At 44.5% G+C, this 61663-nt stretch overlaps 2 protein-coding genes across 6 annotated transcripts; one reads left to right on the forward strand and one right to left on the reverse strand.

Annotated features, from left to right (window-relative positions):
* The first annotated feature begins 311 nt into the window (after positions 1-311).
* Positions 312-5928, forward strand: LOC100135902 (caspase 6 precursor). Of its 4 annotated transcripts, none has more exons than XM_036989315.1 (8): positions 312-429; positions 921-959; positions 1669-1711; positions 1937-2086; positions 2218-2294; positions 2417-2592; positions 2869-3019; positions 3355-5928. In XM_036989315.1, exons 1-8 carry the CDS (start codon positions 399-401, stop codon positions 3591-3593), a joined length of 906 nt encoding a protein of 301 aa, XP_036845210.1. In that variant the 5' UTR covers positions 312-398; the 3' UTR covers positions 3594-5928.
* Positions 5240-32075, reverse strand: LOC110516757 (calcium uniporter protein, mitochondrial). 2 transcript variants are annotated; one of them, XM_036933780.1, is made up of 8 exons: positions 31734-32075; positions 10485-10557; positions 10018-10188; positions 9449-9553; positions 8061-8227; positions 7604-7807; positions 6509-6625; positions 5240-6381 (listed from the first exon to the last, which is right to left on the reverse strand). In XM_036933780.1, exons 1-8 carry the CDS (start codon positions 31842-31844, stop codon positions 6304-6306), a joined length of 1026 nt encoding a protein of 341 aa, XP_036789675.1. In that variant the 5' UTR covers positions 31845-32075; the 3' UTR covers positions 5240-6303. The 2 variants fall into 2 exon arrangements, with proteins under 2 accessions (XP_036789675.1, XP_036789674.1); XM_036933779.1 differs by having other exon boundaries at positions 9422-9553.
* Positions 32076-61663: the final 29588 nt, after the last annotated feature.

Raw genomic sequence — 61663 nt, forward strand, 5'->3', positions numbered from 1 at the left:
TGTCTATAATAAAGCCCTTTTGTGGGGAAAAAGTCCGTCTCAGTGGCTTTGCCCCTGCCCAGTCATATAAAATCCATAGATCAGGGCCTAATTTATTTATTTTAATTTACTTATATGTACTGTAACTCAGCAAAATCGTTTAAATTGCTGCATGTCGCGTTTATATTTTTGTTTAGTATATATTTGACTCTGTTATACGGTTCTCAGTGGCTACAATTATACGGAAGTTGTAACGAGCAACGCTTGACTGCCATGCCCAGTTGCCAATTGTATCCAGTTTTTGAGTAGATCCGCCAATCAGCTTAAAGGGGCGGGAAGTGTCATTCTCCATCAGTGTTTGTTAAGCCGATACATTTTACACTTGCGTGTACACATTGAAAGGAGAGTAGACAGCAACCATGTCGTGTCCAGTGAATAAAGACACTAAAGGTAAGAAAAAGTCATATTTGGAAGTTATAAAATACTATATGTATGTAGTGGTATTAGTAGTCTTGCAGTTTAATGTAATGTTGTGGTCACGGAAATCAAATAAGACAAATATGAAAGAAGAACTCTCAGAAGACATTTCGGAACCTTCCTGGGAAAGGAAACAAAAGAATAATACATCACTTGCTGAATGATGTCATGGATTTCACAATTCCCCCTCCATGTACTTCGCTTATCTCGAATATGTTTATAAGGTGTATGTACCGCATTATGTGTCAGTTTGTACTGTTGTTACAGTAGCAAAGATTGTTGTTCACTGTCAGATGAATCGCGTCACTACGCAATTGCCTGGGGACTAAGTTACTGACAGATAAGCACAGACCAGATTTTATATCAGGTGTTATGTCAATGTTATCAGTGTACAGACTTGTTTCACAGGTCTGTGAAATCTTACTGTATTGTCTCATGTGGGATTTGTCTCTTCCAAGTCACAGGAAGCTTGGAAAAAGACAACAAAACATCCCAGACGACAGGTGAGTATGTACGGCCGATATAAGGTTAGGTAGGTCTAGGTGCCCAATGCTTGTAGAGACATATGCAGATGTACATTTAAAACCAAAACAGAAAGACTGTTTGAGGTACTGTTTTAACGAAACTACCTTATCTCACGAAATGTCATTTTACGAGACTCAAAGTACACGCTAATTATGTAATGGTTAACACAAACCTGTAGTTATTTCTCCGTTTGGCGTTTGCACTGAGCAATCACCTGAATCAAAGCAGTATACCCTCTTGTTCTCTCATTAATAACCCTTAACACAAGGAACATGAGGAAATGGAACAGCAGACGTTCCCCTTCATGCTTCACCCCACACCTGCAACAGCAGCACAAGTAAAGAGCATGTAAGATAGGAGAGCTTTGTCACTTTTTCTACTGGTCTTAACACCTGCAACCAGCCCATTGAAAACCACCAGGACTGGGTGCTTATTGAACAATGGCTGCTTGGCCCTGGAGTTGTAGCCTAATTCACAAACCTGTTTGCAGAGCTTAACATCAGACCCCCCCCCCCCCCCCCCCCCAAATAAATCTGATCCCAAAAGCTTTGGAGACAATTTGCATCGAAACTGCCGAATGTTGAGATCTCAGAAAGCTGTAAAACCACTAGGCCTTTGAGAAGTCATAAGATAAATATTCATTCAAGATTGTCCTGTTCAGATCGTATGTTCCTTTCTCTTTATCAGGTCCTAGTGAGAACCTTACAGAAACAGATGGGTATTTCTGCAGGTAACTATTAGTAATGATATTACTCATTACAGTGTTATAAATGACTTGAATGTAATGAACACCTGGTTGAAATAAGACTTGAAGTGAACAGATAGTTCCTAATTTTTTGTGGTAACATAAGAAAGCTACACTTTCTCTTAACAAATGTCTCTCGTTCAGCTACACCCACTATGGCATAACAAGGTATTGGTATTGACAGGGGAGCATGTGTTTTTCCTTCAGCAGTTCTTTCTCTATGGACCCTGCGGAGGAGTACAAGATGAACCACAAGCGGCGAGGCCTGGCTCTCATCTTCAACCAGGAGCACTTCTTCTGGCATCTGAGGATGCCCCCCCGCAACGGGACCAATGCTGACCGCTCCAATCTGGTCAAAAGGTATACATGGCATCAGATAGGACCGTGCTTCATAACTCCCTATAGACCGGTTCAGTCAACTGTAGTGCTGATGGAGTTGTTTAAAATGTTCTTTGCCTAACCATGTTTGACACTTGATTTTTCTGATTCAGATTTGAGGACTTGAACTTTGAAGTGCAGGCCTTTGATAATCTGAAGGTGGAGGAAGTTCTGGATCAAATCAGTCAGGGTAAGCAGCACTTCTAGTCCTTCGATACCACCTCAAATCATCCGCTTAACACAGATACTGTATCAGTCACAGTCGGTATTATACTTCAGAATAAGAAATGATACATGTCTGATACTCTATAGCGGCTGAGGCCAACCATGCTGATGCAGACTGCTTCGTGTGCGTCTTTCTGAGCCACGGAGAGAACGACCACGTCTATGCTTACGACGACAAGATCGCTATCCAGGACATCACTGCCCTGTTCAAAGGAGACAAGTGTAAGAGCCTGGTGGGCAAGCCCAAGATCTTCATACTACAGGTAAGAGGTCAGATGATGAGATACCTTTTGAATAGATCCATTTGAGATGGTAACCTTTGACATTCAGTACTGTTGACTCATAGACCTAGAGACCATATCTGATGTTTGGGGGCCGGTGAAGGCATATCTTCCTCAGACACACTACTATTATTTGTAAACATTTATCCACATAACCACAAATATTTACTGCTAAATATATATATTTTTTATATATATAACCACCATCATATTGACGTTTTGACTGTTTTTGGTTCCTGATTTGATTGACACCGACAGGCGTGCCGTGGGGACAAGCATGACGATCCAGTGACCCCCATGGACGTGGTGGACAGCGAGGTGAAGACCAACGAGGTGGTGGTGGACGCTGGGGTGGTCTACACCCTCCCTGCTGGCGCTGACTTCATCATGTGTTACTCTGTGGCTGAAGGTGAGGAACACATGGCACAGCTGATAGTCCATTACAGAAAACAAGAAGAAATACTGTAAACCTTGTGGTCGTAAATGAGGATAGATGCATAGATCAGTGATACATGGAGAATAAAGACATTCATTATTTTAATTCCTTATCAACAGACTCAGTTACTATTTTGTACCCAACTCCTTCTTACTGTGACTTGTATACAGTTATGCTGTTTAGACAATATCCTAAATAAGTTTCACTGTGTTTGTGTAATGGTGTTTGATCACTTGATTATCCTTTGCTTCTCATTTGGATTAATGGAATACAGATCTACCATACTTGTTCCCGGTCTCCCTGTGCAGGCTACTATTCCCACCGCGAGACGATCAACGGCTCCTGGTACATCCAGGACCTGTGTGGGGCCATGTGGAAGTTCGGAGATTCCCTGGAGTTCACGGAGCTCCTGACCCTGGTCAACAGGAAGGTGTCCATGAGGAGCGTCGGGAATTGTAACGACAAGACCGCCATCGGGAAGAAACAGGTCCCCTGCTTCGCGTCCATGCTCACCAGGAAGCTCTACTTCCGACCCAAGAAGCAGTAAGGTTTCCATCCACTGGGCAGCTATTACGTCATTCCTGAATCCTGCTGTAGTTGTTTTGAATGTTTTTTGGGGAGAAAGGTGGTCCTTGACTATAATGTCTGGTGGTTCTTTTTGTTAAACGTTTGTCTACATTATTTCGATGTTTGTCTTGAGAACCATGAAATACACTTCATCAAACTGTGCATATTCCCTTTATTCTAATCTTCTTTCCTATGAAACCAAATGGAGATCATGTCATTGGCTGATGATTGTGTATGCAGTGTTATTTTAACACACATTCTGTGGTGGCAAAACTGACCTAAAACAAAGCATGTACTATACTGGTGAAACCTGCTTGGCTGCTCGGCTTCAGGCTTTCCCTGTTGGTGTTGACAGAGGTCATGGGATGTACCTGCAGGGCAGGTAAAAGAGTGACATGAGAATGGTAATTTGAGCATTAACATTTCAAATGACTTTATTCTCAGTCTGTTTGTGGATAGCTATTTGTTAAGAGGGGATTCTTAGTCAGTAAAGGATTTTGCATCACCAGTCCCTTAAGGCCTTTCTCGAGAGAATACTGCTAATTCTTAGCATTGAGTAGTGGGTCCCTGGGCTTGATTTGTTGATCTGTGTCAAATATACAAAGAAATGTGCACATCGTTTGAAGGAGGAAGTGGCTCTGGGGTTAAATCCCTGCCTCTTGTGCTTTAGTCTACTACACATTTGCGCAAATGTCAAAATGACCAAGATAAGTGTTAGTTCCTGAAGTGTATTCATTGGGAAATCCCTTAAAAAAAATAAACACTTAGTATCTCTCTTGAAATACAGGCATCTTCTCGCATAACCACTGCTGGTTACAGAGATGTGAACCCCAGGTATTAACCCTCATCAGTCCTCCAACCACTACAGTGTCAATAGAACCACACTTCAGTGACTGGGATCAAACCCATAATCTCACAGGAACAAGCCTTAAATCTGTGCCACCGATAGCTTCACACTTCAAAACACATATATTCATATGGTTGACATCGACAACGTACACTAAATAACAAGAGTAGAGATTTGAACCCACAACAGCTTGGTTGCAGGGCTGAGATTTAACCCCAAATCCTTCACACTTGAAGTGCTTCTCTTTGTATGTTAGACATCGACAGTTACAGAAACTGTCAATCAAGCACAATATATATGGATTAAACCCACAACCTCCAACCTATTAAGCCAGGGACCCACTGTACCCACTGCCCCATTTGGTCCTCTGTAGTAGACAAGATGAAAAGACAGACAATGATGTGCCTCAATATGTTGTCTCCCCACTTGTTCTGTCAAAAGGGAATTTGTGTTGTTTCTGTTTGTACTTGGTTGTGCTTAGCCTTTACAACTCAAATGTAGTTTTACATGTTTTGAAAGTGGCAGGCTAAACGTGAACAAATTCCAATGTGGAAAGTACCTCAGGGAGTCAAGTGTCTAAAAGACATTAAGTAAACACTGCAGGTTTGGTCACATGACCTAAGGTACTACTCTGACTCAGGAAAATCAGTCCTATACATTGTTTACTGCCACTATGGTGCCTTTGTTTGGTCATTCAAATCAATGGCCTTTTAATTAACTATAAAAAATAACAGCTTTTTACCATTGTTCTTTGTTATTGAGGGTATTTGACAACTGTGTTCAACTTAAGATCACTTTATTGGTCAATTACACCCCCCCCACATCCCATCTGGGCTGGGATTGGAAACCATCTGGTTGCTGGCTCGCATCTCTAACCACTTGGCTACCTGTCGCTCCAATACTGAACAACTTTAACAGTACCAATCTTTTTAAATACCATTTTTATACACCACATGACTACAGGCATATTCTTCAGCCAGAAAATATGTGCAAGTGTGCATTATATAACTCAGATAAGACAACTCAGGGTACCAATCAACCGACCATCTCATGTTTAACAAATAAATAATTGTTAGTCACTTGTGAGATATTTACTAAAGCAATGACAATGCATGAGGTATTACTCATTTGTATGTGAACCTGAGTGCTGGACACCAATTCATGTTTCTATTTCTGAATTGTTCAAGAAAATGAGGACCATTTTAGTCTCCATGGGTGAATATAAGGAACTTCTGCTTGGTAAGAGTAATGTACTTTTCTCGTTTTGTGGTCCACCAGGGAAATGTATCTCTGACCTTTTGGGAGATTGGGTTTGCACTAATAGCATTTGGAGAGGTGCGTGGGGCTCCTATTGAGTTAGAATCTCTCATTTATAAAATGACAGTTGTAAAACTGTTGAAATATGTTTGGGGTTTTGATGATTGAAACAAAAGTCTGAATTGAGGTGCAATAAAATATTGAAATGTAATTTGTGTTCAGTCTCAGTTCCTCTTAATCTTTGTAAACGTTCAGAATGGATCATCTCATTATATACACATCATCACTATTCATAACTTTGCTCTTCTATAGAAATGACACTAGCTACTATATTGATTTACGGCAATGGCCAGGAATGCAGAGAAAATATGGTTAGTATTCAGGAAGATGCTTTCTCATATGATATTTATTACTTTACTTCTATTACCACAAATGACTTCCAACATTGTAACCGGTGTAAACTAAAACTCTAAAATGATCTGCAGGGTTAGTAAGAAAAATGCATTGTTATCAAAATAAAAGGGAAGAAATGCTGCTGCTCAGTAGTCCTTCAGTTTGACGGTGTGTGTGTGTGTGGTGCTGCTCTTCATGGCTGGCTCTGGATCTGTTCTACAGGGAGCTGAAGTTGGGTTGGATTCCTTAGACGTCTCAAATCTTCTTCCACCTAAGGATGACACACACACACACGATCAGCAGAAGCCCCTTTATAGACTGAATACATCAGTGGAAAGTCCAATAAGCAGTGAGCAGAAATTCTGAAGTGCCTTGTATAAGTAAGTATAGCAACATACCGAAGCCAACTCCTCTCTCAGCTCATTGTACTTCTGCACGTTGAAGCGCTCCTTCTTGGCACCCTTGTGGAAGTAATACAGGAACTGCCTGTCTTTGGCATCTGGATACACATAATCCTACAGAGGACAACAACCATGATCCATCTGGATAGACATAATCCTACAGAGGACAACAACCATGATCCATCTGGATAGACATAATCCTACAGAGGACAACAACCATGATCCATCTGGATAGACATAATCCTACAGAGGACAACAACCATGATCCATCTGGATAGACATAATCCTACAGAGGACAACAACCATGATCCATCTGGATAGACATAATCCTACAGAGGACAACAACCATGATCCATCTGGTGCAGACTAACTTGTGTATCACTTCTCACTCATAGTTATCTGGGTTTAAATTCTAACTTGAGATAACTGAACCTCTGTGTAAATGATGCACGGATGTCATTAGGAGATATGATCAGAATACAGGTGATGCACCTCAAAGCGTAACAGAGGAATGTTGGTTTGTATCAGCCTCCTTGTTGTGGCATGGATGTACACAGTTCGTACTGTACTTTTTGAAGATACTTACAAAAGTCTTATAAAATCATTTAGACGCAGGACACAGGTGCTGTGGGACCAACTGGAAGGTTTACCGGTCAGACCATGTCGTGCTTCTTCTATGCAGTGCATGCTATACACATTGCAGCCACAGGAGGGCAGACATACGTGGAGATTTCTCTGTTACACTTCTAAGTGCTTATCACCTGTGTTTTGATTTCATCAACCATTGATGTCAATGCAGAGGTTTGTAGAAGTTTGACTGCACACAGTTATCTAAAGTTAGAACTCAACCCTGATAATTACTGCCTTCATACTGTACAGCGTATGGCAATGAAGGTCACTTATGAGAACTTGACTACTCCAAGTTGTTGTAAGGAGACCAGGTGTGACTGAAATGAAAATGAAAGCCTTTTGTTCAAGTGCCCTGTAGTGACAGTACTTTTTGTGCACACAAGGGGGAGACACTGTCTTGACTACTTGTATTGAGACCGTGCTGGACATGGGTCTTCCTGTCCTTCCAGTCCTGTACTGTACCTGCTTGGTGAGGACATAGTAGGAGAAGACTCCGATGCTGGTGCAGTAGGTGAGGAAGTAGGTGACGGGCTCCATGACATCCCAGGAGTACACCCACCAGGTGAGCCAGGCCAAGGCCCCGCCCTGCACAGACAGCAGGGCCACACCTGTCCACAGAGTCCTGGAGGAGTGGAACTCTGCACTGCGCGCCAGCTGTGCCTTCACCTGTACAGGGAACGCACAGGAGACAGAGGTTACTAGTGATAGCTAAAACAAACTCTCACACTCATGCAATCTTATCTTTGAAGATTTACCGTGACAGCTTTATGGTTGTCGACCAAAGGGATAGGTAGTAGGAGTCACACAGAGATGAGACAAGAGACGCAAGAGAGAGAAAAAAAGAGAGGAGATACTGACAGACAGAAGGAAAGAGAAAGAACAAGAGAGAAACGGAGTCAGAAGTACACCCCTCCGGTACCTGTTCCAGAGGTAAGAGGTCCTGTTTGAGTCCATCCAGTCTCTCCAGCAGCTGCCTCTCCTTCAGCAGGTGGTGGTCAGGCAGGTGGAGGGCCGTGTGGAGCAGCTGCACCATGTGCTTCATGTCCTCCACGTCCACCACATGCTCACTGGACACACTGGACGCCTCTGGACACACAACATGGGTGGAATTCATTACAACACAGTCACTCTGGGAACTCATGGCAAAATGATTATTATTACACTGGGAACATGGATCACTATTCCACCCCAGACTGGAGGTTGATAATGACGATGAGGAGGAGGATGAGGATCCTGCTGATACTCAAGTGACTAATGATGTTTCTTTTTAGAATTACTGATAAAGATCAATTGATATCTCATCCTCATCCTCTGTAGATGTGTGATCTGTGGTCCTCTGTAGCTGTGTGATCGGTGGTCCTCTGTAGCTGTGTGATCGGTGGTCCTCTGTAGCTGTGTGATCTGTGGTCCTCTGTAGCTGTGTGATCTGTGGTCCTCTGTAGCTGTGTGATCTGTGGTCCTCTGTAGCTGTGTGATCTGTGGTCCTCTGTAGCTGTGTGATCTGTGGTCCTCTGTAGCTGTGTGATCTGTGGTCCTCTGTAGCTGTGTGATCTGTGGTCCTCTGTAGCTGTGTGATCTGTGGTCCTCTGTAGCTGTGTGATCTGTGGTCCTCTGTAGCTGTGTGATCTGTGGTCCTCTGTAGCTGTGTGATCTGTGGTCCTCTGTAGCTGTGTGATCTGTGGTCCTCTGTAGCTGTGTGATCTGTGGTCCTCTGTAGCTGTGTGATCTGTGGTCCTTTGTAGCTGTGTGATCTGTGGTCCTCTGTAGCTGTGTGATCTGTGGTCCTCTGTAGCTGTGTGATCTGTGGTCCTCTGTAGCTGTGTGATCTGTGGTCCTCTGTAGCTGTGTGATCTGTGGTCCTCTGTAGCTGTGTGATCTGTGGTCCTCTGTAGCTGTGTGATCTGTGGTCCTTTGTAGCTGTGTGATCTGTGGTCCTCTGTAGCTGTGTGACTGTGGTCCTCTGTAGCTGTGTGACTGTGGTCCTCTGTAGCTGTGTGATCTGTGGTCCTCTGTAGCTGTGTGACTGGTGGTCCTCTGTAGCTGTGTGACTGTGGTCCTCTGTAGCTGTGTGACTGTGGTCCTCTGTAGCTGTGTGACTGTGGTCCTCCGTAGCTCAGTTGGTAGAGCATGTTGCTTGCTACGCCAGGATAGTGGGTTCGGTTCCCGGGACCAACCATATTTAAAATATAAACACGCACAACTAAGTTGTTTCAGAATAAAGCGGCTGCCAAATGGCATTTATTATTATGTCATCATCATCTCTTAAACTGTTTAAACTACCTATGTTTTGGGAAAGAGTTGCTTCACCTCTTTCAGGGGAGTGGATGTTGTATACAGCATCATTGATGAGGAGCTGGAAGTCTTTGTCCAGGAGACTGTCTATAGAGGTGCTGTTAGCTACCCGTGCACCATCTGTAGGAGACAGGAGGATAACAGATGGATATAGTGTCTACAGGGGTGGTGTCTACAGGGGTGGTGTTAGCTACCCGTGCACCATCTGTAGGAGACAGGAGGATAACAGATGGATATAGTGTCTACAGGGGTGGTGTCTACAGGGGTGGTGTTAGCTACCCGTGCACCATCTGTAGGAGACAGGAGGATAACAGATGGATATAGTGTCTGTGTACACGACAGACAGTAGCCCATATTCATAAAGTATCTCAGAGTAGGTGTGCTGATCTAGGATCAGTTCTGCCCTGTCCATTAAATCATATTCATTATTATTTAAAAGGCTGAACTGCTCCTAGATAGGCACTCATACTCTGAAATGCTTTATGAATACGGGCAAATGTTTGCATTTGAGTGTGTGTACACAACATTTGTGTGTGTACAACATATATTTATGTGTGTGTACAACATATTTGTGTGTGTCCTACCCTTGGTGAGCACAGAGGCAGAGGTGACTCCTGGGTCTTCTCTCTGCAGGTCGTGGATCAGGTCTCCTACAGTCATTAACATGGGCCTGAGGAAGAACAGACAGCTCTCCTGCCTGGAGGGTAGCGGCACAGCCAGCACCGGTCGTCCATGTTTATACTGCAACACCACATCTAGACCGCAGACAGAGAAAAACACAGGTAAAATGGGCAGTTAATGGCCTTGTGTTTAAAGTACAATGCAGCACATTCTCACCGTTTTAAATAACTGAGGTCATTGCATACAACAATATATGGATTGTCTCTGCGTTTATTAATAGTGATATGAACAGTCTACCAAAGATTACAATTCTAAAGCCTTTCATCATCGGCTGGCACTTTAGAATAAAGAACTGCACTGTGTGTAAAGTCAAGGCAGCCATAGTAATACATTAATTGTAGAAAGGTGCACTGTAATGCCAGTATCATACCACTAGAGGGTGCTACAGTACTGCAGAAGACCACTTGGGGAGGACATCTCCACTGTGGCTGTCTGGGATGGATCTGAAATGAGAGAGAACACAATACAGAAGGGATTTATTTGACCTTTATTTTAAACAGGGAGTCCCATTCAGACCAAGGTCTCTTTCAGAAGGAACCATTCGTACACAATTTACAAAATACAGATACTGTACATTTAAGAAACACAAATAACATTAAATCAGCAAATAGGTCTCCAATCAACATTATGAACAGCCCGAGAGGCACCAGAACATACTGTTACAAGGAACGCTGTAGATTTTTCCATACATGGGCGGCTTAGTGGCTTATCAGCTCAATATCATCAGTGTCAACAGAAGCCCTCCCTTGGCAAACGATCATGCTGCTAAAGACAGAAAGACAAACATTTGAAGTTCTACATGAATAAAATGAGTCGGAAAACGACCAGCTTCTATTCTACGTGACATCTTTGTTTTGCCATGAAATGTCTTGATTATCATTTTAAATGTAGCCATTCATTGCAAAAGTCATTATTACTGAGATACTGTGTGATGTAAACATTGAGATAAGGACATATTTCCAGAATCTAATTTCCAAGAAACTGCACCATCATCATTATATTACCGCAGCCTATCTTGCTACACCCCCCCCCATGAACCACAGAATAGCCTACACCCCCCCCCCCATGAACCACAGAATAGCCTACACCCCCCACATGAACCACAGAATAGCCTACACCCCCCCCATGAACCACATAATAGCCTACACCCCCCCCCATGAACCACAGAATAGCCTACACCCCCCACATGAACCACAGAATAGCCTACACCCCCCCCCCCATGAACCACAGAATAGCCTACACCCCCCCCCCCCATGAACCACAGAATAGCCTACACCCCCCCCCCATGAACCACAGAATAGCCTACACCCCCCACATGAACCACAGAATAGCCTACACCCCCCCCCCATGAACCACAGAATAGCCTACACCCCCCCCCCCCCATGAACCACAGAATAGCCTACACCCCCCACATGAACCACAGAATAGCCTACACCCCCCACATGAACCACAGAATAGCCTACACCCCCCCCCCCCCCCATGAACCACAGAATAGCCTACACCCCCCACATGAACCACAGAATAGCCTACACCCCCCCCCATGAACCACAGAATAGCCTACACCCCCCCCCATGAACCACAGAATAGCCTACACCCCCCACATGAACCATAGAATTGCCTACACCCCCCCCCCCCCATGAACCACAGGATAGCCTACACCCCCCACATGAACCACAGAATAGCCTACACCCCCCCCCCAATCTCCACAGAGACGTAGCCTGGCTAAACCAGACTGAATGCTGATGCTTGAATAGCTGAAAATAGACAGAAAATGGTGCTGAAAGCCTCCAGGTTTCCATATCAACATCCCCACTACAGATTCATCCCCTTCTAGATCCCATGCTGAGTAATACAATGATTTGGAGTATTAGGTTTAATGGTTGGGAATATGTTGCTGGCACTGCAGCTGGAAGTAATGAAAGGAGCTGGTAAGATACGAACGTAGAGTAATAGCTGTGAAAATGTGTGTGTGTGTGTATGTATGTATGTATGTATGTGTGTGTGTGCGCACGCACCTGTGTGTGTAAAGAGATTTTGTATAGTGCTACAATTATACCAACACAACTCCCAATAAGTATTGTGATGCCTTAGGCATGCATTCTGCCACTATTAAACACTTGGTCGTGTTAAATGTGAGAAATGAATAAGGGTTTTAGGTCATAACTGTTGAATTAATGATGTGCTTGCTACAGAACATTACCCCCATCCACACCATTAAAATGGAAATGACTCCACCCGGTAAGAAGAGGACTTGGAGGGTTTGCCAACGATGCCTAATGAACACTACAGCACCTTCTGGGCAGCAAAACCAAGTTGGTCCCCTTGTATTGGAAGCTTGTAAAGCGTGTGGCAGTCAAAGACACCACACAAAGGAGAGGACAGTATGGTCAGAGGGGTGGGAGCAGTGGCAACCCGTTTTTAGAGCCCCACCTGTTTTGAGACCCACATTTTAGGGGGGGGGGGGTACTTGCCATTAATACATGTTCCATAACAGTTTGCAAACAATGTAAATATATATATATATATATCATTGAGTTAATAAAGTCTCCATACAAACATGGTCTCTTTTTTGTTTTCTTGAGTAATGCAGCTCCACAATGCAGGTATTTTAGCCTTGCTCAGCGCTTTCTGTGGTGGTGGGGCGAGCCAGCAGAAAACATGGAGCGTTGCGCTGTGATTGGCTCAGTGTTCTGTCACTCATGGTGTCCCTACGTCACCACCAAGTCAAAGGGTAGAGCTGAAAATTCTAGCCCCTTGGGTGCTGCCATAGAGTTACATTAGAAGTGCCCATCCAGGAAGGCTCAAGGTCATTTGCTACAGATAAAATGACATCAAATAATTTTATATGTACAGTAGCTTTGATTGGACTGATCATGTCAACATCATACTTAGCTAAGTCTTAGCTAGCAGTAATCATCATGAATCAAGCCATTCCTTTTAAGATGTTGGGACAGCTTTATTTAGGCCCTAACAGTTTGTGGGCACTGTTGGCCACCGTTAGGTTATAGTGTAATTAATGTATTGTTCAGTGTTGTGAAGTGACTTTGCTGGGAGCATCCCACTTTTCATTTGTTTGCCCCACCAAGACTTACATGCTAAAAATCGCCACTGGATGGGAGATCTATAGACTTACACATCAGTAGTTAAGGTTAAGAGTAAGAAGGTAGGAAACACTGTTAAGAGGAGAGACATCCATGCCTTGAGTAGGGCAGGCTCCAGCAATAAGCAGTGTAGGTTACTTTCTAAATGTAACGCGCTATAGTTACTAGCGCCCGGGAAGATACCAATATCGCAAAGGTCCTTCAAAAACCTACTGTATGTAAAATAGTGTGTGCTATTGCTTGGTGGAAAATAAATACATGTGACTCTGGGTGACAACATAATAATGTTTGTTTCCAGCATTAGGGCTCTTTTCCTAAAGAAGTTAAATCCGCGTTGTGTTTGGTTTCCTTGCCGTGATACTTACAAGTATCGCGATACAGGTATAGTCCCGGCCCTACTAGTTAACTGTCCAAAATTGTAATCAGTAATGTAATCCAATTCAATAATTGGATTCATAATGAATAAACAATGGTTTCAGTAGAAACTCTACTGGCTGTTAGTTGAAACTCATTATCTTGCGTCTAGGGATGGACATGTGTAATTTTGTACTTGAACGGACGAGCTAGCAATTTTATAACTCATTTCCTGCAATTCTACACATTCTGCCATAGGGTGGAAGCAAATGCTTGCCGTTTTTAATATGACAACTGATGATCAAACGGGCTCCGCCCTGGTCGGTAATTCCACCTTGCTTACTACAAGTTTAGATAGCTGGCCTCTAGTTTACCAATCTTTAAAAAATACAGCTGATATGGGCTAAAAGAGTGACAGCTGATGCACATCCAAATTTCGAAATGCACCTTGTGTATTCTATTATTCTAACTGTCAACAGTAAGTTGAGACCCCGACTGAGTTCCAAAATGTAAAAAGGTATAAAATGGGCTGCCAGTTGCCCATCCCTATCCCTGACCTGAGCTATAAACCCCCTAAACATAGTTCCACACTGAAAATATGCTAAAACTGTTTGATAAAGACAAAGAGCATATTTTGTTCAGCATCATTATTTATTTAACCCTTATTTTACCAGGTCAGTTGACTGAGAACACATTCTCATTTACAGCAACAATCTGGGGAATAGTTACAGGGAAGATGAAGGGAGATGAATGAGCCAATTGTAAACTACGGATGATTAGGTGACCGTGAAGGTATGAAGGCCAGATTGGGAATTTAGCCAGGACACCAGGGTTAACACCCCTACTCTTACGATAAGTGACATGGGATCTTTAGTGACCACAGAGACTCAGGACACCCGTTTAACGTCCCATTCCAAAAAAACTGCCTCCTACACCGGGTAAGCGTATACCTACTCTCCAAACAGATGTCGTGGCTGTAACTCATCCCCATGCAGTGTTCAGAGTGGAATTGTTCATCCATTTTGAACATCTCAAAGAAGCAGGCAGAATAAACTAAATCAAACATCTGTACATGGAAAAGACAGATTTCAACCCGTTTTAAATAATCACTGAGAATAACTGTACCAGGCACGAGATGTGTATCATTCACACTGGCAACTACTTTTATTTGGAAAAATATTCTGTTCCATTTTATTCTCTTGTATTACATAATGTCTTTTTTTTACTATAAAATAGTTGTGTCTTGACTGTGGTAGGGCTCAAGAAATAAGAGCATCTTGTCTGCTACATTAACAAAACAAGGCTATGCCATTGCACAGCCATAGGCGTCTACAAGCAAGCTCCACTGCGTTCCAGGCCACTGTGTTCCAGGCCACTGTGTTCCACGATATACTATAACCAGTTGATATTACAGATTATGTTCCAGGATATAATATAACCAGTTGATAGTACAGACTGTGTTCCACGATATACTATAACCAGTTGATATTACAGATTGTGTTCCAGGATATAATATAACCAGTTGATATTACAGATTCAATAAATTAATCTTAAATAGCACTTGTTTTTTTTAAATGACTAATGACTGTATACAGTATATGGTCCAATTTAGCAATTAGGATGTGTTATCTGTAATGGTTATGATAAATTAGACTCTATTGTGATCTGTTGGAATATATGTAAATGTGCACATCATTTACTCCAGTGTGGGCATTGTGTTCTAAAAATACTGAAACGGTCAGATTGTGCATTCAGTCAAGCACTAGTGGCCACAGCCGCAATTCAGGGGCAAAATATTCCCTCCCTTTTATCGTTCTCATTTGTGAAATGCTTTTTGTGGTGACGGGGACTGGAGAGGCATTTGAGCACTGTGAAGTTTGTTTGTGTGTTAGTGTGTGCGCGCGTGTGTGACTGTGGTGTGTGTGTGTGTGCGGGCATTTGTTTGTCTACATTTGTGTGTATGCATGTGTGCGTTTGTTGTGTGTGTGTTTTATACATATGAAAAGTGCATGCCGAGCGTCAAACTCAGAGGTCGAGGTAATTTATCTCTGGGGTGAAGACGCACTGTGCATAGGGATATACCGCTGACGACAGCAAATTCAACACCTGGAAATCTGTAAGCAGTCAGTCTCAATGCCATGTTGCACCATTCCCATCATACAACACATCAAATGGGAGATGACGGTCATGGTGGAACAGGAACACACTCAGCGCTATAGAATTAATACCGTAATACAGTATTCCCTTCATATATCAATGGGGTGACAGAACGTATTGGCCTTCATTAAGATTCCAGATTCCACCCCAGAGGAACTAGATTCACTTTGAGTGGTTTGTTCTCAGAGTCAGACACAGCACAGTGGCATCATGATAAACTGTCCTTTCCTCCTTCACTTGTATACAGTCAGCCAGGAGGTCAAAGTGATATGCTCTGTTTCACCACTAACAGTTTGGAGTCCAGGCCAGAATGTAAGTTGGTTTTCAGAGGGTCAGTACAGCAGCAGCTTGGTGATAAACTGTCCTTTCCTCCTTAGTAAGGTGGAGCAGCCATAGCCAGTAGTGTTCATCAGGGGACATCATGGTGATTGATTGGTGACAGTCACAGGCTGGCTGGTTAATTTCTCCAGTGGCAGGCAGGCAGGCAGGCAGGCAGGCAGGCGGGCAGGACCAGACCCAGTTATTATGGCTCCTGTCACAGGCTGAGCTATGGCCCCTCGTGGGGGCCCTGTTTCAGTTCCCACCACCCACAACCCAGGGTTCTAACACCATCTCATGCTGAATGGTCCCTTTGCCACTTTTCCCCAATAGGCACTCCTGTAGATCTGAACGTCTCTGATGGGTGCAAGCAACATACCAACCTATCAGAAGGAATGGTTGAGCAATTGCATTTGGCTTAAACCTATCAAATCCTATCTACAGGAGTGTCTAAGAACTAGGGGCTTGGTGTTTGAGTTGGAATTCAGCACCAACAGACCAATAGTGTGGCCAGTCTGGGTCCACCTCACACCCACCCAGCTCTGACAAATCATTTAGAAGAGTGTCTAGGTGGTACAGTACGAGGGGCTATGGGGCGATCTGTTCTGGAATTTAGCACCAACCAATGCCGTGGCCAGTCTGGGTCCACCCAACTGACTGACCAGAAGAGGAGTTATCATTTTGGGTGCAGCTGGACACGGCCCAGGAAACAAAGACTATCTGGAAGCAGGTAGCCTAGCGGTTAGAGTGTTGCTGGTTCTAGGGCTAAACCCATTTAGTCGACTGGACGATTGTTTGGTCGATCGTAGAGCAGTAACAACAAAAACATGACTGGCGCCTGTCTGACTGATCCATTGTGGAGCCCGTGGGGAAGGCAGTCCATCACTAAGACTAATTCTAGATGGTAATATTAACAACAATTGTGCAACAAATAAAAATGATATAATTTAATAACAAATGCGCTTTCTCCCCGTTAGACAGCGGTTGCTGTTCACGGTTCACTGTTTAATTGCCGCCTTTTCCTAGACCATGTTGCTATGTGCATAATAGAAAAGGTTGTCTCAAATTGTGAGCACAAATGTGTTCACTTCTCTGTTAGTGAGCATTTCTCCTTTTCCAAGATAATCCATCCACCTGACAGGTGTGGCACATCAAGAAGCTGATCAAGCAGCACCTTGTGCGGGGATAATGTGCAGTTTTGTCACAACACAATGCCACAGATGTCTCAAGTTGAGGTTCAGCACAGCAGCAATTGGCATGCTGACTGCAGGAATGTCTACTAGTCGTTGCCAGATAATTGAATGTTAATTTCTCTACCATAAGCCACCTCCAATGTCATTTTAGAGAATTTGGCAGTACGTCCAACTGGCCTCACAACCGCAGACTACGTGTGATTTTTTTATTGTATATTGTTTTAACCTTTATTTAACTAGGACAGTCAGTTAAGAAAAAAATCTTATTTACAATGACAGCCTACCCCTGCCAAACACGGATGATGCTGGGCCAATAGGCCTCTTGCACTGAGATGCAGTACCTTACACCGCTGTGCCACTCGGGAGCCTCATGTGTAAGGCGTTGTGTGGGCGAGTGGTTTGCTGATGTCAACGTAGTGAATAGAGTGCTCCATGGTGGCGATGGGGTTATGGTATGGGCAGGGATAAGCAATTTGAACGCAGAGATAAGGCCCATTGTCGTCCCATTCATCCGCCGCCATCACCTTATGTTTCAGCAGGATAATACACGGCCCGCAAGGATCTGTACACAATTCTTGAAAGCTGAAAATGTCCCAGTTCTTCCATGGCCAGCATACTCACCAGACAAGTCACCCATTGAGCATGTTTGGGATGGTCTGGATCGACCGCGTGTTTCAGTTCCCACCAATATCAAGTAGAGGTCGACCGATTAACCGCCATGGCCGATTAATTAGGGCCGGTTTCAAGTTTTCATAACAAATCAGTAATCGGCATTTGCATTCCACGAGGAAACTGCATGGCAGGCCAAGCTGGTTCAAATCCCTGAGCCGACTACGTGAAGCCGACTACGTGAAGCCGACTACGTGAAGCATTGGTCGATCTGCCCTTGAGCAAGGCACTTAACCCTAGTTGCTCCAGGGTCGCCATCATGAGTGGCTGATCCCCTGGCCGTGACCCCACTCTAGAGGGTGTCTCAGGGGAAGTGGGATATGCAAAAAAAAACATTTCAATTTCATTACACTGTACAGGTTAGACATTTGCACGTGTGAAACCTTCTGAATGGTTCCCATGTAATAAACAGTTCTAGGGGCCAGGGATGAAAAACAGAGGGATGGAGAAACCAAATTACCGGCTGCTGTCATGAGCTCAGGCTGCACTGTACCATGAAAGTGATTTGAGTCAAGGCATTTATCTTCTCGCTTTCCTTTCCACAACATTCTCTTAGAGAGAAAAAGAGGGAGGGTGAGCGAAAGAGAGTGGGAGAGAGAGAGAGGGGGAGGGGGCAACAATTGGAAATGCAGCTGTGAGAACATAGAGAGAGAGAGAGAGAGGAGAGAGCGAGGAGAGAGAGCAAGGAGAGAGAGCAAGGAGAGAGAGAGCGAGGAGAGAGAGCAAGGAGAGAGAGAGCGAGGAGAGAGAGCAAGGAGAGAGAGAGAGAGAGAGAGAGAGAGAGAGAGCAAGGAGAGAGAGAGCGAGGAGAGAGAGCAAGGAGAGAGAGAGAGAGGAGAGAGAGAGGAGAGAGAGCAAGGAGAGAGAGAGAGAGAGAGAGAGAGGGAGAGAGGAGAGAGAGGAGAGAGAGCAAGGAGAGAGAGAGAGAGGAGAGAGAGAGGAGAGAGAGAGGAGAGAGAGAGGAGAGAGAGAGAGAGAGCGAGGAGAGAGAGAGAGGAGAGAGAGAGAGGAGAGGAGAGAGAGAGAGAGAGGTGAGAGAGAGAGGAGAGAGAGAGAGAGGAGAGGAGAGGAGAGAGAGAGAGGAGAGAGAGAGAGAGAGGAGAGGAGAGGAGAGAGAGAGAGAAAGAGAGAGAGAGAAAGAGAGAGGAGAGAGAGAGAGAGAGCGAGGAGAGAGAGAGAGAGAGAGAAAGAGAGAGGAGAGAGAGAGAAAGAGAGAGGAGAGAGAGGAGAGAGAGAGGAGAGAGAGAGAGAGAGAGGAGAGAGAGAGAGAGAGAGAGAGAGAAAGAGAAAGGAGAGAGAGAGAAAGAGAAAGGAGAGAGAGAGAGAAAGAGAGAGGAGAGAGAGAGAGAGAGCGAGGAGAGAGAGCGAGAGAGAGAGAGAGAGAGAAAGAGAGAGAGAAAGAGAGAGGAGAGAGAGAGAGAGAGAGAGAGAGAGAGAGAGAGAAAGGCGAGAGCGAGAGCGAGAGCGAGAGCGAGAGCGAGAGCGAGAGCGAGAGCGAGAGCGAGAGCGAGAGCGAGAGCGAGAGCGAGAGCGAGAGCGAGAGCGAGAGCGAGAGCGAGAGCGAGAGCGAGAGCGAGAGCGAGAGCGAGAGCGAGAGCGAGAGAGAGAGAGAGAGAGAGAGAGAGAGAGAGAGAGAGAGAGAGAGAGAGAGCGAGGAGAGAGAGCAGAAAGACTAAAAGAAAGAAAAAGGGAAAGGCAGCATGCAGAGCGAGGCGGATGTAACAGTCAAGCAGGTTGGATGAGTATAGGACGTCCTCCCCATGACAGCTCTCCAAGCGAGTGCTCTGCATACTTCAGAGGACATGGTGATAAAGCAGAAATGATAGAGAGCTGGAACTTGAAGAGTTTTTACTCCTCTTTACAGGGAGGTTACTGTTAAGACAACAGACTGCAGTAGCTAAGGGTCAGCTGCTGTATTCAAGTCCTAGTTGAAATGCAGAGTAGATCAACAATATATTACGCATGTGTCAGGAATAGAAGTGTGTAAGTGAGTAGTAGATAACTGGCAGGTAGCTAGGCGTAGATAAGTGGGTTTCGTAACAACTCACCCTTTCTTACCAAAACCACACAAACATATTCATCAGCAATCACGAGCCGGCTACCACCCGGTTACTCAACCCTGCACCTTAGAGGCTGCTGCCCTATATACAGAGACATGGAATCACTGGCCACTTTAATAATGTTTACATACTGCGTTACTCCTCTCATATGTAAATATAGTATTCTATTCTACTGTATTTAGTTTATGCCACTCCAACATTGCTCGTCCTGATATTTATATATTTCTTAATTGCATACTTTAACTTTTAGATTTGTGTATTGTTAGATACTACTGTACTGTTGGAACTAGGAACACAAGCATTTCGCTACACCCGTAATAACATCTGCTAAATGTGTGTATGTGACCAATAAACTTGATTTGATTTTGGAAAGTGTCACTGTCAATTGCTTCCCAAAAGAGATTGAAAACCTGAAGAGAATCCACCTTTTCATTTTTCACAAATAGATATTCTTTCAGGAGATTCCTATTAAAACATGGAACTGCACATTGGATGGCCAGTGGCCTGCCTCTAACAATGACAGTTACAGGCGGGAAATGACAAGCACTTTTCTGGCTTGTCAGCTTCCTTCCTTGAGTTATTCGAGGTACATTCAGACTGTCAGTCAGTTGGTAGCATGGCATATGAGAGCATAAAATAACCATTGTAGAACAGTGTGCATACTTGTCGCATAACCTTGCCTGCGTTCCAAGATCTTCAATAAAACATTTTAGATTCATTCCAAAATGTATATGCAAATTAAACTAGTTATCACGCTTGGCAGAAAAAGGTTCCATTCTAATAGAGCAGCTGAACCAGCTATGTCTTTTTAACTCCTTAGTTATAGGCCTAAACAACGATAGCAGGTTGACCACACAAACCCGCTAACCTGCATAGTAGTGGAGGCTGCTGAGCGGAGGACGGCTCATAGTAATGGCTGGATTGGATTCAATGGAATGGTATCAAGCACACGTTTGATACCATTCCAGGCATTATTATGAGCCCCTCAGCAGCCTCCACTGCTGCATAGTGATAACTATGGCAGTCCAAGTCTACTACAAAGTCAAAAGTGAGAGCCGAGAGACAAAAGGTGTCTACAAAACAGGAACAATTTACTCTGATTTGAAAAGACCCCTATGACTGTGATGCTTTATGAATACAGGGCCCTGGGCTACTTGACATTTCAAAGTGCATTCATTTAACTGATCTGTTCTCATCAGCAGCCATTAACGGAGTGTCAATTCGATTCTATTCCTTGATTTTTGGCCAATCATTGAGCTGACTCATTACTCCTCACCCTTCATCATGGATTCAGATTCACCAATACAAATCTGGAATTGATTAGGAGCAGGGTGACAGCTAGCCATGGTCATTGAGAATGTGTGTCAGTGCACCTCCCGTCAGAGATACATTCCCTACTGACATCAGTGTTTCATTAATAGATAGGTAATCATAGTTAAAAAAGGGGCAATCTGCAGTTACTATATTCATTTTTGAACTTATAAGTTAACAATATGTAACTATTTATTCTTGAAGAATATAACTTAAATGCCCCATGAGTTTAGTTCAACTGTTGTACCCCCATCAGACTGAGTTTAGTACAACTGTTGTACCCCCCATCAGAACCCATCAGACTGAGTTTAGTACAACTGTTGTACCCCCATCAGAACCCATCGGACTGAGTTTAGGAAACCCTGCAGATATGTTAGTGAGAGGAAGCCCAGTGAACAGCAGTGGGAGAAGATGGAATGAGATGGATCTGGGCCGACATTCTGATCATTTACTCAACGATGAAACATTTGATCTGAATATAGTTCTGTTCCCAAAAATATAATCTGTTATGAACAGAGTGGACTATGTTTTGTAGACTTTACCCTTTGCCAGTTTCAAAAAATGACGTTGTTTAGAAGCGCAAAGGTGAATTGAGTTATTGCGCACGCGCACCTCACAGAGTAGGTGTTCAAATGGAAATATGCAAATCCATGCTAGAACGCACCAATAGGATCTCACTAGCTCGTGCTTGGCTCTGCCCACCTCCTTGCTTGTTCTACCCACCACTATGGCTCATTTGTTCCCATTTGAAATGACAGGCTGTGGTCTATCGTTGGTACAGCGCTCCGGACAGCTCCAGCCCAAGTCAAGCACTGCATGTTTATATTAATTCTTACCCAAAAAGGGTGCTCCTTAAGATAGTGGTTACTGTGACACTGGCTGACTGACAGGAGTGAGGCAGCAGATTTAGCCACAGAGCGCCAGCCAGCCAGCCAGCCAGCCGGACAGCAATCTGACACTGAGGCAATAAGACATTCTTCTCTGTTGGGTGACAGTTTAGACAACTTTTCAAGAGAGTGTTTGTGAACTTCTATAACACAGGGTGATCTTGCAAGCTAGCCACCTATAGCTAGCAAGTTAGCAAACCAAATGTATAGCTGGAGCTCTGAGCTGGAGAAAATAGTTAGATAGTTCACTTCTAGTTAAGATATTTAGCAGGCAAACATTAGTAGTGAATCACCTATCTTGTGCTGCTCAACAGTGAATTGTCACGGTTGTTCCCTGTGCCATTTGTAAACATACAATAGAAATGTTTTGAATTGGCGGTATTGAAAAGCATACCGTCGGTACTTTAAAATAACCCCAATACACGGTATGCCGTCCAAGACTACTTGACATTCCCTGAAAATAGTATGTTTATGTCACTACTGTTGTAATTCCTCTTTGTTGTAGGCTAACTATATCTGATCAAATCTTTAACACCAGTGTATCATTCTGAAGGTTAGAATATGGACAGGCAAAACCCATTTTACAGTCTTTGAATTTTAATTCCCTGAGGTAAAGAGCTTCAAAACGGCAGAAACTCCAATTGGAGGAGAACGCATCTCAATAGTTCCTCAACTGAGCCTCTACTGGATACCACAGGACTGAAATCCTATGGAAACTGAGCCTCTACTGGATACCACAGGACTGAAATCCTATGGAAACTGAGCCTCTACTGGACACCACAGGACTGAAATCCTATGGAAACTGAGCCTCTACTGGATACCACAGGACTGAAATCCTATGGAAACTGAGCCTCTACTGGATACCACAGGACTGAAATCCTATGGAAACTGAGCCTCTACTGGATACCACAGGACTGAAATCCTATGGAAACTGAGCCTCTACTGGATATCACAGGACTGAAATCCTATGGAAACTGAGCCTCTACTGGATACCACAGGACTGAAATCCTATGGAAACTGAGCCTCTACTGGACACCACAGGACTGCAATCCTATGGAAACTGAGCCTCTACTGGATACCACAGGACTGAAATCCTATGGAAACTGAGTCTCTACTGGATACCACAGGACTGAAATCCTATGGAAACTGAGCCTCTACTGGATACCACAGGACTGAAATCCTATGGAAACTGAGCCTCTACTGGATATCACAGGACTGAAATCCTATGGAAACTGAGCCTCTACTGGATACCACAGGACTGAAATCCTATGGAAACTGAGCCTCTACTGGACACCACAGGACTGAAATCCTATGGAAACTGAGCCTCTACTGGATACCACAGGACTGAAATCCTATGGAAACTGAGCCTCTACTGGATACCACAGGACTGAAATCATATGGAAACTGAGCCTCTACTGGATACCACAGGACTGAAATCCTATGGAAACTGAGCCTCTACTGGATACCACAGGACTGAAATCCTATGGAAACTGAGCCTCTACTGGATACCACAGGACTGAAATCCTATGGAAACTGAGCCTCTACTGGATACCACAGGACTGAAATCCTATGGAAACTGAGCCTCTACTGGATACCACAGGACTGAAATCCTATGGAAACTGAGCCTCTACTGGATACCACAGGACTGAAATCCTATGGAAACTGAGCCTCTACTGGATACCACAGGACTGAAATCCTATGGAAACTGAGCCTCTACTGGATACCACAGGACTGAAATCCTATGGAAACTGAGCCTCTACTGGATACCACAGGACTGAAATCCTATGGAAACTGAGCCTCTACTGGACACCACAGGACTGAAATCCTATGGAAACTGAGCCTCTACTGGATACCACAGGACTGAAATCCTATGGAAACTGAGCCTCTACTGGATACCACAGGACTGAAATCCTATGGAAACTGAGCCTCTACTGGATATCACAGGACTGAAATCCTATGGAAACTGAGCCTCTACTGGATACCACAGGACTGAAATCCTATGGAAACTGAGCCTCTACTGGATACCACAGGACTGAAATCCCATGGAAACTGAGCCTCTACTGGATACCACAGGACTGAAATCCTATGGAAACTGGCAACAAATAGCCTCTCGGGGGATATCACCACTCAGTTTTTCTGTCACAACCCATTTATGAAATAGTAGGTATTAATGTCCATTTAGTATTTAAACATTAGGATCCCCATCAGCTGCTGCCAAGGTTCCAAACAGGATTAAACAGTTACAACACATAATTACATCATTACTCTAATACTACAAATCTACAATATAATATCCACAATACTACAATATGTAGTGTGTGTGTGTGTCTTCACAGTGCACTTTGTGCTTTTTAAAACCGATTTTACTGCTTGCTTGAGTTACTTGATGTGGAAGAGAGTTCCATGTAGTCATGGCTCTATGTAATACTGTGCGGTTCCCAGAGTCTATTCTATTCTGGACTTGGTGACTGTGAAGAGACCTCTGGTGGCATGTCTTGTGGGGTATGTATGGGTGTCTGAGCTGTGTTTTAGCTGTTTGAACAGACAGTTCGGTGTGTTCAACACGTCAATTCCTCTCACAAAGACGAGTAGTGATGCAGTCACAGAGAATGGTATTGACACAGAATGGGAGCACAGTAGACACATAAACCTCTCTGCCTGAGTGACGTCCCACCATCCATCTTCTGACTGCTAGGCTGCGTCCCAACTGTTGGGCTCTGGTCAAAAGTAGTGTACTAAAGCACTGCGGATCCAGACAGGGTTGTCCACTCTCCTCCTTGCTGTTTGCTTTGGCAATCGAGCCTCTCACCATTGTACTACGCTCTAATGATGCCATTCAAGGTATAAATCAGGACGGGCTTAGAGCAGAACGTTTTGATATATGCTGACAACCTCCTTTTGTTCATCTTCAACCCTGATACCTTATTGCCACGTGCCTTATCTGTTCTTAAAAAGTTTGGATCAATCTCAGGGTACAAGCTGAATCTAGGTAAGAGTGAGCTTTTTCCTGTAAATAAGGCTGCTTTAAAGTGCTCTTTTACAAGTATTCAGTTTAGGATTGTCCGGGATCAATTCACCTACTTGAGAGTTAGTGACAAGGAAATATTCAAATTTGTTTCAGGAAAACTTTGTTGCTCTAGCAGACAGTTTGAAACAATCTTTTACTTTTTGGAATTCGCTACCTCTCTCTTATTGGAAGGATAAATGTCACTAAAATGAATGTGTTGCCCACATTTTTTTTATTTTATTTCAAATGTTTACCCATTTTTATTCCAAAATCTTTTTTTAATTCACTGGATCAAACATTCATGTATTTTATTTTGGATGGAAAGGTAACACGGATTGGTAGAAAGTCCCAGTGTCCCTAGGCAAAAGGTGTGTCAACCCAATTGTAAAGCAGTCTCTTGAAATTTGGAATTAGTTCCGTTTTGCCTTTAGCCTCCGAGGCTTTTCTCTATCAGGCCCAATCAATCAGAACATTTTATTTCCTCCAACTTTGAATGATGGGGCTATTGCCATCTGGCACTCACTAGGCCTCTCCTCGCTAGCCCAATTATTCTTTGATGATACATTTGCCTCTTTTGCTCAGCTACAGGAAAAGTTCAACCTCCCCCAATCCCACTTTTTCCACTTTCTCCAGACTAGGAACTTTGTCAGAGCTAACACACCTGAATTTCCCCATAGGCCCGCGAATACAGCTATAGAGAGCATTTTTGAGCTGAACAAGCTTACTAGGGGCGCAATTTCAGATGTATATGCAATCATTAATGACTTACAGTACCCCTATTTGGTGTCTTTAAAGACTTGATGGGAAAAGGATTTGGGGGAGGAACTTGGGGAAGACGCCTGGGAATCTGTGCTGCACAGGGTACACTCGTCCTCTTTTAGCACTAGACACAGCCTCATTCAATTCAAGGTGGTTCACCGTATCCACTGGTCGGGGGCCAAACTTGGAAGAATATTCTCTGATTTTGATCCTACCGGTGTCAGATGTAAAATGGAACCAGCTACACTGTTGAGTACATGTTTTGGGGCTAAACTGTCAGGTTTCTGGGAATTCATATTTAAATGTTTCTCTGATATATATATGACACTGTTATAGATCCGTCTCCCCTTACAACCCTTTTTGGAGTACTGCCCATGGGTACCCCCCTATCAAGAATCCAGTCGGACACTGTTGCTTATACAACTCTTTTGGCTAGACGGCTAATACTACAGAACTGGAAGATGGCAGCTCCTCCATCTTATAAATATTGGGTGAGAGATGTGTTGTGCTCTCTGAAACTAGAAAAATGTAAATTTAATAGACGTGGGAACCCCAAACTGTTTTATGAGGCTTGGGCTCCATTCCGGTCTTTAAACAGTCCATCCTCTGATGGCATTCATATTAAGACAAAAATAAGTCTGTATTTGACTCCCCTGTGACTTAAAGGCTGGATGAGCCTTTCTTTGTAGTTTTTTTTTTTTTTGGGGGGGGGGGGGGGGGGGGGGGGGGGGGGGGGGGGGGGCATTAAGGTGAAGATGATGTGCATATTGATTGACCTGCGGATGCCTTGTTCATCTTGCCCGGTCAGAGACTAAAATGTGAGCTTGTTTTGCCCTGTTTTTTTGTTGTTGTTTTTTAAAATTTTGTTCACGCTTACATACAATTATTATTCATTTTTTATTTTAAAGCATTGTAAACTTTATTTGTGGATGGTCGGTCTGTGGCCATGACTGTCTGTGAGTGGTTGCATTTCTCCACCCCCATCCCTTGACTGTTTACAGGAACAATGGTGTTTGCTCTGTCCCAGTACTACAGATTGCCCTTTAACCTTTGTAGCCTTCTGCCCGGTGTGTTTAACTTGTCTAAAGTATGGTATCTTTAAAAAGGTTTTAAAAAAATGTAAAAAAATCATATTTTTTCTAGTTGAGTATATTATTAATATTGTTTTGTGTTGTCTTGTGTGTAAAACTGAATAAACAGTCAAAAAAGAGAAAAAAGTGCACTAAATAGGTAATAGGGTGCCATTTGGGACACATCCCTACTCTATAATAAAGGAGTGTGGTGCGGTCCGATGGGGGAAGGGAATACTAATGAAGAGTCTCTAAACGGACACACCGCATTCATTACATTGATTCCCTGGGCATTGTAAAATCCAGGGTGCGATGAATCAAGTCTAGACTAATAGTTTGTATTTGGCCTCGGACTACAATGGATATTTTTGTTACTAGGAGGATGGTTTAAAAGCGGTTTGTCAATGGCCTAAGATCTGCAAGGCATTTAAAGGCCTACGTGATTGAAGCTAGTTGTCACGTCCTGACCTTAGTTCCTTTTTATGTCTCTGTTTTAGGTTGGTTAGGGCGTGAGTTGGGGTGGGCATTCTATGTTTTTGTTCTATGTTTTGTATTTCTGCTTTTGGCCTGGTATGGTTCCCAATCAGAGGCAGCTGTCAATCGTGGTCTCTGATTGAGAAACATACTTAGGCAGCCTGTTTTCCCACTATGATTTGTGGGTAGTTGTTTTCTGTCTTTGTGTGTCTGCACCAGACAGAACTGTTTCGTTTGTTTCCGCTTTGTTGTTTTTTTTGTTCTAGTGTTCAGTTTCTTCATTACATTTACCATGAACACGTACCACGGTGCACCTTGGTCTACTCCTTTTTCCACCAACCACAATCGTTACACTAGTGGTGCAGACCTGAGCAAAACAATGATGGTTACACAAATGGAATAGCAGGATGGACACTTGACTAGGAGGCTGTATAGAACTGAAGAAAGCAATGTTGGTTACATTGAGTGTGGAATAAGGCTGGATACTACAACTAATGGGTTCTGACAAGTCTGCTTTAGCTGGAGGTGAATTAGTGACAGTGAGCTGGCTAGTTCTTGCTCTGCAGCTGCCCACTTATGGGGGGTTGGGGGGGGGGGGTCTCACTCACTCTCACAATACAGATTAATAGGAACATACATCATTACCATCCTCATAGTTTGTTGTTGTGTGGGCCAACAGTTAAGCAGCGAGTGAAATTACAACTCCATTCTCCTGGCTTTTTGGAGAATATTATTTGGCAACCCACATTTCCCATGAAATCAGGATAAATCCCCAATAGGCTCTGGTTATAAAGCAGGAATATGGGAGTGCAGTGGTAGCAATATGCAGCCATAAACCTTTAAAATGACAGCCCACTATACAACAGCCGATTTTATCCAATTGAGATCTGACAAAGGATATCTTCAGCCCTCAGGCAAATGCCATGCAAAAGGCAGCATGGATGGCTAGAATAACAATGGATGGATAGAGTGGTTGAGTGGTTTAGATACCATGGTGCTCTGGCTCCCCAGTCTCCCAATTACTGTCATACTGGAGTGAAATATGACCCGTGTTGCTAAAGCCACCACACATTGTTGCAGTGTGGGGTGTGCTGAGAGAGAGACCTCTTTGTGCCAGATTACCTGCAGTATATGGAACCTCCTGCCACGCCCATAACAACATTGCTAACGGTCTTTAACTATTTCATTGTTGTCCTCATTCATTTATTTCTGTATTGTCCTGTTCATTGTTATTACTCATTGAGTTTTATTATTTTTCCTATTATTATTATTATTATTATTATTATCATCATCATCAATCTGCGTCATCATTGATTTAATAGCCACAGACAGAAAGACACCGAGAGAGAGAGAGAGGAGAGCAGAGAGAGAGAGAGAGAGGAGAGCAGAGAGAGAGCAAGAGAGAGCGAGAGAGAGAGAGGAGAGCAGAGAGAGAGAGAGAGAGAGAGAGAGAGAGGAGAGCAGAGAGAGAGAGAGAGAGAGAGAGAGAGAGAGAGAGAGAGAGAGAGGAGAGCAGAGAGAGAGAGAGAGAGAGGAGAGCAGAGAGAGAGAGAGAGGAGAGAGCAGAGAGAGAGAGAGGAGAGCAGAGAGAGAGAGAGAGAGAGGAGAGCAGAGTAGAACCAAGCTCCTAGCTTCCTGCTGTTAATGTTTGGCTTATACCCCCTGGACATGTCTAAGGGCATATTGAAGGACATATACGGCCCATTTCCATATACCACGTTACTCCTCAACTCAGCATTTTTCATGTTAGCTTATCTGGGTCGAACCAAGGTGCTCTTGTTTCACAAAGGCAGATAGAGATGGGAAGTGGCACTGACAGTCTGGAATCATGCAAGCTACAATGACTAATACATCCAGTTAAAAATATCCCCAGGGGTTTTCATTTCCAAACACGACATCCTTTAACTGCAGTCTGCGGTAGCTAATAACGCACTTCTGGATTTTAAACTCTTTTAATGCTCAGCACTCTAAGGTGAGGAGTCTGGCCTGTTCCATATTAAATCAAGAAAGATCGCATCAGGGGTCCTATTCAGTTGGTGGATATGTTTTGAAAAGGAGACCAGGGGATAAGCTACTACCCATATTGTCCATTGAGAAGACGATGTATAAATGAATGAGTGACATTTTATTTTCGTGTCAAATCACCAGTTGGCAACCCATCCCTTACGGGATTAATTGACACATAAACATTAAAATCATTCACTGTGATAATTCTTGCGGTGTTCGGTGCAGCGCGCACCGCATAAAGAGGGGAAAACAAATCAATACATAATAGTAAATAAGCTTATCCAAGCATTAATCACACAAACTGTTCCCTGCTGAACACGACCCTGACAAACAGATAGATGGGCAGCCAGTCTAAAGTTATACTGTTACACTTTGATGACCTTCCCCCTCCAGAAGCGGGCTGCGTTCACAAGAGTATCAATCTACCCAGATGTTCTGTGGTGATAGTCATTGATGTGTGACTATGAAAAGTCAACTCCCCCTTCCATTCTGGCTGACAGTGATGTGTGGTGCTGTGTAGAAAATGTGGGGTAATTGTACACTGAGTATACCCTCACATTAGGAACACCTTCAATTCGTCGGGGCATTGACTCTACAAGGAGTCAATGTTGAAAACATTCCACAGGGATGCTGGCCCATGACTCCAATGCTTCCTTCCCACAGTTGTGTAAAGTTGGCTGGATGTCCTTTGGGTGGTGGACCATTCTTGAGACAAAGAAGAAACTGCTCAGCGTGAAAAACCCAGCAGCGTTGCAGTTCTTGACACCTACTACCATACCCCATTCAAAGGCACTTAAATATTTTGCCTTGCCCATTCACCCTCTGAATGGCAGACATTCTCAGTTGTCTCAAGGCTTTAAAAGAAATCCTTATTTAACCGGTCTCCTCTCCTTCATCTACACTGATTGAAGTGGATTTAACAAGCGACATCAATAAGGGATCATAGCTTGTCACCTGGATTCACCTGGTCAGTCTGTGTCATGGAATATTTTGTACACTTAGTTTATTCACCATATGCGATGACGTTGCACAAATGTAATTCCCCACAGAATGACCGAAGTGAAGTGCAGGGTCAGAGAGAGACAGAGATACAGCACAGCAGCAGTAGTAAGGTATGGGTGGTACAGGGACACGTCTACTGGGATCAAAGCACACTAAATGACCCCTCGGGCCCCGGGCCAAGACATCCTATCCTATCCTATTGGAAGGCTGGCTGCACCTTCCTTAACAACACTCTTGTGCTTTGCTGACTGGTGTCTGCCAGACGGCCATCATTCTAATGAAACATTAAGGAGGCCAGACATCACACACACACACACAACACACACACACACACACACACACACACAATGTTTATATTAATCTGACAAACGGGTGAGGTTTCACATAATTCACATTGCATTCTTCATTAACTTGGAGAAGAACCTCATTAGTGTCCTCATTAGCCCTTGGGGACTAGGTATTATTATTCATTGTCATGCCAACACTCTGGGTGACATGGTGTTGATATTCTAGTTGGGAAATCACTGAGCTCTTACAGTAACTTATTAATTATGCATGGGATAGGTGACACTTTAGTGCAGTCATCTGAAGCTAAGGAGAACAAGAGGGGAAAAGGAGGACAAAGAGACAGAGAGAGAGAATCATTAAATTCAAGGAAGGGTGTGTGTGTGTGTGTGTGTGTGTGTGTGTGTGTGTGTGTGTGTGTGATCCCCAACCGGTCCTCTGCATTCAGTTTCACTACATTATATGACTATATTCAGAGAGAGGAAAGCTATTTAGTCCTCATTTAACAACATGTCAAGACGTGATGGAATGAAAGGGAAAACCCTCTCTTGATTCAATGCATTGCTGATTGAAATGCATCACTGTATTCTCTAGACTGCCTATATCTTTTTCACGGTAGGCCTATTGATTAGTTCAAGGATCTGTAATTCTGTTACAATCTAGTGTACTTCAAAGTAGTGCAGTTTAAGATGGAAACGAAGACTAAAATCTTTGAAACAGCGACGTGCATGACACCCTCGCTCAACAATCTCACTGTTTGACAGTTCATTAGAACTCTACCGGTTTCCCAAACCAACAGAGCATGTACAGTGCAGGCCTACAATAACAGACTACTGTGCAAAACTTGTGAAGACACAACACCCTAGTTTGGATGTCTACATAACGACGCGACGGTCCCATCTATAAAGTATTGCTACAGTGTAGCACTCTCCTTTCACTACTCCCACACAGTAGTTTCAGTTTACCGTATGCAGTAATTTCACCGGAGATCGGGTTGTTTTGAGTGCGTAGCGGAACGGTTCAGTACATCCGACAACTCCAGCCCGGAGTTTGGCGACCATTCGCAACGAAGCCATCGTCGTTAAATTAGTCCATGCGTTCTGGCATACTGAGCAGTAGAACACTTGCAGAAAACCTGCCTAGAAGCAAGATCTTCGTATCGTATTCCAGTCAACAACGGACTGTTTTGCGTGTAAACAGACTGAGGGCGGATGAGATAAGAGATAGGGTCTGAGCACAGCCCGAGAGAGAGCAGCGTACCGTTTCCTCCGTGTGCAGCAGTCAGTGGTGACAAGCAGAGCGCGCCCGCGTGACAGACTTTATTCTCTTCCCTTTGGTGGATGTCACAATAGTAGAGGTCGGGTATGAATGGGCCATGCAGCATGGCGACACGTCAGAACAGAATGCATGTACATGTCATAATACCGTATCTTCTATAATACAACATGAAGAGTGGATTCCTTATAGAATATTTAAGTGTTCAATCAACAGAATGGGCTTCCAGTAGAGGGTTTATTAAAGCAATCGATTCTGTTAGAGGTTAAGGAAGTACAATGACATATACAATTACATCATATTTCAAACCCATGGCTGGGATAATATAGACTACCCAACTAAAAGGTGTCTCTGTGTGTGTGTCTCTCTCTCTCTGTGTGTGTGTGTGTGTGTGTCTCTGTGTGTGTGTGTGTGTGTGTCTCTCTCTGTGTGTGTGTGTGTCTCTCTCTGTGTGTGTGTGTGTGTGTCTCTCTGTGTGTGTGTGTGTGTGTGTCTCTGTGTGTGTGTGTGTGTGTGTGTGTGTGTGTGTGTGTGTGTGTGTGTGTGTGGTCAATAGCAGAGACATTTGCAGGGGCCTCATTCCCAGCTATATGAACTATTAATATTGTCATCCATCTGGTCGGTGGTACAAAGTGGAATCTACTGTAGCACAGCCAACCTGTACAGACTGGGAAAGTTGCCCACCCTATTGATCCAGCCACAGCATGTGCTTCATTAATATTTTAACATCACAGAGAGTGTGTGTGTATGTGTGTGAGAGAAGTGTAATTGTGTGTACGTGTGTGTGTGTGTACGTGTGTAGCTAATACATCTCTATACCCTAAAATGTCTATATCCTAGAATGTAGGCCTAATACAGGGTATTTTGTGATGTCTTTTATCAGACAGATACTGACCTTCAAGGCCAGCAGCAGTTGATGCTATGAAAAGGGACTGCTAAATGAATTGTATGTAAATGAGGGAGCAGTGGGACAAGCAGCAGGACAAATGACATTCAGTCTATCACCTTATTATAAAAATGGAGAAGGTCGGTCGGGCGGTGCCCGAGCTTAACAGGGCCAGAGACAACTAGGCTACTCTCCCAGGTTGTAAACTAGAAAGGCTTAGAAAAGAGGCAAAAAGAAAACATGTCATACACAAAGTACAAGAAGCTACCTCTATAATCTGTCCCTTTACAATCACTGAACTGGTTAACAGCAATCCCATTACTCTTCATTTCACTGACTTCTTTCATCAGTGACCCCTGACCCCTGATCTATAACCTGTCCCTTTACAATCACTGGTCTGGTTAACAGCAATCCCATTACTCTTCATTTCACTGACTTCTTTCATCAGTGACCCCTGACCCCTGATCTATAACCTGTCCCTTTACAATCACTGAACTGGTTAACAGCAATCCCATTACTCTTCCTTTCACTGACTTCTTTCATCAGTGACCCCTGACCCCTGATCTATAATCTATCCCTTTACAATCAGTGAACTGAAGTGACATGATGGGTTAACAGCAATCAGTTGTCACTGATGAAAGAAGAAAGTGAAAGGAAGAGTATCAGGATACACAGGCAATATTAATGACCACTTCAGCTCTAAACCATCATTCATTACTTTGCTTTGAGAGAGAGAGAAGTACATCTTAAATGGCACCCCATTCCCTATATATAGTGCACTACTATTCCAGGGCCCTGGTCAAAAACAGTTCACTTACATAGGGAGTATGGTGCCAATTGGGACACAGACAGAAAGTAATGAAATTGAGGTCAGAGTACCGTGGCCGGCTACGGTACGCTGTCTGCCAGCTATTCCACTGGCCAGATTTATATGATGCGCTGAGAGTGGGGCGAGTAGGAGAATGTACTCAGCCTCAGCAAACAGTGAAGTTATTTACTGCGAGACTCTGATATCAACCACATTGTACTAGCCCTTTCCTCAGGTCAATGACCAAAAGCACCCTGTAGTTGCCTCATGGGTGGAATGTTAATATTTTTCATAATTTCATAATTAATGAAGACGATTAAAAAACAACAGTGTTTCTATGCCAAAAACGTTTTGTTATATTTCAGCCTTCTGTGATGAAGTGTAATTTTGGGATGCAAACTCAAAATCGAATACATTTCAAGTCTATATCTGACATGGTACAGGTGTCTTCTTTTTTTTAAGCCCATAACTGTGTGTGTGAGGTGCATTATTCTGTTTCTAAGTAGATTTGTTTAAGACTACCAAGAATCACTGTGTGACCCTGATTTAGCCCACTGCGATAAAAGGTTAATGGTTTTAAACTCGTTTAATGCTTAGCACTCTGAGGTGAGGAGTCTGGCCGGTTCCATATTAATCGAGAAAGACCGCATCAGGTTTCCTATTCAGTTGATGGGTTTGTATTGAAAAGGAGACCGGGGGATAACTGTAAAGACTTGCTAACTGTAGTGACCATGAACCTCAATTTGTGAGCCTCAAATTCAGGAGAAGATTGATCTATTTAATGAGTTTACTGTAAATATCCTAACCACAAATTAATTGCCTATTAAATGTATTCAAGGTTGAAAAGTGCATTCGATGCATATAAACATTTGAACAGTTATATTATAATGCCATCATGCCTATAGCCCAATTGGTCATAGACTTGAGCAAATGAACACCTCATACGTAAGCGCAGTAACGATGATTTAGCTTCCCCGCCATTATTAAAATCGGTTCGAAGCTTACAGTGACATCTTGTGGATACAGATAAGCATGACAGTATAATTAATATATTATTGATAGCTCCCGCCAACATTATTAAAACAGATTCAAAGTCTACACTGCCACCCTGTGGACACATATAAACATTACAATATAACGAAAGTATTCTTGACACGGCCGAGGCTGCGGATCCGTATGTAAACTTTACCGTCTCGACTCCCGGATCCCTTTCGCCCAGAGATCTGAATCACGTTATGTGCACGTGTTTCTTTACCTCGACTTTACACACAGATTTTTATCGTCACCCTCACTCCATATATCTCACTGTCAATTGTGAAGGATAATTCATCTGCATACCAACCATTTGATCTCAATCAGTTTCATGGGGATATCCATTTAGATCTTCTTGTGTTATACAGTGTTGTTTCGAATTATAGACGATGATCGAATTTTATGCTGCGTTCATAACCAAGTGGGAAGGTGGTAATTACCAGTTGTGAACGGGTAAATGCAAGTTGGATGCATTCACGTGCTTTGAACTCATTGAGAAATGCCGATTGGCTAATGAGAGACAAGCTGCGTCAACCATAAATTAAAAGTACAGCTATCAGGTTCACAAACAAATTATAGTGTTCATAAACCGTATTAATAGATTGCTCTTTATAAATAATGTTTTGCAGCATTTAACTCCCATAAATGCCGTTATCCAGGTAATCTTCTTAATATCCGTGTTCAGCACGTGGGAGAAGTCAGAGATCAAGCATGTTAGGCCCTTCAACTGGATTTTTTTTCTTTTCTTTTGAACTTTTTCTTCTTCTTCGAAGAGGTTTAACTGCGGTTGGCCTCCAATAAATGTTACCGCCACCTACTAGACTGGAGTACAACTCCCTTATACTTTGCTTGAAAAAATAAACAATCAAATAAACCCGACAATCTAACACTACACTCCGAAGAAAAAAATAACAACACCACCATACTCCACTATTTAAATGTATTTAGTCCTAAATCAGGCCAAGAACCTGAAGGGATGGGACACCACCACTTAACACACCCTGTAACTCTTCTGATGTCAAGTCTTGCACACCCACATACCTCTCTGCAGCTGCCACCACAAACTCTATGTTCTGTGACTTACATTCCATCCCTGCAGTTCAGTTGATAACCATTGCTATAAATGCTAAAAATCCAATCTTACTGAAACATATATCACTTGTTGGCCTACCCCTCTGTACTGGTACAGATCTACTAGTCCCACCCCTCCTCTCAGGACCCCTCCCTCTGTTCTGGTACAGATCTACTACTGACACCACCCCTCAGGATCCCTCCCTCTGTACTGGTACAGATCTACTACTGACACCACCCCTCAGGATCCCTCCCTCTGTTCTGGTACAGATCTACTACTGACACCACCCCTCAGGACCCCTCCCTCTGTTCTGGTACAGATCTACTACTGACACCACCCCTCAGGATCCCTCCCTCTGTACTGGTACAGATCTACTAGTCCCACCCCTCCTCTCAGGATCCCTCCCTCTGTTCTTGTACAGATCTACTACTGACACCACCCCTCAGGACCCCTCCCTCTGTACTGGTACAGATCTACTACTGACACCACCCCTCTCAGGAACCCTCCCTCTGTACTGGTACAGATCTACTACTGACACCACCCCTCTCAGGAACCCTCCCTCTGTACTGGTACAGATCTACTACTGACACCTCTCCTCTCAGGACCCCTCCCTCTGTACTGGTACAGATCTACTACTGACACCACCCCTCTCAGGACCCCTCCCTCTGTACTGGTACAGATCTACTACTCACACCACCCCTCAGTATCCCTCTCCCTTCCTCTACTTTATTCACTGCTTCAGCATATGACATCTTCTGCACTACTCTAACCCTGGTAACCTCAACCTGCCTCTCTCGCACGGGACATTTCTGATCCCCAGCCCCATGAGCACCCCTACAATTAACACATAGTGCTTCTTTCCCCAATGCAACACATTCCTTTGTCTCATGGCCTTCTGCACACTTCTCACACCTAGGAACCTCCCTTCTACACTGCTGCCACATGTACATTTTTGTCTTTTGTAAATTTAAAACAATTTCAGAACAAATTCTTATTTACAATGACGGCCTACCAAAAGGCAAAAGGTCTCATGTGGGAACAGGGGCTGGGATTAAACATTAAATACAAATATAGGACAAAACAAACATCACAACAAGAGAGACACCACAACACTATATAAAGAGAGACCTAAGACAACTACTTAGCATGGCAGCAACACATGACAACACAGCACGGTAGCAACACAACATGACAACAACATGGTAGCAACACAACATGACAACAACATGGCAGCAACACATGACAACACAGCACGGTAGCAACACAACATGACAACAACATGGTAGCAACACAACATGACAACAACATGGTAGCAACACAACATGACAACAACATGGTAGCAAAACAACATGACAACAACATGGTAGCAACACAACATGACAACAACATGGTAGCAACACAACATGACAACAACATGGTAGCAAAACAACATGACAACAACATGGTAGCAACACAACATGACAACAACATGGTAGCAACACAACATGACAACAAAATGGTAGCAAAACAACATGGCAGCAGCATAACATGGTAGCAGCACAAATCACGGTAAAAACATAATTAGGCACAGACAACAGCACAAAGGGCAAGAAGGTAGAGACAACAATATATCACACAAAGCAGACACAACTGTCAGTAAGAGTGTCCATGGTTGAGTCTTTGACACCTGTAACAATGTACTGTATTTGACACAAAAGCTCATACAGGCTAACTTATATATCCTAACATCACTTTGTCAGGCAAAGACTCAACATCAAAACTCAAAGAACAGACAATGACTCTTCTGTCACACCACCCTGTCTGCGCTGCACCAAACGGCGAGCATCACAAACACTGGGAATCTCCCCCTTCAGTTGGTCAATTTACTGCTACCCCAGTAATCACACCTTTCAATGTCGCCCTTTTCTTGAGAGCAAAATAATTCACATTTCTTGCCCCCGTTCGTTTAACGCGGAGCGCCTTCTCCCTCTGACCAGCAGAAACACAAACAATTATCTCAAGACCACTTCTGGTTACCCTCACCGATTCCACAGCCCCCAACTCTGTTTTCACCCACCCTGAAACCACAAATGGATCAGCCAAAAGGCACAGACTCGTCTTTATCCTGACCCTCGGTACAAGCCTCGGCCTCTGAGAACTTCACCACACCTGCCACCTCTGATACATCAAAATCATTCACTTCCATTTCTCCTCCTGTCTTCAGCTCCCTCTGCTTACACTTTCTACCATTCTTCTTTAACAAACCATCTCCCTTTTTCCCGACATTTTGAACCGACTCAAGCTCACCCTCTTCCTCCCTCTCTCTCTTAGACCTCCTCTCCCTCTCATTTCCCTCCATTCCTCCTCCGTATTCCAAGTATACATCTCCTCATGATACACTGCACTTCTCCTGACATGCACCTTGTTCTTTCTTTCTGAAGGGATGTCATTTAACCGGCTTTCACAATCTCCTACAGTGCATCCCACGTATAAAGCAGCTGCTTCGTCTTGATGCTCTTCTTTATCAAAAGCTACCGCAATGCTTTTCCATTTCAAACAAGCGCGCTCTTCCAACCAGCATCCACCGTGTCGCTTCCTTCAAACAGGTAGGACATCTCCAGGTGGATTTATCCCAGTCCTATGTGGTAAATACCACATTCCCACTTGGCTACAAACGCATCATTAGAGCAGACAGCGATAATAAACTGTAGCATAGCATACCTGTATTTAGTATCAATCAAAGCACATATTTTGTGTGATGGCGGGTGCTGATGAGTTGTGGCCACATTGTAGAAAAATTCGACCATTTTCACAATCCTCCTAAAATCTTAAGAAATGAGGTGGTGTTTTTGTCTTTACAGTAACGTTATACTACCTTGCTATATTCGGTTCTATATAGAATGCTCTCATTATGTGATCTTGCAGACATTGATTCAGCTTTGATCTAACTTGACTGAACAGAGTAGCGGGTTCTCTACAAGTAGAGCAAAGACTGTGCGTAAAGTAGAGAATAACACATACGCTTCGGGAAGAGAGGTCCAGAAAAGTCGATCCCCAGACACCACATTGATAAACCCACTTGCACGTGTATACTTAGCTCCATCTAGTGGTTTCTACTCCTCATTTCTCCTTACTTCCATAATCATAGGTGGCATCAACTGACATGTGGAAAATCAGTCCAATATGTTCTTATTACTTAGCTCTATAGCTAACAAGTTAAGTGAGTGATAGTGTGAAATAAAACACTCCTTCTTTTCAGCAGAAAAACTGTATGCTAAAGTCCTATTACAGAGGGAGGATTCTCTGAGTTTGGATATGTTTGAGCCAACACATTAAAGGACAACGTTAATTGAAGAATAAACTATGTTCCGTCATTCTAATGGATGTAAGTGTGGCAGTGAAATATCACTAATGTTGTGGCTTCACAGCAAATATGCAATTAAAAATAAAATGACACGGTTCATATTTATAAAGGTTGAAATTAACTGCACACACACACACACACACACACACACACACACACACACAAACGAATGCCCACTAACATACGCACACACACACACACACACACACACACACACACACACACACACACACACACACACACACACACACACACACACACACACACACACACACACACACACACACACACACAAATGCCCACTAACGCATGCACACAAACAAATGCCCACTAACGCACACACACACACACACAAACAAATTCACACACACACACACAGACCACACACACAAACCCAATGCCCACTAACGTATACACACACACACACACACACACACACACACACACACACACACACACACACACACACACACACACACACACACACACACAAACAAATGCCCACTAACGCATGCACACAAACAAATGCCCACTAACACACACACACACACACACACACACACACACACACACACACACACACACACACACACACACACACACACACACACACACACACACACACACACACACATACACACACACACACACACAAACAATTGCACACACACACAAAAATGCACACACAGAGGGGTGAACACAGAAAACAGAAATGTCTAATTATATCTAGAAACTGACTGAGGTGGGAGACATCAAAGGTTTGTGGAACATCACAGACAAACTATGATAAGTCAAATTCTTATTAATTAGTCCAAGAGAGAGAGAGAGAGACAGAGAAGGTGAGAGCGAGGGAGAGAGAGCGAGACGGAGGGAGAGGGAGAGAGAGAGAGAGAGACAGAGAAGGTGAGCGGGAGGGAGAGAGAGAGAGAGACGGAGGGAGAGAGGGAGAGAGGGAGAGGGAGAGGGAGAGAGAGAGAAGCAACCCAAAGCAGCCAAAAAAAAAAGAAAAAAAAGACAAACACTGAATCAATCGACGGTAAAAGAGACACACAGAAAAAGAGAGAGAGCGAGGAGAAGGAGGAGTAGAAAATGGAGGGATGTCAAAGCCAAGGCGTCAGTGCCAGTCAGGATAGAGCTACGAGATCGAGGGACGGGCTGTTGTTTGAAGTGAAGAGAAACCGACATTGAGATGGAGCGCGGGCGGCAGAGGTAATTGTGTCTGACGGGCAGTGGTGATAATGATGAGGCGCACAGAGACGCTGTTCAGATCAGTGTTGAAGATCCCCTTGCTCTGCTCCTAATGCGCCGTGCCCCCCCGCTGCTCGCGCTCGCTCTGCTCCTAGACTAATTGACCGTCCGCGTCTCCCGCGAGTCCTTTGTTATTATTTATTAATAATTCACAGCTAAATAATTCACACCCTGGAAAGGCAGGCGGGATGTATGTGTGTGGTATGTAGAGCTACTGTTAATTGAGCTGGGGTAGATAGATGATGAACTTAGATAGATGTAGAGAAGAAGTGTGGTGGGGGGAAGCCAAGGATTTGGGATTGTTTCTTGGTTTATTTTTGTATCGTTTTTGTTGTTGTTGTAAAGGTGTCATTGTTGAAAAGGCCGTTACAGTACCAATAGAACACAGCCTACCATTGAAGTAAACACCGCAGGTATATGGCAATGTTCGTTCTTCCATCCTGGTCCCGTGGACTTCCACAGTTTTGTTCTAGCTCATCACGGACACATCACATTTAACAAATTCACATCAAGCCCTCTAGTCGGCGAATCAGGGGTTTTATTAGGGATGGAACTGCAAATTCATCCAATCAGTGTTAGAGAAAAATATCCAAAAGGGGGTTTCATTTGTCCCCAGTCTTCGTTATTGCAGAGTATGGCAGATGGGCATGCTATATCTAAGTCCTCCACTAGAGGTCAGTAATAGACCAGAGTCTATCCTCTCTCTTGGTGTCTGTCTCGCGTTGTGTGAGCTGCTGCTGTTGGAATCACATGCTTTGTTTATGTTGAATTATTAATGCACCCTTTCATTAACACTCTAAACAAATACAACATGCACAGCATTGGGGGAATCAAAGCAGCAACACTCTGAGCCAGCCAGCGTAGGCTTATATTTCCACAAGAAAATGTCTGCCTTGTGATATGTGATAGACTACCGTGTAGACTACGGTGTATTTTTCCTACTCAAGCCAGTCTAAATAGTTTAGTCCTGCCTATCGTGCTCTCACAAGCCTGTTTGTTATAAAACTTTACATGACAGGTAAACATACGCACCGATAGAGGCCTGTTCAGGTAGGAAAGGGTGAACAGAACTGACTTCCCTTGTAAATTTGGTGAAAATGAAGAATAATAAAAACATTTTTTTAAATCGTCCTAAAAACTATTTGCCCTGGAGACTGAGACCAGGGCCTGTGTCCACAAAAGTGTCTCAGAGCAGGAGTAATGATCTACTATCTGTCCATATAACTGTATTCATTAAGGCAAAACTGGTCCTAGAACAGCCCTCCCACTCTAAGACGCTCTGTGACTAGGGGCCCAGGTCTGTTCTGTAAGTGTCGATGGTAACGGTTGGATCTCAAAACATTGGTAATTTAAGAGGACATTTTTGCAGTGTTTCTCCTCAGAGCTTTGGCTAGTTGATGAATCTCTTTTAAGCAGAGCAACATGAGAAGTATCGCTCTGAGACCATCTTTTACTGTAAAGTTTAGTTCTTTTTTAGTGGGGTGCATCTCTGTAGGGAGGAAACAAGTTAGAAAAAGATCTCTCCACGAGACTGTCTTCGGTTTGGCTTTTCTTTGGGGATTGGTTTGTCAGAAGTAGTCGACAAGGTCCGTACTAGTCTCCAGCTACCATGGAGCGCACAGACGGCCCAGTCCGTCTTTCATGCTTCACACGTTTGGGACCATAGAGGAAGGACCAACACAGAGGGGTGGTTGAGTTGTGCTCAGTGGATATCCAGTATTTTTGTAGACATCGCTGTAGACTTCACAGCATCTAAGAGCACATCAAAGCACCTCTCGGCTGCGTCTTCAGCTACATCCTTCTCTGGTACTTATTACCAAAGTGCTCATAAATGCCTTTGGGGATTTAGCTGAAGAAAAAACTAAAAACAAACATGTTTGCTTTTATCGCTCAAATAACTCTTTATGCAAATGAGCACGCTGAGGAACTTTCTAGATTGTGTCGGAGCAGGAGAAGATGTAAGGAATCAGTCGGACAAAAGGAGGACAAGGAACATTGTCGAGGTGGGGGTTAGAGTCAGACGGTTCCAGGCGAAAGTCTACCGTTTTTCATTTCGTTCCCCAATGGGGACGAGAGACGAGGCGTTTGGGGTGCGTCTGGAGGCTGTGGCTGCTGAGAGTGATGCAGCCAATGGGAGTAGCAGTCAGCAAAGTCTCAGTGAACAACATTAACAAATGACTCAGTGCCAATGGATAGATTTTGATTTACTTTTGATGGACCTTCCGTTGTGAAACAGGGAGGCAGAAGAGACTGGTTGTATACTCCAGCGGGCCAGGGGGAACTGGGCCAGGGAGTTAACAGAGCCAGCGCGATGGGGAGTGGAGTCTTTCAGAGAGGAGAGAGAGAGAGAGAGAGAGAGAGATGGAGAGAGAGATGGAGAGAGAGATGGAGATCTTGGAGAGCTGTGAAGCCGGAGATGGTGAATAATAGAACAAAGTGAGGACGCAGCCTTCAGAGGTTCCACTGCTCTTCATCATCCATCTATGGGAAAGAGGAAGGGAGAGAGAGAGGAGGAGAAGAGAGCAAGGCATCTTCATCTATCTGAGAGAGAGAGAGAGAGAGAGAGAGAGACTGGTAAAGAGAGAGAGAGAGAGGGAGAGAGAGAGAGAGAGAGAGGCAGAGAGAGAGAGAGAGAGAGAGAGAGAGAGAGAGAGAGAGAGAGAGAGAGAGGCAGAGAGAGAGAGAGAGAGAGAGAGAGAGAGAGAGAGAGAGAGAGAGAGAAAGGGAGAGAGAAAGGGAGAGAGAGAGAGAGAGAGAGAGAGAGAGAGAGAGAGAGAGAGAGAGAGAGAGAGAGAGAGAGAGAGAGAGGGAGAGAGAGAGAGAGACTGGTAAAGAGAGAGAGAGAGAGGGAGAGAGAGAGAGAGAGGGAGAGAGAGAGAGAGAGGGAGAGAGAGAGAGAGAGAGAGAGACTGGTAAAGAGAGAGAGAGAGAGGGAGAGAGAGAGAGAGAGAGAGAGAGAGAGAGAGAGAGAGAGAGAGGAGAGAGAGAGAGAGAGAGAGAGAGAGAGAGAGAGAGAGAGAGAGAGAGAGAGAGAGAGAGCACAACGTGAGCACAACGTCTTCATTCATCCTCCATAAACAAGACAATATGTTTTTAAGAGTTAAAGTGAAGTGGAAAAGCATCATGTTCTTCATGTATAATTTCAACAAAATAGTCTCCAAGATTCCACGGAAAACTTCCCATGAATACATTGCATTGCAAATTGGCTCAGTGGCAGCTACTGTACAATGACTGCGGTTGGATAACAGCGTCTTAAACCTATTCCCACGGGGGGTGAGGTCCCTTTCGGCTCCATCCGTCTCATCTGTAGCTTATGAAAAATTCACCACAGCCCCCTCTCTCATCCCTCTCTCTTCTATGTCTCCTACACTGAGAACTGATGTGTGGTAAACTGAGAAATATTCAAAGGCAGACAGGGGATGGGGCTGGGGCAGGGGCCTTGCCTTCTGTCTCCCACTAGGGTCCTCCTTTCACTGCTTCTCCTCACCGCCGCTCCCGAGGAGAAATCAAAAACTCTTTGGAAGTCACGCAGGCCGATTGAAGTTGCTGCAGCAGCTCTGGCGCGGTGCCTGACTCTGCCCGGCGATAGCATGCATCATTAGCGTTGTCAGTCATCGCCCTGGTGACAGGGGCCGTGCCACAGGGCGCCCTCAGGGCCCAATCAATGCAGGGGTCCCCTGGAACAGGCCATCAAACGCCCTAACCAGGAGAGAAGGCGCCCATTACCCATACCACAGTGCAGCCGGGTCCGTAAGGTTTCTCAACTTCACACACGCTCAGAGCGGCTCTCCAATTGATCACATGATTAATAGTTCACAGTCAGTCTGCTCCGGTCTTCTCCCCCTTCAATGGTGTTTCACAAAGGGATCTTTGGTTTTATAATCATTGGCTTCCTTTTAGCTTTTCTATGGAGAGACACTGTATGTAGTAAACGTTCTGGAAATCTATTAGTAGGGAACCTTCCTTCTGAATCTAGAGTGAATCTGAATCTATTGATCCTCTTCTTGGAAGGACTTTTTTTGTTTGTTTTTGTACAGCACTGAACTGATACATAGGATGCATCCCAAACAGCCCCTATATTCCCAGTATAGGGAACAGAAGTAGTGCACTAAGAAGTGAATATGGTTCCATCTGGGACATAAATACGGTAGTTCTTATTTTTTTTGCCTCATTTCAGGTTCTTCCCAGCATCTTGGAATTACAATGAATCACATGATCTTTAGAAAATAAATGAGCCAATGGGGCGCTCCGTTGTCCAAAAACACCAAACTCTCCTGGAACAATGAGATATCCACAAAATCATAGTTCTGCATTTCAAGTACAGGAGAACACAACCCTCAAAACAAAACAAAGAAAAAGATCTTTGAAGAAAAACATCGGGTTCCTTTCAACAATATACAGAGGGCAATATTCTCAGTACCAGCATGTTATTCTGAGCATTCCTCCAAATATTTGGAGAGAACGGAGAGAGATGAAACGGAGGCAGAACAATGGGACTGAGTTGGTGTTATGGCGTTCGTGCGTCTCGCCTCGTCTCGCTTTGTGTTTCTGGTCCCCAGTCAGTCCCCTCCGTGTTCTGGCTGGGTCCAGGTGGGGTCTGGTCTCTCTGGTGGTCCCACACACACACACACACACACACACACACACACACACACACACACACACACCTACCCCCACAAGCGCATACACACACGCGTGCTTACGCTCAGGCACGCGCACACACACACACACACACACACACACACACACACACACACACACACACACACACACACACACCTACCCCCACAAGCGCATACACACACACGTGCTTACGCTCAGGCACGCACACACACACACACACACACACACACACACACACACACACACACACACACACACACCTACCCCCACAAGCGCATACACACACGCGTGCTTACGCTCAGGCACGCACACACACACACACACACACACACACACACACACACACACACACACACACACACACACACACACACACACACACACACACACACACACGCGCATACACACACACACACGCGCATACACACACGCGTGCTTACGCTCAGGCACGCACACACATACACCATTAAGCAAATGCATACATATACACATGGGCGCAGCTGGGTCATGCAGCAAGACAATGATCGAAAACACAATCAAGTCTACATGAAAATGTCTAAAAAGCAACAAGTTTTGGAATGGCCTAGTCAAAGTCCAGACCTAATCCCAGTTGAGATGTTGTGGTAGGACTTGAAACGAACAGTTCCTGCTTGAAAACCCACAAATGTTGCTGAGTTAAATCAGCTCTGCATGCAAGAGTGGACCAAATGTCCTCCACGGCGATGTGAGAGACTGATTAACAACTACAGGAAGCACTTGGTTGCAGTCATTGCAGCTAAAGGTGGCACAACCAGTGTAAGGGGGCAATTGCTATTCACACAGGGGCATTAGGTGTTGCATAACTTTGCTAATTAAATAAATAAAATAATAATCTTTTTTTTTGTAATTGTAAACTCAGGTTCCCTTTATCTAATTTTAGGTTTTGGTTGAAGATCTGATAACATTCAGTATCAAAAATATGCTAAAATAGAGAAAATCAGAAAGGGAGCAAATACTTTTCCAAAGCACTGTACATACATACATACATACATACATACATACAATGTAAACACACACATGAACACTGTGTATGTATGTGTTAAGGTCACAGCTCTGAAGAGATGACAGGGATGGTTAGGAGAGGAAACGTCTCTTTCAGGGCTATTCTGTGATTTGTAAAGCTCAATGTTGTCAGTTCAAAGTTATTCCTTTTAAATCTGGATGCTTTAAATATCATTACAGATCAGTTGAACTTGTCCCCAAAATGCCCGAAAGCTACTTATTTCAAATTGGAGAGATATAGAATCAACTTCTAATCTCCCAATTTCATCAAATCATTGTGATTAGATAAGGCTCTAGCTCTATCTGAATTACTTACAAATCGGTCCTCTCCTCGTCACGCCATCTTCATCTGCACTGATTGGAAAAGAGTTGACAGCTGAAAAAACAATATGGTGGATCCCACCGCTAGTCTTTCACCTGGTCAGTTCTCTCAGGTCAGTGCAATGAAGGACAGGAGGCGAAGAAGGGAGAGGACAGACATTTTAGTCAATTGAGAAAGAGCCTACGGCCGTGTTCGGGAACATCAGTTCCACGATGCGTTGTGGGTAAATGACAACTGACTGACTTGACTGATCTACAAATAATAATGAGTAGTTATTTATGATGCAAGGTGATTTGTAGATCAGTAAGTCTGCAGTCGACTGCACTGCACCGGCTGCGATGTCGAACAAGCCCTACGTCTCTCTGGCTGTATGCCTTGCAGTACAGAGAATGACCACTAGAGGTCCCTCTACATGACCACTCAGAGGAGGCTGCTGAGGGACGGCTCATAATAATGGCTGGAATGGAATGGCATCAAGCACGTTTTAAACATGCGTTTGATACCATTCCACCCATTCCGCTTCAGCCATTACCATGAGCCCATCCTCCCCAATTAGGGTGCCACCAACCTCCTGTGTGACCAATAGATGTTAATTTAATCCAGGGGTGTCAAACTCATTCCATGGAGGACCGAGTGTCTGCTGGTTTTAGGTTTTTCCTTTCAGTGAAGACCTAGACAACCAGGTGAGGGGAGTTCCTTACTAATCAGTGACCTTCATTCATCAATCAAGTACAATGGAGGAGCGAAAACCCACAGACATTCGACTCTTAGTGGAATGAGTTTGACACACGTGCTCTACACAGAGGTGAACTGATGAAGTTGTAGAGGAGAGAACAAAGAGAAGCCCAGTAATGATTTGTCTGTCAGATATTTGGCTGCTGGAGCCAGGTGCTTCTAGTGTGTTTTATAATGGCTGATCATTAGTAAGGAAGGGGGAGACATGGGCACTGTGAAACCTGCTGACAAACACCACTAACAGCAACAACGGGCTCTGATCTATTTATACACACACACACACACACACACACAAACACACACACACACACACACACACACACACACACACACACACACACACACACACACACACACACACACACACACACACACACACACACACACACACACACACTATCCTAAGAAAGGTAGCTAGGCTTTGGCCGTAGTGTGCCTCATGTGAATAGCTGGAAAGAGATAATGATTGTGCCTGGCTGGATTACCATGATGAACTAGGATAGTCCACCAGCTCCCAGCCTCAGTACACTACACTACCCCAGACAGCAGCACTTGCGCAGGACTCTGTGACTGTGTCCAAGACCAGGCATGGCCCTGGTAGGGAGCCTTCTAAATGGTTCAAACAACAGAGAGGATAATCCCTCTCCCTACTGCAGCCTCCGGAAGCCCAGGCAGAGTTGTGTGGCTGCAGCCTGCAAGCCACTGTGTCTCCATCCTCTTATTGACTGGGCAGAAAAGGGCAACTCACAAACACATTGACCAGCACCGGCTGTGTGGAGGACGAGGCCGTGACTGTGGGACCGGCCAAGACCGCATTACGCCTGCTTACTGTGTTGCAGGGTGAGGGAGAGAGATGGAGGGAGAGAGATGGAGGGAGAGAGAGAGGAAAGGAGAAAAGACGAGACATTGAGAAAGAGAGGGATGGAGGCAGAGAGAGATGGAGGGAGAGAGAGAGGAAAGGAGAAAATAAGAGACATTGAGAAAGAGAGGGATGGAGGCAGAGAGAGAGAGAGGGAGAGGGGGGAAACGGGGGCTCCCGGTCAGTGATACAGGGGCTGTGTCTGGAGAAGGTAATCCTCAGTGATCTGTCCTAATCTGCCACAGATACGAGGAGCTGAATCGCTGAGGAGAGAGGAAGAGAGGAGAGGAGAGAAGAGGGGGATGAGAGTGGGACGAGGGGGATGAGAGTGGGAAGAGGGGAAAACTGGATTACGGCAGCACGTCTGCGTTAACTCAGTGGCCTTATCTCTTCAATTCTCTGCTGCAAAAACAGCTTTGGCGTGTACAGGGGGAGTGTGGCGGTGGAGAGGCTTGACGTGTGTGTGTGTGTGTGTGTGTGTGTGTGTGTGTGTGTGTGTGTGTGTGTGTGTGTGTGTGTGTGTGTGTGTGTGTGTGTGTGTGTGCGTGCATGCGTGTGTGTGTGTAGGAGAGCTGGGCTCATTTTATGCCAGCAGTACACAGTCAGTGTCCAGACAGGCATACTGTGTCCCCATATTGAGGAAAGCACCACCACCACCAGACCCACTCAGTCTCAGTAGCCCTTCGTAAACTGAGCCTCCATTCTGGCTCAACCTCTCCCCGAGCCCCAACAATGGCCATTCTCTCCAAGGGAGGAAGGTCATTCCCAGGGTATACAGTTTCCGTCCTCACTTTTCTGATGGCAGCAGTGAATGATTGGGCTTTTTGGAATTTGGCCCAACCAATCGGCATAGTGAGATATCAAATCTCTAGTCAGTCAGTCTCTGTGTCTCTCTATCTCTCTGTCTAATACGCTTTTACCACGTTTTCCTGTTGCTGAACCCGAGTTGTAATTATGGTTTACATGATTAGTGTGGAAAAATAACTAATTGTGGGTTGTTGTGGATGAAAGTGTCTGCCTCACAAGTTGAGTCGCGTCCCGGCTGCGAACACTGAATTACACAGCAACTACCACTGTGTCACAAACACACTGGGACAAACCCTAAACCTAACTCTAACCCTAAACCTAAACCTAAACCTAAACCTAAACCTAAACCTAAACCTAACTCCGAACACTAATTCTAACCCTAACCCTTAACCCCTAATCCCCCCCACATACACACACTAACACTGACACTAGACACTTATTCACCATGACTCACACGACAAGCACTTAAACGGTAATAACATTTACTTGTTGATTGATACAGTGTGACTCTCCTTAAGAGTAAACTAACATTGAGGCTTTCTCATGCAACATACACACTATCCCCAGCTGTGGTGTGTGTGTGTGTCTGCGTGTGTGTGTGTGTCTGCATGTGTGTGTCTGCGTGTGTGTCTGCGTGTGTGTGTGTGTGTGTGTGTGTGTGTGTGTGTGTGTGTGTGTGTGTGTGTGTATATGCTCTCATGTTTATGTTTGGGAGATTAGCAGTGATGAAAGAATGCCTTTTCATGTCTGGGCTAGAGTGGCCTCCTCTGACGAACACCCCACCCTGTCACCACGCGCGCACACACACACACACACACACACACACACACACACACACACACACACACACACACACACACACACACACACACACACACACACACACACACACACACGCACACACACACACACACACACACACACACACACACCAGTCTTAATTATGGAACTCTAGATTTAGTCTTAGTCATTTTGATTAAATATTATTAAGTCTTAGTCACATCTTTGTCATTTGAATAATGATTTAATTATTGTCAAAATGGTGAAAACAGAGATCACTTTTTAGTCAACTAAATGTCCTTTCATTTTAGCCACATCACATTTGTATTGATTCATTAACCTATAGAAAACATAAATTGCTGACCCTACCAGAATCTGAAGTCAAATGTCTACTGTTTGCTGATGATCTGGTGCTTCTGTCCCCAACCAAGGAGGGCCAACAGCGGCACCTAGATCTTCTGCACAGATTCTGTCAGACCTGGGCCCTGACATAACATTTCAGTAAGACAAAAATAATGGTGTTCCAAAAAAGGTCCAGTTGCCAGGACCACAAATACAAATTCTATCTAGACACCGCTGCCCTAGAGCACAAGAAAACAATATATACCTGGGCCTAAACATCCGTAACTTCCGTAACAAGTAACTTCCACAAAGCTGTGAACGATCTGAGAGACAAGGCAAGAAGGGCCTTCTATGCCATCAAAAGGAACATAAAATTTGACATACCATTTAGGATCTGGCTAAAAGTACTTGAATCAGTTATAGAACACACTGCCCTTTGTGGTTGTGAGGTCTGGGGTCCGCTCACCATCCAAGAATTCACAAAATGGGACAAACACCCAATTGAGACTCCGCGAGCAGAATTTTGCAAATAATCCTACGTGTACAACGTAGAACACCAAATAATGCATGCAGAGCAGAATTATGCCGATACCCACTAATGATCAAAATCCAGAAAATAGCTGTTAAATTCTACAACCACCTAAAAGGAAGCGATTCCCAAACCTTCCATAACAAAGCCATCACCTACAGAGAGATGAACCTGGAGAAGAGTCCCCTAAGCAGGCTGGTCCTGGGGCTCTGTTCACAAACAGACCCCACAGAGCCCCAGGACAACAACACAATTAGACCCAACAAAAAGATAATTACTTGACACATCGGAAAGAATTAACAAAAAAACTGAGCAAACTAGAATGCTGTTTGGCCATAGGCTCTCAAGAGAAGACAGGCTATGTGCACACTGCCCACAAAATGAGTTGGAAACTGAGCTGTACTTCCTAACCTCCTGCCAAATGTATGACCATTTTAGAGACACATTTTTCCCTCAGATTACACAGATACACAAAGAATTCAAAAATAAACCCAATTTTTATAAACTCCCATATCTATTGGGTGAAATACCACAGTGTGCCATCACAGCAGCAATATTTGTGACCCATTGCCACAAAAAACTGGCAACCAGTGAAGAACAAACACCACTGAAAATACAACCCATATTTATGTTTATTTACTTTTGTACTATTTGAGAGAGAGAGAGAGAGAGAGAGAGAGAGAGAGAGAGAGAGAGAGAGAGAGAGAGAGAGAGGGAGAGAAGCACAGTCACCAGATGGTGATAAGGTAGTACGGGTTGGACCTCCATCACTCGGTGGCGTCGTCGCCGTTGTTATCATCGTTCCACAGATGCCACAGTAACAAAAGTAGATTGGGGGCTAATGACTTTCAACGGGAGCTAAGGGCTGATTCGGCAAGTGATGTAGTCGAGTCACTAAACCTCAAGTCCGAATCGAGTCCGCTGTGCTTGAGTCCAAGTCCGAGTCACGAATGGGTCATGAGTCGAGTCACAAGTCCCTATGGCTGAAGTTCCCCAGGTTGTTAACTCTAGCTAGCTAATGAGCTAACATGACTGAACATGGTATAGCCTAAACAAATGGTCCGGTCCACAACTAGCCCAGTTATATGAATGTAATATGCGGCCTGCCAATAAACAGGAACCACCGGTGTTATGGGTCATATCTTTTGAACGGTAATGGCTAGAATCAAATCCGTTTTCTCTGAGGAAAGGAAGACGAATTGGCTAGTACGTTGGCTAAAAAACCTGGCAATGAAATGCAGTGGGGAAAGTGCAGGGGTTGAGCGAGATTACAAATTCGGAAACGTTTCTATACTGAAGGGAGAGAAAAACATAGCTAGATTGTTGTTTTAATATTAAACTTAATGCTGCTATTGTGTTTAATTTCGTAAAGCAGATTGTGTTTCTTGACCAGGCAAAGGGTATCTAACTAGATGGCTGATGGAGACTGGTTAGCTGTGGGGAAGCAAGAGAGTCGCCTGTGTGATGTGTATAATCGGAGGCGGTGTCAGAGCGGAGCCTGCCTGCCCACGCTCACCGCTTGCTCCCCCGCAGATCACCAGCGGATGTAGGCTGGGTGTGGCGGGTCGTTCCCACTGCTGAACACAACTGTGCTACACATCTGTGCTGCCAATATTAATTGTGCTTATCACTGAAAACTCTCTCTCTCTCTCTTTCCAACTTTACTGTAGCTCTCTCTCTCTCTCTCTCTCTCTCTCTCTCTCTCTCTCTCTCTCTCTCTCTCTTTCCAACTTTACTGTAGCTCTCTCTCTCTCTCTCTCTCTCTCTCTCTCTCTCTCTTTCCAAATTTACTGTAGCTCTCCCTCTCTCTCTCTCTCTCTCTCTCTCTCTCTCGTTCCAACTTTACTGTAGCTCTCTCTCTCTCTCTCTCTCTCTCTCTCTCTCTCTCTCTCTCTCTCTCTCTTTCCAACTTTACTGTAGCTCTCTCTCTCTCAGCCATATGACTGGCCCTGTTTAATATTTTTTCATTCTTCTTGTGGTGACAAGGATTATGAAGTGATTTATTCATGTTGTGGTTCCCATGCCAGGAGCCAATGCTATCTCTCTCTCTCTCTCTCTCTCTCTCTCTCTCTCTCTCTCTCTCTCTCTCTCTCTCTCTCTCTCTCTCTCTCCTCTCTCTCTCTCTCTCCCTCTTGTTCTCTCACACATTCTCTCTCTCTTTTCTCTCCCGGTCTCTTTTTCTCTCTCGTCACTTCTCCCCATCTCTGTATCTCTGCAAAGCCAGGGATGGAGTCCCTCAATCTGTGTCTGAAACCACTCGCAACATACAGTTATTTTCCTTCTCTCTCTCTCTCTCTCCCCCACTCTCTTTCTTTCTTTCTTTCTCTCTCTCTGACTGTGCCAGTGGTGGAGTTTAGATTAGGGAATCCCGTGGTTGAAGGGAAAAACATGCTCAATTTGTTTCCCATTACTTATAATAGAAGAGAGACTTTTCCAAACACAACATGATTACTGCAGGGTGAGGATCATTTCCATATCTCCCCTCTGCTGCCCGGGCGCTCCTAGAAATACGATCTAAAACATTTGTGGTACCTCTCTCCTATTCAAACCAGGAGTTGGTAATTGTATTCATACACATACATCTCTAGTTTGTTTTAACAGGTATTGTGTAACTGGTACTTGTGCAATAAGCGGAGTCGTGTGTTGTCTTTGGCTCTTTGAGGTCCTACGTGATAGTTTCCTCAGGGAAAGACAGTGAAAGACAGGGAACGAATCACCTTGCCTTTGTGACTGTAGACTGTATCCAGTTGTACAGCTATGCTGCAAAAATGTATATTTACTAGACAATCAAATGAGTTTTGATATCAAAGTCGTAGGATGCAAGAAATTGAGCATAGAACTTTGAGTATTTATAGAATTCGGGGACAAAAAACAAAACAAATGCGTCGTTCCAAAGGGAAACAAATGAATCTATCAAACAGTTCCTACCGCACTCAGATGTAATTGGCCTATTTAGTATGATCCTTCCACCTCATTAATTCCGGGGGGCCCTACCTGTCAAACATGCCTGAGGTCTTACCTAATACCTGCCCTCCACCGAAAAATGGAAAGTACCTTTCTGAAAGTACCTCAAGTCATCCTGGAGCTGCTCTTTGTGGTCGGAGGTGATTGAAGACAGAAGAAAGAGGGGTGTGTTGTTAGGATCGGTTGGAAAGCCTCTGTTTAATTAAGCATGAATCCAGATGATAGTCATTGTCTGATGATTGTCTTGATAATCTCTGTAAGCAGCCAGGGAGGTAGGGGAGGTGGAGGAGTCAACCTAGCATTATGATTTACAGAGGGAGAGGGGGTGGATAGAAAGAGAGCGAGAGAGGGGAGAGAAGGGGGGAAGGGGGAGAAAGAGGGGAGTGGAAGAGAGCTAGAGAGAGGGAGTTGGAGACAATGATAGAAAGGGGGAGGGAGAGGGAGAGAGAGAGACAATGTGTGAGAGAGAAAGAAAGAGAATGGGGGAGAGAGAGAGAGAGAGAGAGAGAGAGAGAGAGAGAGAGAGAGAGAGAGAGTGAAAAGGCTTTGCGTGACAGAGAGAGAGAAACAATGTGAGAGAGAGAGAGAGAGAGAGAGAGAGAGAGAGAGAGAGAGAAAATGAGAGAGAGAAAGAGAGAGAGAGAGAGAGAGAGAGAGAGAGAGAGAGAGAGAGAGAGAGAGAGAAAGAAAGAGAATGGGAGAGAGAGAGAGAGAGAGAGAAAATGGGAGGGCGAGAGAAAATGGGAGAGAGAGATAGAGAGAGAGAGAGAGAGAGAGAGAGAGAGAATGAAAAGGCTTTGCGTGAGAGAGAGAGAGAGACGTCTCACACTGAACTAACACTCCAGCCCAGAGGGCTTGGCCTGCCTGGCCGTCTGCACGGCATGATATACTATCTCTTACAGGTGATACAGGATCTTTGGCAGGTGCTGACACAGTATTGATGTGTAGGGTTCAAAGGTTGAGGAGCCACAGTCTAGAGGGGAGTGGATAGAGAGGTCTGGGAGGGGAGAACTCCATGCCAGGCTTGTGAATCACCATTCCCCTTTTTTAAAGATTTGACAGAGTTGGTTTGCAAAGTATTCTCAAGTCCCTTTAACTCTAGGAATGGCTAGAGTGGCTTAGCGGGGTAGTGTTGCACGTGTCAATCTGCTTGCGACTAGCGACACTGCGGAATGTGATGTCATCTGAGGGCGACCCTCTTTCAGCAAGCCGTCAATACAGACCGCAAACACAGAGTGGGTCACAGGGTCGCCATTCCATTTGCCTTTGAAATCAAGTCATACATTACAGTGTGTGTGTGTGTATGTGTGTGTGTGTATGTGTGTGTGTGTGTGTGTGTGTGTGTGCCGAATGGAATTGTGTCTACTGAATGAGCAAATGTTGAATTCTGGCAACTGACCTCCCTACCGCATCAAAGTCTCAGTCACTCACAGCTGATGCACAGTACAACAAGAGGAACAAACATTCAAACATTCTCTATCCAACTGACAACCTCCCATTTAAAACCTATAGAAACACCCAGACAAACATGTTTCTAAACACCTCCCCTTTAAAACACATAGAAACACCCAGACAAACATGTTTCTAAACACCTCCCCTTTAAAACACATAGAAACACCCAGACAAACATGTTTCTAAACACCTCCCCTTTAAAACCTATAGAAACACCCAGACAAACATGTTTCTAAACACCTCCCCTTTAAAACCTTTAGAAACACCCAGACAAACATGTTTCTAAACATCTCCCCTTTAAAACCTATAGAAACACCCAGACAAATATGTTTCTAAACACCTCCCCTTTAAAACCTATAGAAACACCCAGACAAATATGTTTCTAAACACCTCCCCTTTAAAACACATTCCCCAGATGTATTACACAGCATATGCTCATATATAAACACTATAGCCTGATCATACAATACAGCATGGTCCATAGGCAGGATGGTCTGTTTTGATACGCACACACACACGCACACACACACGCAGGCACACACACACACAGCATTTGTTGATGTATCTGGTAGACAGAGTGAGCGGGGAGCAGATGGTACTAACGCTGACCCCTCTGTAGTCTTCCTGTCCGCTAACTGAACCATGGTCTGACTGCTCTTATCTGTTGAAACTGGGCGGTGGGGGAACGGACGGACGGACGCTTTGAAGCCACGCTTGTGTGGCGATGCAATCAGGCAGACCACTGTAGGTCCACAAACATCGCCCTCTAACTCTTCCACACACATATGCACGTGCCCACTTTCATGCACACACACACACATGCTCACACACGGACACACACATGCGCACACGCACCCTTTTTAAACTCACCATCGTCTGGATCTGAACCTAGAAGGTCCCTGGTTGTGCAGATGTGTAGATTGAGCAGGAGACAGGAGAGACAGGACAGGTGATCCTGGATGGGCTTGGGGAGGAGATCCTGGATGTAGATCCTGGATGGGGTTGGGGAGGCTGGAGGCTTGTGATTCGTGCGGAGCGTGTCATGTAGAGAGTCTTCCCAATCACCGAGAACATCTGGGGATCTCTCAAAGAATCTCTGAATGATATCAGAGGAACCCAAGGGATCGGCCTGAAATTTTCCACCCTGGACAGAGAAATAAACAGAGATGATCTATAGAGATAAAGCAACTCCCGTGGGTCAACCAGTTACTGTTAATTTACTGTACAGTCTGATGGGAGAACAGATACAGAGTCTAGTTCTTCCTGGAAAACACCTGTACCATTTTTCACCTTACTGAGCCGAGTCGTGCCGAGCTGTTCAGCGCTGGCCTGGTTACTTATACACTGTAGTTATGGTCTGGGTTGGACGGTAGTGTGAAAGCGCTCTGAGGTCCATGGATGGGGTCCATAGATGTGATGCATGTCTCTGTAAAAGCTGTGTGCTGTGGGGGATAGTAAGACACTGGTGACGTAGTTATGGTTGAGACCAAATCTCAAATCTCTGTGTGTGTGTGTGTGTGTGTGTGTGTGTGTGTGTGTGTGTGTGTGTGTGTGTGTGTGTGTGTGTGTGTGTGTGTGTGTGTGTGTGTGTGTGTGTGTGTGTGTGTGTGTGTGTGTGTGTGTGTGTGTGGGTGTGTGTGTGTTGTTCCAGAGGGTAGAGAGTGACTGGCACTAGTGCTGTGTATTTTGGGGTGGTTTCTTTTGGCAGGTACAATGACTTGTCTTTCAGGTCATATTGTTGACAGTTTTTACACATAATGTCCTTTTTCTGGTGCCAAAATAAATGATTGATACCACTTACTTCAGGTGTAGCCGGTTCCCAACAAGACCATGATGTTCCATAGCAAAGAATCTATGTCAAATATCCAGTTGGCCCGATTTTCTGATTATTTCCCATGATGTAAAAGACATTCTAATTTCATCTGTAGTGAACCGCTTTGATGCTTTCATCATCAGCTAACAGCCTCCGCTACACCAGCATGGTAACAATGCTCTACTCACAGATATTGATTTGGATTAGTTTCTGTCACGTTCAGGGATTGCGTAAATGAGGCTTTGTACCCTCTCTCTTTCACCATCTCCGTCTCTCTTGCGTTCTCGACTCCCCCTTTCACTCTGTCCCCCTCCCCATGCATTCTCTCTCCCAGCACTCCCTCTCCCCTTTCTCCCTTTCGATCCCTCTCCCCTCTCTCCCCGTGTCACGTCTCCATGCTGCCTCTCCCCTCTGACTCTTTGATGTGACTGCTTTAATTCTCAGCTTAATGAATCTGTGGCGCTGCCGTTGCCTATCGGTGGCAGGATCACAGAACTATCCCAGGGTTAAGTGTGGTAGAGTGTGGTACGGCGTGCCTCTCTTCTAGTTGGTGGGTGTCGAGATAGTACAGGAGGTGAAACAATGGGAGCTGCCTTGAGGTCCTGAGAGAATTAGCTTCGAATGCAGATCCCAGAGAGGACCAAAAAGGACCAGAGAGGGGTAGAGAGGAGTAGAGAGGAAGAGAGAGGAGTATAGAGGAACAGAGACGAGCAGAGATGAATAGAGAGGAACGGAGAGGACCAGAGAGGAACATAGAGGAGTAGAGAGGAGTAGAGAGGACTAGAGAGGACCAGAGAGGAGTAGAGAGGACCAGAGAGGACCAAAGAGGAGTATAGAGGAGCAGCGAGGAACAGAGAGGGCCAGAGAGGACCAGAGAGGACCAGAGAAGAGTATAGAGGAACAGAAAGGAACAGAGAGGAGTAGTGAGAAGCAGAGAGGAGTGGTGAGAAGCAGAGAGGACCAGAGAGGGGTAGAGAGGAACAGAGAGGATCAGAGAGGTGTAGAGAGGAACAGAGAGGACCAGAGATGAGTAGAGAGAAGCAGAGAGGACCAGAGAGGTGTAGAGAGGAACAGAGAGGACCAGAGAGGTGTAGAGAGGAACAGAGAGGACCAGAGAGGAGTAGTGAGAAGCAGAGAGGACCAGAGAGGTGTAGAAAGTAACAGAGAGGACCAGAGAGGTGTAGAGAGGAACAGAGAGGAGTGGTGAGAAGCAGAGAGAACCAGAGAGGAGTAGAAAGGAACAGAGAGGATCAGAGAGGTGTAGAGAGGAACAGAAAGCACCAGAGAGGAGTAGAGAGGAGTAGGGAGGAATAGAGAGGAGTAGAGAGGAACAGAGAGGAACAGAGAGGTGTAGAGAGGAACAGAGGACCAGAGAGAATCAGAGAGGAGTAGAGAGGAGTAGGGAGGAGTAGAGAGGAGTAGAGATGAGTAGAGAGGAACAGAGAGGAGCAGAGAGGAACAGAGAGGACCAGAGAGAAGCAGAGAGGTGTAGAGAGGAGTAGAGAGGAACAGAGAGGTGTAGAGAGGAACAGAGAGGACCAGAGAGAAGCAGAGAGGAACAGAGAGGACCAGAGAGAAGCAGAGAGGAGTAGAGATGAGTAGAGAGGACCAGAGAGGTGTAGAGAGGAACAGAGAGGACCAGAGAGAAGCAGAGAGGAGTAGAGAGGAGTAGAGAGGAACAGAGAGGAGCAGAGAGAAGCAGAGAGGACCCAGCAATCATTAAGAAAGTAAAGCTGTGGTTTTCATCATTCCTAGCTCGACAGTAGGCTCAGAATCTCCTCACCTCCCCACCTCCTCACACGTTTCCACATCAATAGCTGATGTATGATGAAGGCTGTGGGCATGATGACAGGTGGATGTGGTTACCACAACTCGAATGAAAGAATTCAGAAGAAAGTTTGGATTTATGCCATTAATGTAGCATTTACGCTACATGCTACTAACTCTCAAAATACTGAGTGACCCCAGCCCCGTGACAAGACTATATAATGGCTAACGCTAGCAATGAAGGCCAGGAGGACGTTGCTCTATTGAAGTCCCAGGCTAGACTCACGCAATCCGTCCCAATCCAGGAGGAGGCCCAGGTCCATAAATCAAAGCAGGTGGTTTCCCCCCTCCTTCCAAAATGTCTCCACCACAGGAGAGAGGGGAGGGGGTGAAAGAGATAGACCTGGGGGCACAGGGCCTGGTTATGAGAGAGCGATGATAAAAGTCGGCCCGTAAATCAATTCCTCATCCTTTATCAAAGGCATATTTCAATCGGTGTGTGCCGTTTAACTAGCGCTAGTAAAACATTACAAATAAATAAAAAGGCTGAGGTTTGGGGCTTCCATCTGTGTGGAAACTACACTAAATATACCCCCCCCCCCCCCCCCCCCACACACACACACACACACACTCCACAGGAAATGATCTGGGGCCTGATCTGAGTTATCCCTCAGCCATGCATTAATACAGGATTCAAAGACAGTCATGTTCAAACACAACGCTGTGGAGGGGAAATCCCCAGTGCTGTACTGGGGGCTTCAGACTGTTCTGTCTAATCACAGATACTTCAGGCTAATGAACTGGCCAATGTACATGTTGCTGCGTATACTGCACTTTACAGTAGATACGTTATGTTGAGAAGTGTTTTCCAAAGCCTTTCGTTTGATTGATGTGTGCTGGATCAGATCGTTACTGTACAGAATACTGTAGTCAGGTTTCATCATTCATTTTGAGATCGCTATATTGTGGAACTCTCCGTTTCACAAGCGTTTATTCTGTCTGCCGCAAAAGATTCTATGTGTTGTATTTCATCATGCGGTAATGTTGTTGTTGTTTACTGAAGCCCCTGGAACTGATGTTCACTGACATCATATTTTACATCATATATTCTTTTTTATTTAACTTGGCAAGTCAGTTAAGAACAAATTCTTATTTACAATCACGGCCTATGGGACTCCCAATCACGGCTGGTTGTGATACAGACTGGATTCGAACCAGGGTGTCTGTAGTGATGCCTCTAGCACTGAGATGCAGTGCCTTAGACCGCTGCGCCACTCTGAAGCCCAATATGATATCACATCTGTTGTAGACTGCATAGTGTTGCATGGTGTTATCAATGGTGTTACATGATGTTATCAATGGTGTTACATGATGTTATCAATGGTGTTACATGGTGTTATCAATGGTGTTGCATGGTGTTATCAATGGTGTTGCATGGTGTTATCAATGGTGTTACATGATGTTATCAATGGTGTTGCATGGTGTTATCAATGGTGTTGCATGGTGTTATCAATGGTGTTACATGATGTTATCAATGGTGTTACATGGTGTTATCAATGGTGTTGCATAGTGTTATCAATGGTGTTACATGGTGTTATCAATGGTGTTGCATGGTGTTATCAATGGTGTTGCATGGTGTTATCAATGGTGTTGCATGGTGTTATCAATGGTGTTGCATGGTGTTATCAATGGTGTTACATGATGTTATCAATGGTGTTACATGGTGTTATCAATGGTGTTACATGGTGTTATCAATGGTGTTGCATGGTGTTATCAATGGTGTTACATGGTGTTATCAATGGTGTTGCATGGTGTTATCAATGGTGTTGCATGGTGTTATCAATGGTGTTACATGGTGTTATCAATGGTGTTACATGGTGTTATCAATGGTGTTACATGGTGTTAAACACCTCTGCTAGGGAAATAGATTGAATCTACCACAGCCAGATCCAGACATTAACAGCTAAATCCTGACTTAAGAGAATCTCAAACCTTCACTTCAAAAACTCCCATTTGGCATCAATGCATGATTTGTGGAGAAAGTCTGGCATTAAAAGTGTGTGTGTCTCTCAGGTCAGTATTCAGCTCTAGAGTACGAGACCTGTCCTGACATTTCTGTAATGAGACGTCATTTCATTCCTCTACGACTCACACAGCTGATCCAGTTATGTCATTTCATTCCTCTACGACTCACACAGCTGATCCAGTTATGTCTAACACCCGTGAAGATAACCGGGACATCAGGGTAAACTGTGACTTAATGCCGCGGAGACGGAGGACACCACTCTTCATTTGGATCTTTGATGTTCCTGAGCGACCGATGCACTCGGAGCCTAAATACAAACCACCGTACAACAGGAGACTGTGGACTGAACTGTTGGCTACTCAGACCCTTTTTAAATAGATGTGTGTAATGAAGAACCTCACAATAATATCATAAGCATATCATATGTGACCCCTGAGGGCAGTGAGCCTACAACCTTGGCGTTGATATTATCAACTGAGCCACGCAAGACCACAATGCACCACAACCAGTTTGACCTTTCATACCTGTCAAATGAACAGGTCACGCTACGAGGTTAGGATACATTGCTGTCTATGGGTGTATCCCAAAATGGAACCCTCTTCCCTACCTGGGGCACTACTTTTAACCAGAGCCTGATGGGCTGCGGTCAAAAGTAGTGCCCTACATAGGGAGCAGGGTGCCATTTGGGATGTAAACCTGTATCTGTCTATGCGGTGGAGGATGTGAATGATGTGTTTGCCTGATTTGTCTGAGCTGACTTGCCTTGAAAAAGGTCTGACCCTGCAGTGTGATGGAAGAGGCAGACACCCTCACATCAAACACAGCAGTGTTTCTATTCGGAGAAGCTATAGATATCTGGCGTCAACCAGAGGAGGCTGGTTTCCAGCTGCCTGTTGGTAGGATTGTTTTTTATTGTCTTGATTTGTCTGATGATTTGTGTTTCAGTGGGGAATTTAAATACTACTGATAAGTGGGAAAGTATGTGCTGTATATATACAGAATAAAATACCAAAAATACCAAATATCATATCTGCATGCATCAGTTCAGTGTACATGTTCACAATAGTCCCAAGCCACTGGATAAATCAGTAGGGGACTGTGGTAGAAATAGGAGGGGAGAAAAGGATCGACAAGAGTCTGTTTTCATCTGACACCTGCACACCGAATGACC

The sequence above is a fragment of the Oncorhynchus mykiss genome, chromosome 10 (genome assembly GCF_013265735.2).
Source record: "Oncorhynchus mykiss isolate Arlee chromosome 10, USDA_OmykA_1.1, whole genome shotgun sequence".
NCBI lineage: Eukaryota > Metazoa > Chordata > Actinopteri > Salmoniformes > Salmonidae > Oncorhynchus > Oncorhynchus mykiss.

What these genes read in the sequence shown, in the direction of transcription:
- LOC100135902 (XM_036989313.1), top strand. Translation starts at nt 399, where the DNA reads ATGTCGTGTCCAGTGAATAAAGACACTAAAG. An exon ending in AGTGAATAAAGACACTAAAG is followed by an intron (nt 430 to 914) that starts GTAAGAAAAAGT and finishes GTCTCTTCCAAG; the next exon opens with TCACAGGAAGCTTGGAAAAA. An exon ending in TCTGGATCAAATCAGTCAGG is followed by an intron (nt 2,295 to 2,416) that starts GTAAGCAGCACT and finishes GATACTCTATAG; the next exon opens with CGGCTGAGGCCAACCATGCT.
- LOC110516757 (XM_036933779.1), bottom strand. Translation starts at nt 31,844, where the DNA reads ATGGCTTCGTTGCGAATGGTCGCCAAACTCCGGGCTGGAGTTGTCGGA. An exon ending in TGCCTCTGTGCTCACCAAGG is followed by an intron (nt 9,554 to 10,017) that starts GTAGGACACACA and finishes TGTCTCCTACAG; the next exon opens with ATGGTGCACGGGTAGCTAAC. An exon ending in AACTCTTTCCCAAAACATAG is followed by an intron (nt 8,228 to 9,421) that starts GTAGTTTAAACA and finishes TTGTGTGTCCAG; the next exon opens with AGGCGTCCAGTGTGTCCAGT.